Source organism: Notolepis coatsorum (genome assembly GCF_963971535.1).
Source record: "Notolepis coatsorum genome assembly, chromosome: 6".
Classification (NCBI taxonomy): domain Eukaryota; kingdom Metazoa; phylum Chordata; class Actinopteri; order Aulopiformes; family Paralepididae; genus Notolepis; species Notolepis coatsorum.
In genome coordinates, this window is record NC_140170.1 from 87,070,069 (window position 1) to 87,131,016 (window position 60,948).

At 43.5% G+C, this 60,948-nt stretch overlaps 1 protein-coding gene across 2 annotated transcripts; it reads left to right on the plus strand.

Moving 5' to 3' along the window:
- The first annotated feature begins 29,470 nt into the window (after window positions 1–29,470).
- ngfb (nerve growth factor b (beta polypeptide)) lies at window positions 29,471–60,539 on the plus strand. Of its 2 annotated transcripts, XM_084316605.1 has the most exons (4): window positions 29,471–29,599; window positions 52,808–52,872; window positions 55,735–55,886; window positions 59,706–60,539. In XM_084316605.1, exon 4 carries the CDS (start codon window positions 59,717–59,719, stop codon window positions 60,335–60,337), a length of 621 nt encoding a protein of 206 aa, XP_084172731.1. In that variant the 5' UTR covers window positions 29,471–29,599; window positions 52,808–52,872; window positions 55,735–55,886; window positions 59,706–59,716; the 3' UTR covers window positions 60,338–60,539. The 2 variants fall into 2 exon arrangements, with proteins under 2 accessions (XP_084172731.1, XP_084172732.1); XM_084316606.1 differs by lacking the exon at window positions 52,808–52,872 and having other exon boundaries at window positions 29,524–29,599.
- Window positions 60,540–60,948: the final 409 nt, after the last annotated feature.

Below are 60,948 nucleotides of genomic sequence, written 5' to 3' on the forward strand. Positions count from 1 at the left end.
CACCCAATACTGCATGTAATAGTGTAATAGTATATAATATTGTAATAGTGTAATGGTATGTAATAGTGTCATAGTGTAATAGTGTGTAATAGTGTCATAGTGTGTAATAGTGTAATAGTGTAATAATGTAATAGGAGTAATGTGGGGGGATCTGCTTTCATTGGTCTATGTTTGCCCCGCCCCTACACTTAAACCCGACCAACACGTAGGCTACTAGAAAAGGAATGGGTGGCTGCCGGTGGGTGGAGATTTGTGCTCTACTGAGCCTACCTTTCTAGTTGTATCTTATACAATTCTTGGCAGAGGAGGAACCATAACAGAGGTAATCTGTTAAGCCTTAAGCTCCCCCTATAGGACCCCCTGCTTTTATTTATCATAAATCGATCAATAGAGACCGTATTAGATCCCCAATTATCATACCATGGGGTATCATTGGAAAGCCACACTCATTGGCTACAACCCTGTGCAAAGATTTTCGAGATCGCCAAATGATTGACGGAACTAGAGCCCCGGGAGTCGGGGTGTTAATGTGTACTTTTGCGTACTTTGGGGCACGCCTCACATATTGGCATGTAACTCGAGAACCGCTGAACGGATTTTGTCACCTGAAAGGGAAATCGACAGGCAACAAATAGGGCTTTAATTTAATTTAATATATTGTATTAAAAGAAATGCACACCCGAGCCACTAGAGGTCGGCAAAGAATCGTCCACATGTGGGCCCTTGGATGTTAAGAGGTTAATGTTTTTAAATATTTTTTTTTGTAGCAAAGAGTAAAGACCATAACCCTATCAAAAACAGTAGTCAAAGTGTATATTTTCATTTTATTGATGTTTTATACGATTTATCGGAAAAATACGAATTTATCGGAAAATGATAATTATCGTAAAAACCGCAAAGGAAATGACTAAATCCAGATTCAACCCTGCCATTGGAAAGAGGAGCATTTTCCCTATCCATAGATGTATGATTTGGCCATAATAAGGTCAAGGTCAAGTTCAAGGTCAAATATGAATCTATAATTAAAATCGATTATCATTAATGACTGTATCTACAAATCCTTCTGTTTAATCATCTTCTCTTTATTCATTTGCTTTGTACACATGATCTCAATAAGGTGGTGAATGAGCTCAGTGAGCATTTTCTCCTACCCGTATACATTTTTGATCAAAGATGCAAAAATCATAAATCATAATTTATATTCTCCTTTTCTTCATTACAATTTACTCAGCCTAGTAACAGACACAATATTTCTGACACTGGAAATGCATACCCCCAGGTCCCTAGATGTTCCTAGATACCAAGAATATGCAAATTGACCTTGCAGAAGTGGAGCAATCTTCCATTTACTTAGGCATGTACCTTTAGGCGAAAACGGTCTACAGATTAACAGGTTAATTGAATGATCCTGCTGAAGAGGCAGATTTGGACCAAGGAATTGTGTTTAGCTACGAATTAAGGTTGAAGGGCGAATGGTGGAGAGGCTTTGCTTTAGACTGCGGGTGCATTCTGGTCGTCCAAAGGACGTCATCTTGGAATATTTATGGTCTTTGACACGGAAAACAAATTTGTAACACAGTCATAACTCAAGATTAGACTGGTTGCTCACCAGTGACCTCTGGCGGGCGTCTGTATCCGGCTGTGGTCGGAGGGAAATGGACTGGAAAAAAGGTTTTGAGTTTTACTTTATCATGAACGTAATCATTAGGTGGTGCTGCAGGCGTGAAGATCACCACCAGATGGATCAATGCAGACGACCACAGACGCACAAGTACCCTCACAATCACACACACACACACACATGCACACACACACACACACACACACACACACACACACACACACACACACACACACACACACACACACACACACACACACACACACACACACACACACACACACACACACACACACACACACACACACACACACACACACACACACACACCCAGCCACACAAAAAGCATTTTCCAATTTTTTTACACTATTTGGTTCATTGAGAGAATATATTTTACAGATGTGATCAAGATTTGAGGCGTGCATGGCTCATTTACTTGAAGAAACAGAGCTTGCCAAACACACACACACACACACACACACACACACACACACACACACACACACACACACACACACACACACACACACACACACACACACACACACACACACACACACACACACACACACACACACACACACACACACACACACACACACACACACACACGCACGCACACACAGCACATAAACACCTTGAAGAATGAGATTAAAAACATGAATTTTGTTCGTTACACGTGTCATGTTTCATATCACTCATATTTTCCTCTCAGTGCAAGAGCCTGCTAAACAAATAGGAGACATCGGACACAGCGGCTATACCTACCTGCCACAGAGGGGGGGGGGGGCTATACCTACCTAACCACAGAGAGGGGGGGGGGGATCTCCTCCCAACCAGCCGGAGTGCAATTACCTTAGTTCAATGATTTATGAAAAAGGAGAACAATCTGTGCACAGATGGGACAAAGATATAATATTCTGACCCATCAGAGGGAAGCCATTCCACTGCTCCTGGTCTCCTGGCTGCAGGTGATGTATGGCAAAATGCAGAAGATTAGAGTCGAGGTGCTACGTGACACCTGTATACAGCACCATTCGAGTCTGAGGCGGAAATATCCATTTCACAGATGTACGTGTAATGTCTATATATACGTTCCTGTGTGTGTGCATGTAAATGGACTTGTGTGTGTTGTGTTGTGGGGGGGGGGGGGGAGTACACATACAAGGCAGTGAAGTCTGGATGCCGGTTGTGTGTTTCCCTTTGATCACAGCTACTGTACACAGCATCAGATGGTGCTGTTGTTTAGGATGTAAAGGTTCGACCTCTGGAAACAAGCCATTATCCTGCCATTCACATTGAAACGTAATGATACTGTATGCACGGTTACCAAGGGCAGGCGCTGTAGTCTCTGAATGTTGGGATATGTTTCGAGGAACCCAGCAGACACAGTAAGTAGGCAGATCGTTAAGCTGAGTCTGATGCTACAAGACGGAGCGGAGGACCGCTGGTACATTCCATATGCCCTAATCAATGCAACGTTTCCCATGATAATTAAAGTCAAGGTAGTGATGAGGAGAAGAAAAGCACTTTCATCCACACTATGCATGGATTCACAGCTTTCACATCAATATGACAGAGGTTTCAGTTATGAACACATCCTCGTTTGTACAGATTAAATATCCTCTCACAATACACTACATTAAATAAAGGGCTACTGTACATACAGCAACGTGTTTTCTTGCCATATGTTGGATAGCACCTGTTGTCAGATGACATTAAATGATACTCTTTAACATATATTATTATTACGATGCATTCATATATCGGATCAATGTTTTGATTAGTCTATGTCACTGGACGCTTGTGTTGATAAGAATAACAGGCTGACCTGGCCGGTGCAGCCAAAACAGATCAGTGAGAGAAATACTATGTGGCCTTTGAACAGTTCATGTCACTATACATCCTGCGAGGCTGTGTGCACAGCATGAAAGGCATGTTGTCATCTATATATAGTCCTTGTTTTCATGCAGCCGTTCCAAATGGGGGTAGCATGCACGCATGTGAGTCTCCCATTCTGGTTCCCCTCTGAGAAGGTTTTCTCAATTATTGAACAATCAAGTCACTCTGTATTATTCCTGTATTTTCCACTGTATGCCATGTTGCCGCTGATGACCCCCCCCCCCCCCCCCCCCCCCCTGCATTTATGAAGGGAGCAAACGGGTCTTACTCATAATGTTTATGGGCCAAACCATCTCTCACAAAGGGAGGTTAATAAACAAATAATTTTGAGTTTTTCCAGAAGCCAGTGTGTGCATTTGTTGTTGTTGTTGTTGTTGTTGTTGTTGTTGTTGTTGTTGTTGTTGTTGTTGTTGTTGTTGTTTTTGGGATCTCACAGTGAAAAGATCCTGAGAGGATTAATTTGCCCTTCCGTCTAATGAGCCATCGTTCTGGCAGACCTGCAGCTGTATGTCTCCTTTGAGAATATGTATAGGCGTCAAAACAGGATGTCTTGTGCCATACATATAATGGGAGGAAGACATGTCTGTGCGTGGGAGAGAGAATGAGGAAACACTTTTGCAAGTGTGGTTCTTTGCTTTCCACATTATATGCATCTCAGATGACATTTATTATACTGTACAATAATCAAAACTATTCATACTATCATTATAATAATTACAACAATATCACAGATAAGAAATAAATCTGATATACTGTACAGAAAAGATAAAATATTCCATGAAACCCTCGTATTCCCCCATGTGCTTCGTTTGACATAACATGACACAGTATTCCAAAGGGCTACTATAGATTATCTTTGCATGCTATTAGCATGCTCCCACACGAGGGCAGCAAACAGGCCATTCACATACAAGGACACATACATGTGTCCTAAAGGAAACGTTCAGCCATCTTGTTTCAATTCAACAGACCTTCAACAGCAACTGAAACAGAGACGAGGGATTTATTGAAAATGACAGCTCAGATATAATAATGTTGTGCCCCCCCCCCCCCCCTTCCACCAACCCTGTTACACAGGACATCGACGACCTAACAACGCAAGTGTGCATTGAGGACCTTTGAACTGCAAAGTGCAGACGCAAGGCAACCTTGGAGAAGGGGTTTCGAAGCAGGCTTTGTGCTATAAGGTCACATGTAACACTTTAGGATGAAGGAAAAGCTTGGGTGGGGAAATAAAGGTCTACATTTACTTTCTCAGTTACATTTTCCATCAAGGTTGTAGACTGAACAGTAAGCATATTGTCTAATAAATTCAATCAGTATTCATTTGAAAAGGTGTTTAGGTCCAAGCAGAACATACTGTTGACCTTGTGTCTCTGCCCTGACCATTGGAATCATTCAATCAGAGTTCCACACTGCGGTCCTCCATACAGAGTGAACCACAACAAAGAATTGCCTATAAATCACCTATAACAAGTTTGTAAGAACACAACATCATTCAGACGAGGTTTACAACACTGCAGTACAGGGAATCACATTGATATATAGACTGGGGACATCTGGTGTCCAGACTGGGAAATGTTTGTTAAACAACTCAGGGTGTTGGTTTTCATGGTATAAGTTGACCCAATCAGGCCCTGGACCCAGTCATATTAGAAGCCATGACTTTTTCCCTTGTGTTTATTAAAAGTGAGGTTTCCTGCATAGACTTCCAGTACAAGACGTATCATAGCGATCAACTCCACCTTGGTGTGGTGGTGCTGATGTGATGTGTGTCTTAAAGGAACATGCCAACATTTTGGGAAATTAGCTTGCCTTACAGTCTTCTCCAGAGACAATTGACAAGAAGATAGATACCAGTGTCCTCTCTGTGTGTTCAGTAGAAAGCTATCTGGCTGCATGTTAGCCTAGCTTAGCACAATGAATGGAAGCGGACATGACCGGTTAGCCTTTGGGAGAGATGTTAGTTGGACAATGCCTAGGCTAACTGGTCATATCAGCTTCCATTAATTGTGCTAAGCTAGGCTAACATGCAGCCAGATAGCTTTCTATTGAACGCACAGAGAGGAAACTGGTATCTATCTTATTGCCTCTCTCTGGAGAAGACGGTAAGCCAATTTCCCAAAATGTTGGTGTGTTCCTTTAACATCTCGACAAGGGAACGTTTAAAATCAAGGCGAACGCCCTGAAGATCTAATGGTTTTTAAAGTATTACCGCAGTATTGTGGATGTTTTGTTTTGTTCGGTTGCGTGTGTGTGTCTGTGAGTGTGTGTGTGTGTGTGTGTGTGTGTGTGTGTGTGTGTGCGTGTGTGTGTGTGTGTGTGTGTGTGTGTGTGTGTGTGTGTGTGTGTGTGTGTGTGTGTGTGTGTGTGTGTGTGTGTGTGTGTGTGTGTTGCTCATATCAGGATACCTGGATTCTGGAATCTTTTTCAGATCAGTCAATGACAAGTATTTTATTTGTTTATAATTTATTTATTATCATTGTTCATTGAAGTCCATTGAAATACATATTCAGTATGAAGTTATACCTGTTGAACTCAAGAGGGGATTACTACACAGGTTCTGTTATGGCTGGGCCAGCTGTGGGCGCTTCCCAATGGGGGCGAGCCAAGCAAGCAGCATCACACAGTCAGGAGAGGTTAAGTGGGCAGACTGCCCTCTACTCGTTGCCAGTTTGTGCCGTATCACGGGTGAAGAATGTCGTGTCGTGTTCCAGCTTGGAGGGCCTGTGTTCCCGTGAGAATTCCCCGTGCTATCTCCATTCCTTGCGTTTCCTCGTTCTTATTACCCGTCGGCAGTTTTGCCTGGTGAGTCTTGGACTACCTGAACATTCTCAAATTTGATATGAATTTATCATCTTTAGTGGTTTTTCTACCATCTAACTGCTTGTGGGTTTATGGGAATTGCAGAGCAACCTGTTGCACAAGTAATTGTGTGTATATTGACAGAGTAATTAATGGCTGTACTATTAATGAAACTATCAAAACTTTATAGTTAGAAACTGGCCCCACGGCTGGCCCCCCCAGACTAAGCGCTCGTCACCAACGCAAGAGACACTGGTATCGAATCCGGCTGTCAGCGTTGCCTCCGGCTTGGCCGGCCGTCATACTGGCTCGATTGGCAGAGTCAGCGGGAGGGAAGCCGGTGGGTGGGTCTGGGTCGTTGTAAACAGCGACTCCTACAGTTCGGTCGGAGCACCTGCAAAGCGAGGGAAGGATCTGGAGGGAGGTAGTGTGACCTTCCACACGTTACACTCTCCCGGTGAGAGTCCGCAATGCCAGGTGAAAATAAGTGGTGGGCTGGGTACACATGTGTCGGAGGAAGCATGTGATAGTCTCCGCCCTCCCAGACCGACGGTAGGGGGTAGAGTGCGCAACGACCAGGAAGGGGATTGGGAATTGGCATAACGACTAACATTGGGATGGGAGAAAAACGGAGGAAAAAGGAGGGGGGAAAAGATAAAAAAAATTATTTTTATTGGCCCCGGTAAATGTCCAAACCCCCCCACCCAATCCCCTCCAATGTACAGTTTCATCCCCTTTCGAATGTATATATTTATTTTTATGATCTCTTTCTCAGTACTGTACTGTATATTTGGATGTCTTGTATGTCATAAATGTTTTGATGAATTGAAAATGGGGGACCCTGATGTAAACAAGACGAAAGTCTTTCTCTGGTCTGCATCCCCTTAACAATTGTGTGTTTGAGCCGTACTGTATTGTACCCATTCTGCAATCTGTTAATAAAGTTTTCAATCAATCACTCACATTCTACGTTACTGGACTCTGCTCTATCGCCTACGGGCTTGTTTACATTTATCCTTTAAAGGGACGTTTTGAATTCTACGTTACTGGACTCTGCTCTATCATCTACGGGCTTGTTGACATTCACCCTTAAAGGGGACGTTTTGAATACTACGTACTGGACTGGTTTTTCGCCTACGGGTTGATTTCCGTTTACTCCGGTTTCCGTTTTACTTTTTCCCTGTTGTTAATAAATTACGCCTTTTTTTCATCAATACCTGTCTTGTGTTGTGCTTTTGGGGTCGCTTACAAACCCTAACAGGTTCACTATTAATCAGCTCTCTGTCACCCGTTTCCAACATGCCATAAGCGGATCTATTTCATTGATATACCTATGCATTCATTTATGAATACATTTCCATCATTGTTCATTGAAATAAGCACCGATCCCTTTCATATCTCATGAACCATGTTTTGTAGAGACTTATGGGAGGTGTCCATGAATTTAACGTTTTAATCCAGGAGAGACTTCAGAGCTTTAGTCCAAAGTAGAACACTAGAGCACACAGATTAAAGGCAATACACTTTATTTACGACTAACATCTTCATTAGAGCCAAACAGTGTAGGGAGACATTCAGTCACTTATATACCTCCCCATAGTAGTTTTAAAGGTCTATTACACCCAATTGTGTAATTGTGTGTAATAGTCTAATAGTGTTATAGTGTAATAGTTTATAATAGTGTAATGGTGTAATATTGTGTAATAGTGTGATGGTGTAATAGTGCAATAGTGTCATAGTGTCATAGTGTAATAGTGTGCTAGTGTAATAGTGTAACAGTGTGAAATAGTCTACTTGGAATAATTCGGGGAGACCTGCTTTTATTGGTCTATGTTTGTCCCGCCCCACTTTAGCCCTGCCCAATGTGTAGGCTACTAGAAAAGAAATGGGTGGCTGCCTCCTGGTGAGAACACCTAGTTTAAAAATGATGGCATTCCGCTACAGTTACTTTACCACACAGTCCAGCATCTCCACGGGACATCACTTTATCTTCAGACAATGTATCTTTCCACCCTATTTGACTTCAACAGTGTGCAATTTGTCAATCTCAAAGCACGAACGCGATGAAGAGCGCTGGAATGTAAACGCGCCAGAGAACATCCATCGCTTGTCTGTTCATCTAAAGTGCTCAGTGAAGCAGCTCTGAGACAGAATGAGGGAGAGAACCTCCTTCACATACACGCACACACACATACTGCGCATACACACGCAAGCGGGCGCACACACCAGTGTTGGGCAAGTTACTCAGGAAGTGTAATTCATTACTTATTACTCCTTTAAAAAGTCATCAAAATTACTTTACTTATTACTTTGTAACAAAGTAATTACTTGCGTTACTACTGTAGTTATGTTACTCGTTACTTTCGTTTACCCCCCCTCTGAATAAGTAATGTAGACAACCTGTTTAGCTTCTGTTGTTAGCTGTCCAGATGTTAGCTGTGGTGGAATTAGCTTCCATCACATTCTCTCTCTCTCTCTCTCTCTCTCTCTCTCTCTCTCTCTCTCTCTCTCTCTCTCTCTCTCTCTCTCTCTCTCTCTCTCTCTCTCTCTCTCTCTCTCTCTCTCTCTCTCTCTCTCTCTCTCTCTCTCTCTCTCTCTCTCTCTCTCTCTCTAACGTGTGTTGTTGGGCCTTATAAATAAATTTGATTTGATTTGATTTAGAGGCTTCCCTGTCTGCGTCAGGTTTTTCAATGCTTTTCACATTGTCATGCTGCCGTGTCAGATGCTTCATCAAATTAGATGTTGTATATTTTTCGGGTTACAAACGTTTTGCCATTGAAGACATAACCCTCTTCCTCACCCTCCCTGCTGCTTTTTGGCTAGTAGCTAGCCGATGTGACCTGGCTCTGACCTGCCAGCTTGTGAACACGCGAAGACCACATTATAAACCTAATTGAACGTTATAGGAGGACAAAAAAAGACATTGCATTCTGGCAACGATGTAATGCAGTAATGCAGCATTACATGGATTAGTAACAGTAATATAATTACTATTTTGGAAATTGTCAAGCCTTACTTTACTCGTTACTGAGAAAGTAATACAATTACAGTAAAGCATTACTAAGTAATGTTACTGCCCAACACTGACACACACACACACACACACACACACACACACACACACACACACACACACACACACACACACACACACACACACACACACACACACACACACACACACACACACACACACACACACACACACACACACACACACACACACACACACACACACACACACACACACACACACACACACACACACACACACACACACACACACACACACATAAACAGACACACCTGATGTTTTTGCCCCATAAATGTATATCCCAGTGCTTGGATTCTCTGAGCGTTGTAACCTCTGGCGAGGCAGTTCTATGAGAACTGGACTAATTACCCAGGAATTCTCCCCTCCCATCTCCCAGTGGCCGAGGCAGAACAATGAACAAAAAGAGGTAAGGAACTGGGGGAAGAGACGGACAGAGGGAGAGTGAGAGAATGTACACGGAACAGGACTCCTGAGACGAAGTAACATACCTTTCCTCCAGATGCGCCTCAGGAAAACACCTCTGCAGAGGAAGCACGGCTGAGTTGACATATTTTAGCTGCTTGTATTGTCACCAACATCAGAATGATTCTCGTGCCACTCAAGGTTTTTGTGTAAAACATTCAGTTAACATTTTCTTTTTTGTCTGAAACAGGTTTAATTTGGGCTTATCTCAAAAGAGCTCAAACTATTTTCTTATCCCAGGTCCATCAATAGCCACAACATTCAGGAGAATGAAAGATTCCCCTGAGACCAAGCTCATCAATTTCAGTAGGAGGCCTGTGTTACACTCTGGGGAGCTGCGTCCTTATAGCGATGGCAGACCGTTTGATCACATCCCTGATTTCAAAGGTTGGAGGGTCACCTGATCCTCTGGGTAGAAGTTTAGGAGAAGAGGGGGGATGGTGCTGTGTGCTCCTCTATACCTCGGGGCACTGCCTGGTATAATAGACACCTTCCCACCCCAGGGTCCAGCCATCTCAGGCCCTCGGCCAAACTGTCCCGCCTCAGCCAGATTTGATTTCAAGGGCCAGTCAGTTGATGGGTGTAGGATAGGTCGCTGGGAATACGGCCTTTGAAGAGACTGGGTTGTCTTTCCCCACTCTTTTTCATGATCAAACTTTAGATTTTTCACAGTGATAGACAGAAATGTTTGTGGAGGTGATAGGACACGCAGTGTGAGCTCTTCTCACCTGGAGGCCTCTTACTCAGGCTGGACACGTATTGGAGCTTCTAAAAGGTTAAAAGTGCTCAATGTGATGCCTCTGCTATATCCAAACAGAGGTGAAATGTAACAAATAGCACTATATTTGTGTGTACAATTTCAAGGTGTTTAAAACCTTTTTCCATTTAAAAAAGATTTCCATTTTGGGAGACTTGTTTTACTAAAACACCTGCAACTACTTTTAACTTTTAGTAATGCGATTTGCACATGAGATATGTAATTGATTCAAACGAGGATACAGATTAATGCTGCACAGAGATATGAGGACAAGATGTTGAACAAATACTTTGACTTTGGATACATAATTTGATATCAAGTATTTTACTAATCACTTTAAACACTACATCATATTTATCTATTTATTAAAGAGATTTGCACTACATCCATACCTCATTTTGCAGTTTGCATCTTGCCTTTTTTAAAGGTTTTTGTACCTCATTGTCTGCATTTTGTACCTCATTGTCTGCATTTTGTACCTCATTGTCTGCATTTTTACTTCATTGTACTTAGGTTGTACTTAAGTTGTACTTTAGTTTGTATATTGTATATTGTATAGTGTTTGGACTTATTCCTCTTTTATTTACTTTTCTTTTTTTTTATGTATGAAGCACATTCTCAGGGGCTCATACAGAACCAATAATTTCACTGTAATGTAATATACGTGACAAATAAAAGCGAACTTGAAACTTGAAACTTGAATTCTTACTTGAATACAATTCTGAATGTAGGACTTTTACTCTTACCAGAGTACTATTATATCAGGGTATTAGTACTTTTACTTAAGGATGAGTACTTGTTCCACCACAGCATCTTTAAGATACTATTTCCCCATCCTACTGTCAAGTAAGACATTTAAATAAAACATGTTTGACACCATGCATTTCTGCATACCGTTTCTGTATTTCAGCCATCTCTTATCCAGCTACTAATTTGAGTAGCAACAAACACGTTTTGTATTATACTGACCTTTGCATGGTGAGTAAGAGGGATGTGAACTTTGAATAGTTGTAATAGGAAGTTTTGTTGGCTTATGAAATCAAGCAAATATGATGTAGTAACATGAAGTAATTACATGTTTCAATATATTTTTCAGGGCCATTGAGAGAAATCTAACAACAAGCTACTTGGGACTGTAGAGAATGGCCATTAGGGCTGTCACTCAACATTTTACAAGGGTACTGTAAAGTTGTCATTACTCACAACAAGGACGTGGCACTGAATCACTCAATTGAGACAATTCTCAGTGAGCACTTGTGATACAGGGAGACATTCCGATTCAGTGACGGAGAAGGATTCATGAAAGGTTCTTAGTGTATAGCGGTCCTCCTCTTCGAACTAGGTCGTCCTCGAATTCAGTATCACCCCTCATCTCAAGCTGCTGGGCAGAGACACTGAATTGGCTCCTTCAGGCATTAATAGTGGGAAGCCAGCCAAACCAGAGATATACTGCCTCGTAGCAAGTAGCACTATATATCACAAACCCTTATTGTGGAAGAATGAGACCTCAACATATCAGCCATGATCTGACTGACATACATCCGCAGGCGATGACGTCATCCGGGCTTAGAAATCGATGGTGGTGAGTCGTCTTGAAGCGGCAGGGTTGTGAATACAATGGAACATACATGCACTGTGTGGCCCTGACAGTAAGCACTCAGTAACACTGAGATAAAGATGATGGGGGGGAAAAGGGAACAAAGCAGTATGCTGAGATGACATGCTAAGTTTAAAGAGACACAAAGATATAGGGTAATATACTGTGTAGGGTAGTAGGCTACATGAAAATGATGTACTTGGCTGGATAGTCCTAACTATCAGCACATTGTTGTCCCAATTGTGGTCGATGTGACCGCAGCTGTTATCACCCCCCAGTCTTCACTAAGGGAGACTCATCCACCCACAGGCCAAATGGAAACATAATGCTTTATAAACAAGCCACTAAATACTCCCTCAATCAACACACACACACACAGCTGTAGACCCTGTGGGCTGGGATCCACATTGTGCACAGTGGAGGCAGGGCAGGAAGTGATTCTTCTGAATAAAATAAAGTGCACGTTTCTAGAATTAATTTCTAGAATGTAATTCTGATTTGCGTATACCTCAATGTGAGCATCTCCTGCAAAGCATGTTTGTTTATATGAGTGCAAGTGAGCTGTATGGAAAAATATAGATGGAAAGCATAGAACTATGCAACATATAAGAGCAATGTTACACAGAAACATACATTGTGTCTTCTCTGAGGCCTATAATTATGTGAACTCAATCAAAGGTCACCGAGAACCACAGAGCTGACTGGACAACAACGATTCAAACAGGCGGACATGCCATTAAAAAGCAAGTGGTGGTTTGGAGATTTTTGGAATTCTTCCATTCAATAAGAAAATTAAGCCAGTGTGAAAATTGTCCTTTCTGTCTGAGACAACACTGCTATTGTCTTGTGGAGTTTGTGGAGCCTTTACTGAAAGGCTATCTGCCATAGTAGCCCAAGGCTGATCTGGGCTGAGCAGAGCGGAGTTCACAGGGCAAATGCCTTGCCTGACTTTGGCTAGTGGTCTCTGAGTGCTAATCCGTCGCCGTCGGATCATTACTCAGGTCAGGTGCTCAATTTGCTCCAGATAATCCGAGATAAGGGAAGAGCTTACATAGCTTTTACTGTTTAATTATTTTTCTTTTGATACGTTGGAGCACGTCAGTATCAGCTATGATAGCCTACTGTACTTTAGGTTGAGGCTTAAATTCACGTCACTGGCTGCATATTTCTTTGGATTAGTTGCTGTGCCCCTGACACTATAGGCCTAAGCATGGAAATGAAACCATGAAGGAAATATGGAGTGGCAGACAGGTTCCGAGAAGGAAGTCTCATGCTACATGGATATTTCCCTCCATTACCACTACAGAGAAGAAACCAACATGATGCCTTGGCTTGGGAACCAACACTGCTGCACCTCCCCAAGGTAAGTAGTGTTCTCCTCTGCTCACGTGTTTGGTGTTGGATATTGAACTGTGAACGAATGTGCCACTCATTCAGCTTTGACAGGTTGACCTGTCCACTAAAACAACCAAAGAAGATTGGTTCCGGATGCAGAACCACCCAGTGTTTTTCCAGTGTTTTTCCATCCTGCACATACTCAGTTCCCCTCATACGGACAGTAGCCAGTTTTTCTAGTGGGTGTCGTGGAAATTACTAAGAGAACATCCGATGAGCCCAGTAAATCATTCTGCGTCGAGTTATATAAAAAAAAGTACATCGATTTATTCATTGTGGCCACAGTGAAAATTATCAGTTTATAGAGAGACACACATGTGTACACACAAGCGTCTGACCAGAAAGTGACCCAGAGGTCTGGTCAGACACAGATTAAATACATAATTGAAATGACGTAACACTAGACATCCAGATATGACAGAAAGGTAAACAAAGTCTGCCCAAAGGGGAGGAATGAATAACGAGATTGGCAGAATGCCAATCTGGCGCTGCACCGAACGGCTGCCTTTCTGATCGCTCCGTCGAGACTGTGCTTTCTTTTGTTAATTTTTATAGTATTAAGAGTTTTATTTGCACCAACTGTTGGTGCATTATATGTGTATGACCGTCAGTCAACATTGACATTGGATTAAGGAAAACGTACCGATTGGATTGCTCTCTGGATCGGATTGCTGAACAGCAGCAGTGGCCCGCCGAGATCCTTTGTTGTGGCCGAGGCAAGGAGAAGGCGCGACGGCGAGGAAGAGCAGCCGGGGTCCGGAACAGACTGAGGTCCAAACGACACAGAACCACATTGCCCAGCATATTGTTGGCCAATGTGCAATCGATAGGAAATAAACTGGACGACATCAGAGCACGGATCCAATTCCAGAGGGACATTCGGGACTGTAATGTCCTCTGTTTCACAGAAACTTGGCTGTCTCCAGATGTCCCGAATCATGCAATAGAACCGGCAGACCACTTCTTCGTTCTCCGCAAGGACCGGACGGCAGAGTCACTAAAGACGAAAGGAGGCGGCATTGCCTTCATGATAAACAAGGAGTGGTGCGATATAGGCAACGCAAAGGAATTGTCTAACCACTGCTCCCCAGACCTGGAGTTTATCACGATCAAATGTCGACCCTTCTTTCTCCCGAGAGAGTTAACGTCCATCATCCTCATCGGAGTGTACATTCCACCACAAGCAAATACGGGGACCGCACTTTCAAAGTTACACAACGAGGTAAATAAACTCCAGATAGCTAGCGTTGACGCTGCCATTTTGGTTCTGGGCGATTTCAACAGCGCACGTCTTAAAAAGGTGTTGCCGAATTTCTATCAGCATGTGACCTGTCCCACCAGAGGCGAGAACATATTAGACCATGTATACTCGCAATTTAAGAATGGGTACAAGTCACAGGCTCTTAGCCCATTCGGTAAGTCCGATCACGCCGCAATTTTTCTTTTGCCAAAGTATAAACAAAGTCTCAAGCGAACGCCTGTAGTATCGCGAGAGGTTAAGCGTTGGACCGTGACGTCCGAGGAGACACTCCAAGCTGCGCTTGAATGCACAGACTGGAGGGTATTCCGTGATAACACAGCCAATATTAACGAATACACTGAAACGGTGCTTGACTTTGTCTGTACTCTGGTAGAAGAAACAATCCCCTCTACCACAATTAGAATCTACCCAAATCAAAAGCCCTGGGTAGATAAATCCGTCCGTGAGGCTCTAAAAGTGCGCACATCAGCCTACACCTCTAAGGACAACAGGAGGTTCTGCTCTAAAGGAAGTCAGTGATTTCAAGTACCTGGGTTTGTGGGTCAACTCGTCCGAGCAAGACCTTAAAGTGAGGAAGGCACTTGCGTGGAGGGCTCTGAACGGCATGACCAGTGTGTGGAAATCCAACCTCCCCCGTCAAATCAAGCTCAACTTCTTTCATGCAACAGTTGAGTCTGTCCTTTTGTATGGCAGTGAATGCTGGACCTTGAAGCCCACCCTGCAGAAGTCCTTGGATGGGTGCTACACCAGAATGATGCGTGTGGTGCTCAACATCAACAGGGATGAGCATGTCACTAATGCAAACTTGTATGGGGGGGTGCTAAAGGTGAGCGATAAAGTGGCAGTCAGGAGAATGAGGCTGGCAGGTCACTGCCAGAGACACCATGAGATGCCAACCAGCAAACTTGTGCTGTGGGAACCAACACACAGGCATCGATCACGAGGACGTCCCACGTTAACCTACGTGGACGTACTCAGGAGAGATGTGGGAACAGAAAGCACCGGCGAGCTAGCCAGATGCATGGAGGATCGGGATGACTGGAAGCACCGATGGAGGGCCCGTCCGAGGACGACCTAGATAGATAGATAGATAGATCAGCCTACAACACCGGGCTGGTGACAGGCAACATGGAAGAACACAAGACGGCAAGACACAACGTCAGGAGAGCAGTAATAGAGGCAAAACGGCATTACAGGGATAAAGTTGAACTTCAGTTTGAACAGGCTGACTCTAGAGGTATGTGGCAGGGCCTCAGAACAATGACAGATTACAAAGGCACCTCCCTCAAACTGAACAGTGACATCTCCTTAGCAAATGATCTCAATTCCTTCTATGCGAGGTTTTAGGCTGTGAATTACAACACCAGCCTACAAACCACGGCAATGGGGGGGGGGGGGGGGGGTCTGCTGATGGAGACTCAGTGTTCAGGGTAACAGAGCATGAGGTGAGACGGATCTTTAAAAAAGTGAATATCAGGAAGGCAGCAGGACCGGACGGCATCCCCGACCGCGTCCTAAAAGTCTGTGCCGACCAACTGGCCCCGGTATTCACTGACATCTTTAACCTGTCCTTGGAACAGGCTGTCATCCCGACCTGTCTGAAGAAGTCCACCATCATCCCTGTACCCAAAAAATCGACGCCCGCTTGCCTCAACGACTACCGCCCTGTAGCCCTCACCTCCATAGCCATGAAGTGCTTTGAAAAGCTAGTGAAGGGCTACATCTGTTCCTCCCTCCCCATCAACCTGGACCCCCTGCAATTTGCATATCGCCCCAACAGGTCCACGGAGGACGCCATAGCCCATGTGCTGCACACAGCAGCATCACACCTGGACAGGCAGGGGGCAGGGGAACTATGTGAGAATGCTGTTCATCGACTACAGCTCAGCATTCAATACCATAGTCCCCTCCAAACTCATAGCCAAGCTCAGGGACCTGGGCTTGAACTATGACCTCTGCCAGTGGGTCTTGGACTTCCTGACGGGCAGACCCCAGGTGGTAAGAGCAGGCAACTGCACCTCCTCATCCATCACTCTCAACATAGGGGCCCCCCAGGGCTGTGTTCTGAGCCCCCTCCTCTACTCCCTGTACACACATGACTGCGTGGCACAGTGGAACAACAACACAATCATCAAATTTGCTGATGACACAGTAGTGGTGGGCCTGATCTCTGCCAACGACGAGAGGGCCTACCTGGAAGAGGTAGAGAATCTGTCACAGTGGTGTCAGGAGAACTGCCTCTCCCTGAACGTCAGCAAAACAAAAGAGATGATTGTGGACTTCAGGAGGTCGGGGGTCAAGGACTACAGCCCCCTCAGCATCGACGGGGCACCGGTTGAGAGAGTGAACAGTTTCAAGTACCTCGGAGCCCACATATCCGAGGACTTGACATGGACCACACACATTGACAGTGTTGTGAAGAAGGCACGACAACGCCTCTACTTCCTCAGGCGCCTAAGGAAGTTCCAAGTCAGTCAGAAGATCCTTAGGAACTTCTACTCATGTACAATAGAGAGCATCCTGACTGGCAACATCACCTCCTGGTTTGGGAATAGCACTGCACAAGACCGTAGCAGACTACAAAGAGTGACACGTTCAGCCAAACGCACAATTGGAGGGGGGCTTCCCACCCTCCAGAACATTTACAACAAGCGGTGCAGGGGGAAGGCGAAGAGAATCATCAAGGACTCCAGCCACCCGAACAACTGCCTCTTTGAACTGCTGCGGTCAGGCAAGCGATACCGGAGTCTTAAGGCGAGCACAGAAAGACTCAGAAGAAGCTTCTATCCCCAGGCCATCAGGCTGCTCAACGAACAATAAACACTATGCAACAACCATCAATTGCACATAGCACACACACCCACACGCACACACTCACTTAAACAAACAACACACTGCAGCACCCACTCTCCACACTTTAGATCACACAAACACACTTTATATTTATTGATAAAGGATTTGCACTACAACTCGTACACCTACTGTAAATTGTACCTAAACTGTACCTCATCCCATTTCTGCTTTGCACTATATAGTATTGTATATTTGTACACTGCATAGTATATTGTTATATGGTAACTCAGTTACGTCTATTATGCATCGAACATTGTACATATGTCTATACTGAACACTGTGACCTCATTTTTTACTTCTAATTTACATGCTATACTATGTTATTTTATTTCATACTTATCTTGTCTTGCACAGTCTCTGGAGTGTAACAGTAAGAAGCATTTTGTATAAAAGTATTCTGTACTTCTGTATGACAACTATTAAAGAAACTTGAAACTTGAAACTTGAATAGCCTTTGTTATGTCTTAACTGGAGTGGGAAATAACCTTGCGGCTCTACGGCTCCCACACTAGAAAAGGAAAAGATTAGGTCAAAAATCATCTTCTCCCCCACCTTGGAGTTCCTAAAGAGACAGTCGAATATGTAGCCTAGTGTCTGCTGTAGTCAGACTAGTTTACTAGTTGGTCATATTAAACTAGTCAAGCTGTACAGAGATTTAACACAGATCCATAATGACATGATAATATTGCCACGACATGGGCTACCTGTGGCTATTTCGCCTCAGGCTCTTTTTAGCTGACCTGGGGTCAGCTCAGTTAACCTTAAACCCTAGTCATATTTTCAGAGAATTCGCCTAAAAGTACATATACTGTACCTACTGTAAGTAAATGGAAGATTGCTCCATTGGTCCATTTGCATGTTCTTGGTATCTAGGGACATCTATGGACCTCAGGGAATGTATTCCCAGTGTCAGAAATATTGTGTCTGTTACTATGCTTGAGTAAATTGTAATGTTATTTTTTTCCATCTTTGATGGTGAATTGACCAAAAGTGAGAAATTCATCAAGTGTACAAAAAATCTAAGCCCTTGTCTGCTCCCGGCTGCCCTTGGGGATAAGGATGACGGGATGGGAGGTGCAGAGAACATTTAGCCAGCGACTCAGTGCGTGTGTGTGTGTGTGTGTGTGTTCCTGTGGGTCGCCCATTGCATGTGTGTGTGTGTTCATCTGATGACAAATAAAGACTTCTCCTTCTTCTACTTCTAAAGGGCAGATTTACAGGGGTTTTGGTACTGTAGATACAGTACTGAATTTTGCCTTCCGGACATGTGCAATTTGAAATATGAATATAGAATATCAGGCCTATAAATTACCTTATTATGGCCAAGTCATACATCTATGGATCTGACCAAATCTCCTCTTTCCAATGGCAGAGTTAAATATGGATTTAGTACTTTTGTATAATGTCCATAGCTCCACCATTTTTTACGGGTTTGCGACGCGTTTTTATTTTTTCTAGATGTTCACAAAAAGGTAAAGAAACAAGATACGTTGTATTTTATGGCAATAACGTTCAGGTTTGTTCGACCCGTGAGATATAATCACGATTTTCACATCAACATTTATTTTTCACGTCTGCTGATTTGATAGGGTTAGGGTCTTTACTCTTGGCTATATTTGAAAAAGAAACACAACATCACTTAATACGGACTGTATTGATCTATTTGTGACGTGGGCTTAAGAGGTTAATTCCCCCTTCCTACATTTGTTTATTGCCACTTTCCTTCCCCATCACTTCTGTATTTTTAAGATCGGATAATTAATTCCTGGTAGTATATTTTAGCTTTCCCTCGTGTGTGTTCCCTTGTTTCCCCCAGTTAGCATAAGTTGGGCTACCCATGCGCCCCATTATCCAGGAAGGTTTAGGGGAGCCCTCCTGGCAATTGACAGTAGGCTAACTAAGCACCAGACACACACTATTAATAGAGTGCTTACTAACCCAGACGTTAGCCTATTTAGCTTGGCGCCTGGTCTGAGAGCCCCCTCACTACCACCCTCCATCTGCCAGAGGGCCACCAACACCTCCTACTCAGGGGTGGACATTTGGCTACCGCCCCCACACTTAAAGGGACATTGCATACATTTTTGCAAATAATTGTGTGTTTTATTCAATAAAGTTTGTTATTCCTTTTTTATCCGTTGTATCTGTGTACTCTGTTGGGAACCTACTACACTTGTCTGGGTTCGATTTCCTTGACCTGTGACACTCACACCAGATTGAAAAACACAGCAGTGGATTAGAGAGTAAAGTGGAGGAAACGTTATTGTCACAGTGGGCACAGTGCTACAGTCCATTGCTTCATGCCAGACAACATCATAAAAACAATTTGACATTTGACTATACATTTGACATTGACTACACATGGCTTAAACAGAAACTGTAAGAAGTGCTAAAGTGCTTGTATATATTCATTGCCCATTGCTCTATTGCACTGATATTTAGCATTAGAGTGTAGCAGCTTGATGGAGGCTGGAACAAACCATATAGCTTCAAGTGGTTTGATTTGCACTTTGGCACACAGTCTTCTTCCTGATGGAAGATGTTCGTATATTCAGAGAAGAGAGGGTGTTGAGGGTCCGCAATTATTTCTGTTGCCTTTGTCATGACTGCCTGTTCATACAGGCTCTGTGTGGGCTCATATTCTTCCTTCCCAATTACCTTCATCGTTTTGTGCTACGCTGGCAAGCCTGCTTTTCAATTGCACTGTTAGGTTGCCAAACCATGCTGTAATTCCATCTCTAATGATGCTTTCTAGGATCGCCCGGGTAGAACATCAGCATGATCTGGCTGCTCACTCCATACAGCCTCAATCGCCTTAGAACGTTTTGCACTGATTATCGATGTGTGTTTTCCAGCAAAGAAGATTAAGGAATTGCTGATGACCAGGAAAACTGATGATGGCTTAGAAAGAAGACCCCCCCCCCCTTTAGATCTTGCCTCACTGTTTCAGGTTAATCAAATCTGACTCTTTCACAGAATCAAGAATAACCCAAAAAGTCAGCTGTCTTTACGAGTGCTGGTTCTGATCCAATGTGGCTGATGAAGCCCAGATGTGGATCGGTGCGAGCAACACACATTCTCTCCTGTGAGAAACATTGAGTTATGCGCTGCTCCAGAGAGAGAGAGAGAGAGAGAGAGAGAGAGAGAGAGAGAGAGAGAGAGAGAGAGAGAGAGAGAGAGAGAGAGAGAGAGAGAGAGAGAGAGAGAGAGAGAGAGAGAGAGAGAGAGAGAGAGAGAGAGAGAGAGAGAGAGAGGCACTGATTACAGTGGGCCCACCTCAATGGTGCTTTCATGTTGAATTAAGTAACAACTACATCTTGAAGTTGTTTTAGAAAGTAAGTGATACTTTCATATCACATTTTTACATTCCAACAGAGGGCCACGATGGGAGTCGAGCAATATAATCCTCTGTGTGTCTTACATATATGCCCCCTTAGTTGCCATTTTATCAGATTGGAGGTTTGAAATATGAGAAAGATCATTTACATTTTCTTCAAACCTATCAACTCCCCACTGGAGCCACTGTACTGTACACAGGAGATACAAGTATCTTCCTGTCATCTCCGTCATCTCCTCCGTACAGGGAATATTTCACTTGGCTGAGGTTGGACAACTTATCTCCCAGGCGGACGTATAGACATATTCTCATGACAGGCTGCTTCCCAAGACCTGTGTTATATAAGCAGAGGTCTGCTATAGCCTTTACAGTAGCATTATTAATAGATAAAGTAACACAGATAAAAATGGCCATACCACGTAACCACATCCCAATCTCCATACTTATCAGAATGTAAAAGTCCCATAAAACTAGATATGAAAAATGCAGACAGACATTATATGTAATTTCTTTCCATACTCAAGGCCTGCTTGCAGTTATTGTAAAACCCATTCTCTCAGATTCTGTGCTGCTCACATCTGATCTGTCGAGGCACATTGATGGAGTGCACCCTGTTTCCTCCCCAAGGTAGCCTCCTCCCATCAAACATGTGAAAGGATGTCCAGGGTTTATGCTGCCATACAAAGACAACAAGCACTGACATTGGTTACTATAATTTGCCTTTGTAGGGCAGTACTGATATAGTGGTAATAGTAAATACACATGTAGAGGGGTACAGTGGTATCCATACACATGTAGAGGGGTACAGATGTAGTTGTATCCATACACATTTAAATGTATACAGATATAGAGGTAATAGCCTAGTACATTACACATGTAGGGTACAGATATAGTGGTATTCATACACATTTAAAGTAGGGATGTCCGATATTATCGGCCTACCAATATTATAGGCCGATATTGGCATTAAAATGTAATATAGGAAAATATCTATCGTTTATTTTTTTACATTTATTTAACCTTTACTTACTGTACCCAGTAAGTAAGTAAAAGTAAGAATTAATTCTTATTTTATTTTATTGTCAAAAGTATGCGACAAGAGATATGTAATGTTAATGACCTGAATGATTATGTTTTTTGGGGGGGGGGGGGGACCCCTCATATATCGGTATCGGTTGATATCGGTATCGGAAATTAAGAGTTGGACAATATCGGTATATCGGATATCGGTAAAAAAGCCAATATCAAACATCCCTAATTTAAAGGTATACAGATGTAGTGGTATAGGCATGTAGAGGGGTACAGATGTAGTGGTATAGGCATGTAGAGGGGTACAGGTGTAGTGGTATAGGCATGTAGAGGGGTACAGGTGTAGTGGTATAGGCATGTAGAGGGGTACAGATGTAGTGGTATAGGCATGTAGAGGGGTACAGATGCAGTGGTATAGGCATGTAGAGGGGTACAGATGTAGTGGTATAGGCATGTAGAGGGGTACAGATGCAGTGGTATAGGCATGTAGAGGGGTACAGATGTAGTGGTATAGGCATGTAGAGGGGTACAGATGTAGTGGTATAGGCATGTAGAGGGGTACAGGTGTAGTGGTATAGGCATGTAGAGCGGTACAGGTGTAGTGGTATAGGCATGTAGAGGGGTACAGGTGTAGTGGTATAGGCATGTAGAGGGGTACAGGTGTAGTGGTATAGGCATGTAGAGAGGTACAGGTGTAGTGGTATAGGCATGTAGAGGGGTACATATGTAGTGGTATAGGCATGTAGAGGGGTACATATGTAGTGGTATAGGCATGTAGAGGGGTACATATGTCATGGTATAGGCATGTAGAGGGGTACAGATGTAGTGGTATAGGCATGTAGAGGGGTACAGGTGTAGTGGTATAGGCATGTAGAGGGGTACAGATGTAGTGGTATAGGCATGTAGAGGGGTACAGATGTAGTGGTATAGGCATGTAGAGGGGTACAGATGCAGTGGTATAGGCATGTAGAGGGGTACAGATGTAGTGGTATAGGCATGTAGAGGGGTACAGATGTAGTGGTATAGGCATGTAGAGGGGTACAGATGTAGTGGTATAGGCATGTAGAGGGGTACAGGTGTAGTGGTATAGGCATGTAGAGCGGTACAGGTGTAGTGGTATAGGCATGTAGAGGGGTACAGGTGTAGTGGTATAGGCATGTAGAGGGGTACAGGTGTAGTGGTATAGGCATGTAGAGAGGTACAGGTGTAGTGGTATAGGCATGTAGAGGGGTACATATGTAGTGGTATAGGCATGTAGAGGGGTACATATGTCATGGTATAGGCATGTAGAGGGGTACAGATGTAGTGGTATAGGCATGTAGAGCGGTACAGGTGTAGTGGTATAGGCATGTAGAGGGGTACATATGTAGTGGTATAGGCATGTAGAGGGGTACATATGTAGTGGTATAGGCATGTAGAGGGGTACAGATGTCATGGTATAGGCATGTAGAGGGGTACAGATGTAGTGGTATAGGCATGTAGAGCGGTACAGGTGTAGTGGTATAGGCATGTAGAGGGGTACAGGTGTAGTGGTATAGGCATGTAGAGCGGTACAGGTGTAGTGGTATAGGCATGTAGAGGGGTACAGGTGTAGTGGTATAGGCATGTAGAGGGGTACAGGTGTAGTGGTATAGGCATGTAGAGCGGTACAGGTGTAGTGGTATAGGCATGTAGAGGGGTACAGGTGTAGTGGTATAGGCATGTAGAGGGGTACAGATGTAGTGGTATAGGCATGTAGAGGGGTACAGGTGTAGTGGTATAGGCATGTAGAGGGGTACATATGTAGTGGTATAGGCATGTAGAGCGGTACAGGTGTAGTGGTATAGGCATGTAGAGGGGTACAGGTGTAGTGGTATAGGCATGTAGAGGGGTACAGGTGTAGTGGTATAGGCATGTAGAGGGGTACAGGTGTAGTGGTATAGGCATGTAGAGCGGTACAGGTGTAGTGGTATAGGCATGTAGAGGGGTACAGGTGTAGTGGTATAGGCATGTAGAGGGGTACAGGTGTAGTGGTATAGGCATGTAGAGGGCTGTAGTGGTATAGGCATGTAGAGCGGTACAGGTGTAGTGGTATAGGCATGTAGAGGGGTACAGGTGTAGTGGTATAGGCATGTAGAGGGGTACATGTGTAGTGGTATAGGCATGTAGAGCGGTACAGGTGTAGTGGTATAGGCATGTAGAGGGGTACAGGTGTAGTGGTATAGGCATGTAGAGGGGTACAGGTGTAGTGGTATAGGCATGTAGAGGGGTACAGGTGTAGTGGTATAGGCATGTAGAGCGGTACAGGTGTAGTGGTATAGGCATGTAGAGGGGTACAGGTGTAGTGGTATAGGCATGTAGAGGGGTACATATGTAGTGGTATAGGCATGTAGAGGGGTACAGATGTAGTGGTATAGGCATGTAGAGGGGTACATATGTAGTGGTATAGGCATGTAGAGAGGTACAGGTGTAGTGGTATAGGCATGTAGAGCGGTACAGGTGTAGTGGTATAGGCATGTAGAGGGGTACAGATGTAGTGGTATAGGCATGTAGAGAGGTACAGGTGTAGTGGTATAGGCATGTAGAGCGGTACAGGTGTAGTGGTATAGGCATGTAGAGGGGTACAGATGTAGTGGTATAGGCATGTAGAGAGGTACAGGTGTAGTGGTATAGGCATGTAGAGCGGTACAGGTGTAGTGGTATAGGCATGTAGAGGGGTACATATGTAGTGGTATAGGCATGTAGAGAGGTACAGGTGTAGTGGTATAGGCATGTAGAGCGGTACAGGTGTAGTGGTATAGGCATGTAGAGGGGTACAGATGTAGTGGTATAGGCATGTAGAGAGGTACAGGTGTAGTGGTATAGGCATGTAGAGCGGTACAGGTGTAGTGGTATAGGCATGTAGAGCGGTACAGGTGTAGTGGTATAGGCATGTAGAGGGGTACAGGTGTAGTGGTATAGGCATGTAGAGGGGTACAGGTGTAGTGGTATAGGCATGTAGAGGGGTACAGGTGTAGTGGTATAGGCATGTAGAGGGGTACAGGTGTAGTGGTATAGGCATGTAGAGCGGTACAGGTGTAGTGGTATAGGCATGTAGAGGGGTACAGGTGTAGTGGTATAGGCATGTAGAGGGGTACATATGTAGTGGTATAGGCATGTAGAGGGGTACAGATGTAGTGGTATAGGCATGTAGAGCGGTACAGGTGTAGTGGTATAGGCATGTAGAGGGGTACAGATGTAGTGGTATAGGCATGTAGAGAGGTACAGGTGTAGTGGTATAGGCATGTAGAGAGGTACAGGTGTAGTGGTATAGGCATGTAGAGCGGTACAGGTGTAGTGGTATAGGCATGTAGAGCGGTACAGGTGTAGTGGTATAGGCATGTAGAGGGGTACAGGTGTAGTGGTATAGGCATGTAGAGGGGTACAGGTGTAGTGGTATAGGCATGTAGAGGGCTGTAGTGGTATAGGCATGTAGAGGGGTACAGATGTAGTGGTATAGGCATGTAGAGCGGTACAGGTGTAGTGGTATAGGCATGTAGAGGGGTACAGGTGTAGTGGTATAGGCATGTAGAGCGGTACAGGTGTAGTGGTATAGGCATGTAGAGGGGTACATATGTCATGGTATAGGCATGTAGAGGGGTACAGATGTCGTGGTATAGGCATGTAGAGGGGTACATACAGTATGTCGTGGTATAGGCATGTAGAGGGGTACATACAGTATGTCGTGGTATAGGCATGTAGAGGGGTACAGATGTCGTGGTATAGGCATGTAGAGGGGTACATATGTAGTGGTATAGGCATGTAGAGCGGTACATACAGTATGTAGTGGTATAGGCATGTAGAGGGGTACATACAGAAGTCGTGGTATAGGCATGTAGAGCGGTACAGAAGTCGTGGTATAGGCATGTAGAGCGGTACAGAAGTCGTGGTATAGGCATGTAGAGCGGTACTCTTGCAGTATGATCAAACAGCTTGAGAGTCTGGGCTGCATGGCCAACAGACATCCTCCAAATGGGTCTACTGTAGTTCCAGAAGATCCAAATCCCCCAAAGCTGTAAAAGCAGCTCCACGTGAATGATTCTAACATTAGTTTTGAATATCTAGTACAGAAGGAAAACTTGACCTGAAGATTCTTCGAAAACATCAGTCATGCCACGCCATAAAAAAGCACTGAGCAATAATCAGAGCAGGGTGTGATCGGTGTGGTAATATGGTAAGCATATTCTGCTTCCAGATGGTCTCGCTTGGATCCAGATGTTGGGGGATATGCTGGTGACATAAATGTGAACACACTGGAGTCTTTATCAGAAAAATCTCAGCTATTATTTAATTATCAGGGGGAGCGGAAAAGGCTTAGAGCACAGTCTGTCCAATGACCTTGTGGTAAACTCACAGTGCTGGCGGGTGGGTGGGAGGCCAGAGAGAGAGAGAGAGAGAGAGAGAGAGAGAGAGAGAGAGAGAGAGAGAGAGAGACCTGGATTGGTTTATGCTCACTTACCTCCATCCCAAAAGCTCAAACCTATTATTGAAAGATGAACACGATTCCCTCTTACATATTTATAGTGCTTATAGACCCCAACTAACCCAGTAACTCACTACAGAAGGTGTACGCATTCGCAATCATGTCACTTGAAAAGATGAGACAAGTTCAGGCCATGAGAACCAGACTGCCATGAGGAGAAACCCCAAACACCTGGGTTAATGTTAAATTGAAATGTAACTTCATCTCAAGGAATGAACAGATTCTTTGAATGATAGATGTTATATAAATATATACTAATTATATTTTAGATTTAGCTATGAGTGATGTTTTCAAATGTCATTATCTCCATATTGCAAGTTGGAGTGATGTGAAAATTCCTTGTTAAAGACGGTTGTGTACCTTTAAGGCGCATGTACACTCCAATTGTTATGGAATTCCTGTACGACAGTAAGTAGGCTACATTGGCTTGGAATACTATCAAAATGGTCTTATAGTATATATATATATGATTCTTTGTCTGAATGTTCCAATTCATGAATCAACTGTGTAATAGTTCAGTAGTGTCACTACCAGTGAGATAATCAGCCCTGGCATTACTTCAGTTACAGTAGCATTACTTCATTAAAAACCCTTTGAAATGGACCGAGCTCTGAAATCAATAGCTGTGATTTCAAGAACATCTGCTGTCAAAATATATTGCAATTATAATGACAACAGATTGGGACCCAAGCCCAAATATAGACTGTCCATAAACTTTGAGAGAGAGAGACAATTACGCATCTGGGAATTTGTGAGAGGAAGGAAAACATCTCAGCTATTTGAGTATTATGGGCATTATGATATTATGGAATCAATCAGGAAACAGTACTGATCACGAATGTGGTTGTGTTACGGGAACATAACCTAATATAGGCCTTCTGTACAGCGTCTGTGGTCAGCAGAGTCATGTGTGGAATGTCAGTAATTACTGTTGTCCCTCTGTCACTCTGCCATTAACTCCCAGTGCTATGGCTGCTCTTATGCAAAGAAAAAAAACCTGTATGTCCAATGTAAGAGATAAAAGAGGTGTTTCTCATTTCTACCACTGTAATATCTTATTTCATTACATTATGTACATGTCATCTATTTATTATTTTGTTATTATTTGGCTTATCTTATCTTATCTCATACGATCAAAAAAGCTACATTTCAGGAAAACCTACCTGCTTTTCATATTGATGCATATGTTTTTAACATTCTACAAATGGGTTTTAAATGGGTTTCATGTGCCCTAGGGTCGTGAAATGATCTTCAACCGTAATACCTGTAACTGTAATGCCACGTACAGTAATCCTCCAATTCAAGTAAAACATGATCATCATGATCACAAGTTACAAGGTTTCCCCCCTGCACAGTGACACACGGTTTCACTGTTTACTGAGAGTTAGTGCATATTAGCCGAATGTGTTATTAATTAATAATGTCCAATTTCCACTGTATGTGAATGAGCAGTATGTAGGCCCCCCTCCAGAGATAAAGGCTGTCAAAGTTAACGCGGTATTAATGCGTTAACGCCCGATTCTATTAACGCCACAATTTTTTTTAACTCACGTTTAACTTTGCATTTTTTTTTTTTACTAGACTTCACTCCGATGTATTATTGATACTCTCATTGATACTATGTTTGTTTCTGACTCAAAGTGTGTGTGGTGTGTGGATTTTGCGTGTGTGTGCGTGTGCGTGTGTGTGTGTGTGTGTGTGTGTGTGAGAGATAGAGAGAGAGAGATAGAGAGGGGGGGTGAGAGAGATGAGGAAGGGGCAAGAGAGAATGAGAGCTGGGAGAGTGTGTGTGTGAGAGGGGGGAGGGGGGTGAGTTCTCAGCCCTTGTGTGGGTGAATGTAACAAGTTCCTAACGTTTTCTTTCCCCTATTATTTCATGCACTTTATTCATTGTTTTAAATTATTACTTTCTTTTAAGTTATTTTGTACATCACTCTGTTTTGAATTTGATGCAAATTTGCAATGCATGATGGTCATCCTTTTGTGTTAAATGGCTGCATAAAGCAAGCATTTGTTGACTCATGTTGATAAGAGTATTAAAACTTGAAAAAGATCAGTTTAAACAAAAAAAAATTTAAACAATGCGATTAATTTGCGATTAATCGCGAGTTAACTATGGACAATCATGCGATTAATCAGATTCAATATTTTAATCGATTGACAGCACTAATAAATACATGTACTACAAAACCAGGTGAGCGCACACAGCCAGTGGTGCAGTCGTGCGACAGGGCCAGAACCTGCAAGTAGACTCAAAGTCAGAAACACAATGGTAACCTTTAACCTTCATGGTGGAAATGCAAGTTTTGCATCATCAACAGTAAGAAAACAAGAAACAGCCAGATCATCAGACTCTACAGCTCATCCGTATTTGTTTATCATTTGTTTTCCGGGTTTGGTTTTCAGAGAAAAGAGGAAGTGAATGTAACGCTGTGAAGTCCCGCCTCTCTGACCCTTTTGACCATGTGAACACTCCAAACCAAACAAAGAGAAAACATGCCGCTCCAAAGACTGACCGGCGCCAAAAGCACAATTTCTTCCACAATGTATTTTAAACACTGCTTATAGAATAACAGTAATACTGTAGCTTGTTTTTACATCACTGACATTCTGTAATATAAATCTACAATCTAACTCTGGTCATGTTTTTTTTTCTTACCATGTAATTGCATATCAATAAACATTTACTGTACTATTAGACATTCATACACCAGGAAACTGTGCTATATCCCAGTGAATTATGAACCGCTGATAGCATCTCACGGGCAGGCACTAGGACCTGCAGCACACACCCCAGCTGGATGGAGCCTCACTGGGGCTCCTCTCACTAATTTCCAGAACAATCAATTTTCAAGCAAGTGCAAGACTCTGAGAGGATTGTCTGGAATACATGAGCAAGGAGTTAGGATTTCTTCACTTTCTGTCCGTGGCATCTTGTGGAGTGGGGACACAAATTGGACTTTTATTTGAACCAATTCTTGGGAGACCTGCTTGTGTGGAAGGGGAGAGAGGGCTGCAGCAGAGGTAGGACACTGTCTTCTAACTTCACCCACTCTGCTTGTGTGCTTTGGCAGAGCCAAGCTGCAGCCCCCAAAAGACCTTTATCAGAAGAAAAACAAGACCGTTTGATAAGCTCACTAATCATATTATTGCAGACCAAAAGAAGTACACTGAAGTAGTATAGAAGTATACTTAAGATTCAGATGAATAATGATATACATCATATGCACATAATGGACTGAATTCAGTGCCAGAATGCAACTATTTCACATCAATTTGAATATGTAGCATTTCTTCTTCTTTTTTGTGTGTACATATTCATATGTGAAGTATTATCATATTAGCATGTGTGAAATTCTTATGAGCGTTTCTCTTGTATTATTAGCTGGCTCAGCGAGGGTCTAGGAGAGTACTGTAGGTGGAAAACCAGACTTCAGTGGCAATCAACCATCTCCTTCGTCTCCCAAGGAGTTGTTCAGGCTCATCGGGTTTCAATAGCACCCATCAGTCTCCTTAGGCTAGAAACTGTTCTCAAGGTTTTTACCCCAGTGAAATAATATAATATATTTTATTTGTTTTGCCTGCATTTTATAGGTATTTAATAGATTAATGAACTCATTGTGTGCACCAATTTAACTTCGAGGGACAAATACATGGCAGTCCCATATCTCAGGGCCTATTTCACTACCTGAAATTAAACACAGTCACAGTTTGCCATCTAATCCATTCAGGTATATCTTCTTACTGGGGTCATTGATTCTAAACCATTATCTGCAACATCCATGCCTCCTCCCTCTCAGTAAGGCTTTGTTTGTATTGAAATGTTTCTAATTCAGCCATGATATATTTTAATTGTATTACTTTATTTTACACCTTACTTAAGGGATTTGAACATGGTTCATCCTAAAGCACACCTGTGTGTATACTTGCATCTTCCACCGCCAACGACTGCATGTCTGAACCTCCCACACTGAGAGATTGCTGAGGGTGTTAGGTCTTTGGCAGTGGTGGAAAAACACTTATTAGTAGTTGTTGTACTGTATGTGAGTACAATTCCAAGGTACTTGTACTGTACGTGAGTGTTTTCATTTCAGGGAACGTTGTACTTTTACTCCACTACATTTCAAAGGAAATATTACTCCACTACATTTATCTGAACCCATCAGTTACTAGTTACTTTGAAGAAAAATATTTTGCATAGAGAACATGTCAAATATTTATGAAGATTATGTACTTTAAAATTTGAAGCCTGCCAACTTCAAGAGCATTTAGAGGTCAATGGTTCAAGGGTTGAACGCTCCCAAGCGCTGGAATACACAAATATCATCTAGAATGTGTACCTTTACTTTAGTTATCTTTAATTTTTTTTACTTTACTTATTAAGTAGGCGGCACGGTGGTGTAGTGGTTAACACTGTCGCCTCACAGCAAGAAGGTCCAGGGTTCGATTCCCGCTTGGGGACCAGGTTTCCATGATGCCAGGTACCCAGGTGGGGTATCTCCCAGGCCTTTCTGTGTGGAGTTTGCATGTTCTCCCCGTGCTCGCAAGGGTTTCCCCCCCGATAAGATAAACCCAATGGAAAAACATGCACAACAACAGATCGCTAACGCTGTGGTGTCCTTGACGAAGACGGACAGGAGCACTTGGATTGGTCCCCTGGCGCGGCTCACGTTGACGCCTGTCTGCTTCCGGCTGCCCTTGGGGGGGAAGGACGACGGGATGGGTTAATCGCAGAGACGAATCGCATCGGCGATTCTAAAGAGACAATGCATGCGTGTGTGTTCCGGTGTGTGTGCTAAAAACTAACCGATGTGTGTACCGCTAAAACATTGAGTGTCGTTGCATGCCGAATAAAGACCTCTGCAACAGGTCCTGCATTATTATTATATTATATATTACATTAAATATCAAATACTTTTCAAATTTTGCTCTCTAAGTAGAATTTGAAATGCAGGACTTTATCTTTGACCAGAGTACTATTTAATCTGGGTATTTCTACTAAGTAAGGGAACGGTGTACAGTACTTCTTCCACCACTGATGTTTGGGGGGGGTTTTAACATGGTTCCTCCTCACCTGACATGTCGATGGAGCTCAGGAGACAAGGCATAGATAATCCCCCTTTACTTCTTTGTGGAGTAGGTTCGTGGTGCAAGTCAAAGGCCCGCAAGCTTTCCTCAACTTGATCCAGCGATTACTATCTGAAGAACAGGAGAGAGCAGGGGAAGAAGGGGAGGGGGAGGGGGGGGGGGTTGGGGGGTGGCAGTCCAACAAAAATAAACACGCATCTCTATGGGTTGAGCTGCTGGATCGACACCATAATCATCAGCTACATTGATTTCTTGAGTTGGGACTCTTTGAAAATATGCATCCTCCTTAGGGACTGCCACATTTTGTGAATGACTCCGTGAGCATTTGAATAAGAGCTAAATAAGATGAATTCAGTACAAGACTGAAAAAGGGCTGGACGGTCATTCACTAACTCATTCCATATTGTAAGAACATTGATACTCCACTTTGGATCAAAATGGAAACATTTAACAACCAGTGTGGGATAAAGTGTCCTCGCATAAATGGCTGCCAAGCGATCATTCGGCCATCACAAATATTTGGCTTTTGGAAATGTTTCCCCCTGCATGTGGTTTGGTTGAAATTCAATTCAATATAAGAACATTTACTGTAGCTATTGCGATAGTAAAATTTGCGTAGTTTTCATTTTTTGTCTAGAGTAGACTGTTATTGAAAACTGAGTTATTGTAAATTTCATGTGGTTCTTGATCTCATGATGTGGTTAAAGATGGCAGAAATGACAGATTTTCCTGCTCCCTTCCATCCCTGTCCTCTCTGGTATGTACTGAGTGCTGGGTGACGGGTCGTACTGTGGAGGACCATAGCCTTCCTCTAACCCAGCTGTCTGACCTCCATGTCAGACCATCTGTTCCACAGGTGGATGAGCATAGAATCTCTCACACATTACATTATATACCACTTGAAAACATGTCAAAGCCTTCAGTATGGATTCGACTATAGTCTATGGCTGCTATGGCTACAGCCCACGACCCTGTACACTTTCAACTCAAATAACAAAAATACAAGGTGGAAGATCTGGCGCAAACTGCTACGAACCGTTCTAAACAGCAGCCCCCTGCTGTCAAAACAGATTACCCAGAAAGCAGAAGTGCCTGCAGAAATGGTCAACAAGAATGTTGGACGTCACATCACCTTTGTTAACTAATGTTTATTTTACTTGTTGAGGGGCAATCACATCTGATACTCCCACATGACTAGATTAATGTAGGCCATCTAAATTGTGGATCTAATTTCAATATTTAGCGTGACTGAGGACAGCTGTATACAGTGCCAAGGGCATAACGTAAATTTGAACATCTGTGGGGTTGAAACAACAGGCCTTTGCCTGTGTGGTCTCTTTCTCTACTGCTGCTCTAGAGTGAAGGGCCACTGTAGCCAAGAGAGCCTCTTCCTTTGACTTACTGTAAGGCCACACACACACATTTAGTGTGTTAACTGTGACACACCCTCTTTGTGTGTAAGTGCATGCATACTGTGTTAGTAAAGCAAACTAGCGCATGTTTATGTTTGGATAACAGATTCGTCAATGCTTTGGATTTTTAGATTAAAAGAAACTGATGCTTTCAGGTTGTTTCTCATATGTTATTTTATATATTTTTATATGTATGTTATATATTTTTATCAGAGTAAAATACTGTTCAAGATCTAGAAATGCAAGATACAGCATAGACACAGACACAGGTCTTATTTTCAAACAGCGCTATATAAATACTGATGCAATAACCATCTCTGTGTTATACCCACTGACCGATAGAGCATAAAGTTAGACCTCTAAAGCCCTAAAGCTTTGAATGAATGAATGAATGAATGAATGAATGAAAACTTTATTTAACAGATTGCAGAATGGGTACAATACAGTACGGCTCAATACACACAATTGTTAAGGGGATGCAGACCTGAGAAAGACGTTTGTCTTGTTTACATCAGGGTCCCCCATTTTCAATTCATATAGACATTTATGACATACACAACATACATGACATTTATGGCATAGGGACATATAGGTATTTAGTACTGATACATTTGTGACATAAACAATATTCAAATATACAGTACTGTTACCCCTAGATCCTGACAGAGTATATACATATGATGGGGAGGGGACTGTACATTAGGAGGGGGTGGGTGGGTGGGAAAGAAATATACATACGGCGGGGAGGGAATATATACATGCGGTGGGGAGGAGACTGTCTATTAGGAGGTGGTGGGGGTTTTGGGCATTTACGGTGGCCAGTTTCGAATTGCAGCCTCCCGTAGGTGCTCTTTAAGAGCGGTTTTGAATGTGGGTAGGGATACACATTCCTTTACAGCTTTGGGTAGGGCGTTCCACATTGATGTGGCATAATTGCGAAACGTGTTTAGTCCCTTGTTTGAGCCGAATCTGGGTTTAACATGATTTGTTGAGCTTCCTCTGGTGTAGTGGTTGTGGTATTCACTGACGTTTGGGAAGTATTTTGACATGTACATGGGTACCTTAGTCGTATAGTGTATCTTGTAGACCAGGCCCATTGCAAGTTGCTGTACTCTGTTGTCTACTCTAAGCCATCCTAGGTTGTCAAAGTGGGCAGGGGTGAGGTGGGTTCTGGGGGTAAGGTCAAGTAGTAGTCTGACCAGTTTGTTTTGTGATGTTTGTAATCTTGTTTTAAGCACCTTTGAGGTGCTTTGGTACCATGAGGTGCACGCATAGTCGTAGTACCCTTGAATGAGTGCTCCTGCCAGAGTCTTCAGGGTATTCTTGTTTACCAGAGAGGAGATCCGGTACAAGAATCTAGTTCGTTGGTTGACTTTACAGAGATAGGTCATTATTTACCAGACAAAGGTTCTTTCACAGGGCTACTGCAGATGGGGAAGTGGAGTACAGGGGTCCTGTATAGAGCACTGGTACTATAGTTTGTTTGTCATAACTTTCTTTTGAAGAGCAGAAGGAACCATTAACACATTCTGTGATCAGAGGTCTAGCTACTGTACGACAACTAAACGTAATGCTTTCAGGCTGACACTGCAGTCATGAACTAGGGCACAATCTGGGAGTCTGGTCCTTTTTTCTGTTGATTTGCTGCAGTGACACATAAACAGATGGGGGAGAAACAGATGGAGATGAAGAGATCATCTTTATATAGCAAAGAATTGTCTTTCAGTACATTTAAATGGCTCAAGTGTGCCCCAATAGAATTTCTCAAACGTAAATATGTTTTCTGTGCTGAGTGACAGGATTTAATAGGGATTTTTATTCAACAGCGTCTCAATAATTAAGTGCACTAGTCAAGTGTGGGAAGAGGGATGGAAAGATATTGCCAAATCATTTCCCCACAGTAAACACAAGTGAAAGTGTCTGTTCTCTGCCCAAGTGTTAAAAGCCGTATCTGATCTGGTAAAGTGATATTCCCCCCGATTATCCAATAGAGGCCTTGCACAGAATGTGTGTGTAGTTCTCTTTCTTCCAGCATGGCTTCCATGTAACATAGCAGCAATTGTTTTCTACATGGCAATGGAAGAAACAACGGCCACTATGTGCAAAACTATGGTTGCTATGTGTTCATATATGATAAATATATCAACAAAAACATAATGATTTGGTGTCCTATTACTGGATCTTGTAAACAAGTCATGGTAGAACAGTATACCAGTGTTTATACCTACTCTACCACTGCAGCGGAATTAGGCATTTTCTTTAGAAAGTAGTTACCAATGGCAGGGATTTCCCCGGGATTTGGGGGAGTCTCAACTAGGGGGTGGTCCGGAGGGGTCTGTACATCCCAAAAATTGCAATAAAGAAAGCCATGTGCTGTCATTTATAGCAAATAGCAAACACAAGTTATTTAATTAAGTACAGTGTATATGGTTACACAATAGTTTAACATTGAAGACGAAAACATGCGCGCACGCACACACACACACACACACACACACACACACACACACACACACACACACACACACACACATAATGGTATAGAGGAATAGAGCACTGGGCAATCACATATTAGACAATGATGCATCTGTTTCTAAGAGCTTTCACTGCAAAAGAAGAATAAATTACAACCACATGGTGGCACTGGCGCATTGTCATAGTGGCACTGCACCCCGAAACCATTGTTTAATTAAGGAAAGCCCTGAATGGTTACAGGCAGCCATACTGGAAGAGCATAGCCAGCCTTAACACTTTCAGCGCCACACTTAATCCCCATCTCTGCCGCTAGAAGGCCATCTTAAAATGGTAATTTCCGCTGTGTTTCACGATGTTTGCAGAGCTGTGTGTGTGTTCTGTATTATAGCTGTGGAGACAATGGTGTGGCTCATTTGACAGACACTACTTGTAGTCCAACATGGAAAAAATAGTTTGTTTCTACACACTGTAGTTTGTAGTTTATTACACGATAAACATCGCGCATTTCCAAGATAATCCAGTCTTTTTCCATAGATTGCGAGATAAAAGTGTTATGTGCAATAAGCCTGAATCGTTCTGGTTGATTCCCTGAAACCCCAAATACTCCAAAATCAAAGGTATATAACATGTACATAATGTACCTTCACAAAATCATCAAGGGGGGGGGGGGGGGGGGTCGTTTTAACTCAAAACTGTGATCGTGTTTGCCGAGCATGTTTTACGTCCGGTAAAACACAAAACTGTGATCGTTAGAAAAACACGTTTCAGGTTCGGTAAAATAGACATAGAATATACCTTACCTACTGGGCGGCTAAGTGGCGCAGTGGCCAAGGCGCTCGCCACTAACCAGACCCGGCGGCATGGGCGGGCATTTGGGGGCCGGGCCCGCCCACTGAGTCAGCTGTGCCCGCACTGGAAAAAAAAATAATAATATATATATATTTTTTTGCCAATCAAAGTCGACTATCCAAATCCTTAGTCGGGGACAGCTCTAGTGGGCACTGATGTCAACAACAACACTACTGAAGCTAGCACGGCACTCTGTGAGAATTCGTTTTCTACCCTCAAGAACATCTTTACAGAACATCGCCTTAGTATGCTTCATCGACGCAAGGCCAATTTAATTCAGTTTGCATTTGAGAAGGACTTAACAAAAAAGTTCAGGAATGAGTGGAGGGACAGTGTTTTAAGAAGATTTCACTCTGTCCCCAAACGCCGCTTGCCGCTCTACTAATGATGGTGAGTAGCCTGTGGAGGAATTTTGTTTGCTTTTTTATGCACCTTATTTTTGTCAGTTCAGTTCAGTTTGTCAGTGAATTCAGAAGTGTTGAATAAATGGAGACTTTTCAAAGATATAGAATAGAATAGAAATGTATTATCCTGAGGGAAATTTGACACTGCAAATCACTCAACATTAAACATTTAGACAGAACAAGTCACAAATAAGAATAACAAAACAAATGGCCTAAGAATAGAATAAAATTAAATAGAATAAAAATAGAATAAAATATACAGTAAATAAATACAGTAAAAATATACTGAAGTCTACAGTAGGTGTAATATTGCACAGTGTTGTTTAAAAAGTAAGAGTCCAGGAAGATGGTAACTGTCACTTGCTCAGTGATGCAGTGAGGCACAGTGATGCATTGTATAGTCTGATGGCTGTCGGAATGAAGGACTTCCTGTGCCGTTCAGTGCTGCATTTAGGTAGTGTGAGCCTGGCACTGAATATGCTCCTCCTGTCAGCCAAGTCTGTGTATAGTGTTCAAGGCTTGGTCCTCACTGCAGCCGACCAGTGGGAGGCATAGTCTAGCAACATTCAAGACAGGGGAGGGGAGAATTGAAGGGAGAATTGGCGAGGCGAAATTGGGATGGGAGAAAAATTGAAAATAAGGAGAAAAAGTGGATATAAAAAAAATAAAGAATATACCTTACCTTAGCCAGAAGGTATTCCAAAAAGAATAATTCCAAGTGATCGCATCGCCATCGCGATTACCAGTGTATATGATACACGTTTCGTAATACGCTTAGGCAATGGAATTTCGAGGCGATCAATGTGAATCTCTGTTCAAGCAGGAGGAGCCCTTACCAAAAAATTTTATAAAGGAAAACGTGTATCCACGCCAATGCAATTCCAGTTCAGACACAGACGATACTGCCACCTGGTGATATTCGATCGGCATTGCAATCCCAATGTATACAAATGAGCCAGGGATGGCTAGAATGATCCGGATGATGATTTAGAACGGGGATCAGAGGGAAAAGATCAAAGGATCAAAACCCGACTATACTCGCGATTGTCACTCAACCGCTGGTGAGATAACCCGACTATACTCGTGATTGCCGCTGAATGTGTTAATGTTTAGGAGGCCTGTTTCATCATCAAATGAAACAGCAATTGATGAGGTGCATGCACTGTATTCTACCTCACCCAGAATCACAACAGGAAGCCAATGAAAATAGAATGTTTTAGGCGAACTCGGCTTCTTTTTCAGAAACAGGTCCTGTTTTTCACTTAAAGTGAGAAGTCACCTGATCTCGACCACCTTCTTACCACTACTCGATTATGGTGACTTACTCTATATGTATGCACCTGATCAGTACCTTAGAAAGCTTGATACTGTGTACCATTCTGCCTTACGCTTTGTCACGGGATGTGGAAATCGAGTGCACCATTGCACCCTATATACCATTGCAAGTTATCCATCTCTACAAATACGGCGATTTTCTCGATGACTCTCTCTGGTGCACAAAGCTCTGCTTAAACTGGTTCCCTCGTACCTAAGTGTGCTTCTGTGCACAAAGCAATATAAGTATGCCCTTCGTTCTCAAGCTGTTCTAACACTGGAAGTTCCCCATATGAGAACTGAATTGGGAAAAAGGGCTTTTAAATATGCTGCTCCTTCATCTTGGAACAAGATACAGGAGGACCTAAAATTACCAGGACTGGTCACCCTCGGAGAATTCAAAGCCATTTTAAAATCCTACGAACTCAGTTCCCTTGGTCAGTGCAACTGTGTTTGATCATTTGCCTGTTTGATAACTTGCCTGAAATTGGAGCTTGATGTAAATGTTTTATCTGTATTTTATTGTGATGTTCTTTTTTATGTTGAAACTTTCTGCTGCCTTGCTTGGCCAGATCGCTCTTGAAAAAGAGATTTTAATCTCAATGATGCTTATCTGGTTAAATAAAGGATTTGATTGATTGATTGAATTTGCGCATCAGACAGGAAGCTGGCCACTGTGCCAAACTTCCCATGACAGTTGAATCAGACCATGGAGATTTCCATGACTTGGTTCATGTCAGGAACAAGGTTTCTTCTACAAGGTAAAAGACATCATCAGTGAACATCTTTCTGTGTCGTAGGGCTATCAGGAATACCGTAGGCAGCGAGGTCAAACGTTCTGTCACAATGTAATCACAATAGCAGCTCCGCTCACCATTTAACTCTGAAATGTATGATATGAGTGGATATAAAACTGTTGAATAATTTTACACACACCTTTGGAGCTCAACAGAGCAATTGTTTACGTTTATAACCCAGAAATTATTATTCTAATTTAACCGCGTTGATGGGAGACGTTTGTAACGTCATTCCAACTAGTCACATAGCATTACAATTATTCTGTCAGCCTCTTGGTAAAGTGAGGGTCATTATATTATGTTATTATACAACTCTTACCTGTCCGCTGTAAAGACATTAAACCCCACTCTAACAGCTAGCCACAACGTCAGCGTATCCTTCTGTATCAATAGTAATAATTAACGCCACATTACCATCCACTCTGTCTGCACTGCAGCAGCTCTCTCCACATATGGAACGGCAGATTTCTTGAGAAAAAAGTGTTTGGTACAGCCAGGATGTCCGAGTGTTTGGATCCATGAGTCATGACCATGTACTGTAGCACAAGCTAGCCACAACTTGCGTGTCTGTCCGTATCAAAAGTCTATGAAGTTGGCGTGAAGTAAGTGATTGTTATTGGCACAATTCAGAACCATCAAACATTTAGTGGTTAACGTTACTCCATAGAAACCTTGGTCCTCTCGAACATGTTCGTAAGTGCCTTTGTAAATATCGTGGTAAAAAGTTTGTACTAACAAATTTACAAAGATCCTCCTCGATTCCTGAATGTGTGAAAAGTGTTTCTCCACACCAAACCACTGGTGGACGGTCGGACTGCCCCCCGTCCAACATTCCACTGCTCATCTTGCCCGGACAACAGACTGTCGTCCAAGTCCAACAACGATTAATTGCACGGATGTAGGATGAATAAAGCCTTTAAACATGATTTACTTGATGTTGTCACTATTATTAGATACAGCTTACAATTCCTCTCAAGAACTAAACACATCACTTCAGTAATATGTCAGAGAATACGCATGGCAGCACTGGTGGACGGGGGGAAGCAAATTTGATTAGATTAAAATGTATTGTCATCAAACAGCATAAGTACACTACACCGCTGCCCCCCGTCCACCAGCGGTGTCACGCGTCCAGGCGATGCTGGACAGCCAGGAGAGGGTCGCTAACAGCCAGGAGAGGACCGTGGTGGTGATGGAAGCACAATAAAATGCACAATTACTTAGTAGTATTTATACATTTATTGGTTTATATAGATAATACATTTGAATCTAATCTCATTCTGCAAATCGCAAATCGCTTCTGCGCTATCTGTTGTCGAATGGGTCAGCACGGTGCAGATGCAATGCTGACCCTCTCGCTGTTTTGCACACGCCTCCTTCGCCTTATAAGGATCTGGCGGGGCGTGTCTGTATGCAAATTCCGGTGTACGAGAACGCGCTTCCTGTTTAAGAATGGGTGACCTTTTTCATTAAACCCAGCTGCGAAGATTTTGGCCACTTACAGAGACCGTTTCACGCGTTCAGGAGGATTTTTGTAAATGTGTTAGTACAAACTTTTTACCAAGATATTCACAAAGGTACTTACATACATGCTTGAGAATAAGGACCATTGTGCACATTTGCATTTCAATCCAGGGTGCGTTTTAAATCCGGTCTAGATAGAAACGGGTGAAACATAGCAAAAGCCATCTATGTGGAAGATAGGAAACTACACAAACCTTCAGTGCAAGGCCTATATTGGCTCTGGACTTGGGGAAAAAATGGCTAAGTAGCATTCTTCATTGTCACATTGACAAGGTTGAAACTGCTCTCTGTGCCATATTACACAAAGTCCAACTTTATCTTGACCAAAGTTAGTTGGCGAATAGACATGATGAAAATGTACACTTCATCTAAGGGCCACTATGTCTGCCAAGGGGTCTGCACTTACTGGCAACTACGCTGAATGACCCCAAACATATCTGCACAATTGTTCAGTGTTTGATTGATTTATTGAATACTTTATTGACACAACAGTAAGACAACATTTGAACAATAACAATGTCATAACGCTGGTCAAATGGATAGGACGCAATAAGGCCATGGCTTGTTTCCATTGTGGCCATTTACATAGAACATAAAAAGGCACAAAAACACGAATGAACATGAACACAGACAGGACACCCTAAATGTAAGTATAAAAACACCTAACCTGAAAACTCATACAGTCAACGAATGTTAAAATAAATTGCGTAGAAATGATCACAGAGAGCCAAACAAAAATACCTGTGCCGCTTACAGTCAATGTCGTTGGAGTTTGTTTCACCAAATTGGACTAAAATCGGGACTAACCCTATGGTAATAATAATAGTAATAATAATAATAATAGATTGAATTTGTAATGCACTTTTGGTACTACATACTATGGTAGTGTGTTTCTCCTGTAAGCGCGGTGTGTGTGCGGTGACGGGACGAAGGGCTGTGTTTCCTCACCGTGCCGAGACCAAACAAAGCCATCAGTGACTAATGAAACTGTCCTCGTTAAATCTGCAGTTCACAATACTCTTGTGGTGCATCTGGCTCGTTTTTTCCTGCTCTAGTTAGCGAGCGTGTTTCCATGCTCTGACACGTGGACAACATACAAAAGGAAGGAGTTGTATATTCCATGACAGCTTTATTTTGTTAACATTTATTTGAGATATCTTCTCAAACACTAAAAGCTATGTGGACTACAAAACAAAAGGGTACTTCTGGGAAAGGGTTGGATTCACACTCCAAGAGCCCTGAATGAACCAGCTGTCTCACTGTCGCTTTGCTGTTTAATGTGAAATATATAGAAATTGTTCTATGATTATTTGTATTATATGTAGCAATGCTTCTGATGCCCATGAGTTATTTGTCACATTTATGCTTTTGACGTGTATGTAATTCAACCTTTGTAAATTGTTGTAGGGCAATTACTGCGGACAGATCAACCATTGGGACCAGTGCAGGGCACCTTCTAGATCCCCTATTCTGCAGGCTCTGAAGAAGGTGCATAGCCATATCGTCAGACCGTTTGCGTGTCTTTGTATATTATTTTGGGGTTGCAAAGTCATAAATGAACACCTAGTCGCTTTAAAATTAAAGTTGAAGCACACTGGGTAGTGGGTACTGTGTGGATTTTGCGTGTGCGTGTGTGTGTGTGTGTGTGTGTGTGTGTGTGTGTGTGTGTGCGTGCGTGCGTGCGTGTGTGTGTGTGTGTGTACGCTTGTGTGTGTGTTTCATCTAAATGCTAGATTCATAAAATGTATACAAAACCAAATAATTTGGTATTTCAGGGACATCTCTGAAGAGACTGAACACCCTATCATCCCATGTTTCTTGAAGCTTTCTTCCACACGTGTTGAAACAGCCATGGATGTTCTCAGTCATTCATTAATTCAATTTTTATTTAATCTTGAAAGATCATTGTGAGCGAGCTCTCATTTACAATGATGTTGGAAGTACAGCACATAATACACAAACAATATAGAAAAAAGAAAAGTTAATCAGTTAAACTAATTCAAATTAAACAACTAATTAAAACAACTACAGACTGAGGTGAAATGGTTGGCTATTATAGCTTTAAACTGAATAATGGATACTAAAGTATTGAGTTTTAAAGTGCATTGCAAAACATTCCACGTGCCGGGGGCACATAAGCTAAAAGCAGATTTCCTTAATTCAGTCCAAACTCTGGGGACCTTAAGCAGATCACCAGAGCGAGTATTAGTTCCAGAGTTCCAGTCCAGTAATGCAGTGATGTAAGGGTGGAAGTTCATCAGTAATGGCTTCATACAGAAACAGATGCCAGTGCAAGTCACATCTCTCTACCAGGGAGGACAAACCAACCTTACAGGATACAATGACGGGTACCATAACTGTCACCAGTGATACATTTAAGGGCAGAATGATATACAGAATCCAAAGGCTTTAGAGTGGAAGCAGCAGCATGTCTATAAACTACGTCTCCATAATCCAAAACAGACAAAAATAGCTTCAATGACCCTCCTTCTGCTAAGCGTAGGAAAATAGCATGTCGTGCTATTTGTCATGGCTCACAGGGAGTTATTAATCAGTGTTCCGTCACTGGTGTGAATGATGAAGGTGTCTGGTACAAGGTCAAGCGTAAAGAGAAATATCTCATGGGACAAGCAGACTAAGACAAAACCCAGCCTGTGTACTGTCCTGTGGACGGACCACTCCAACGATCTGATTAGCAGGTCCTCTCTGACATGCTGTCCGGCCTCGTTTGGCCTAGGCCTTGTCCGGTACATAGGTCTCCCTGCCAGACAAATTGTCACACATCTGCAGTGTATCCACAACTGACTGCCAACAGAGCAGAGGTCCAATCCCTCAACCAGAGGTCACACCGTATTCGGGATCACTTCCCGCATACTTGTCTGATAACAGTTACACAGAAAATTGCCTCGACTAGACATAACAGGGCAGCTGTCAGCAAAATGGGAAAATTGTATGGTTCAATTGCAGGCTATGATCCTTTTTAGAGCTGGTTGCCAAACGTCAAAAAGGCAACTTTTCAATCTCCCAACAGATCCTAACAGGCAGAGGCAAGCATAAGTGGAACGATCCAAAGCAGGTCTTTAGTTGAACAACAAAGTGCTTCATCTATGTCCCTCAACGTTTCAAAGCTGATAATGATATTATTCTTGGTTTGAAGTGACTCATATGACATATTGCACCTAGAACTGTTATCATGAGTGAAGTAATTTGTTTAAAGTGTTGCTATTCGTTTCCCATGATTTATATTTTGTCACGATATCACAGCTGGGTTGTTTTTGATCGTATCCATGGAATGTTGCCTGGTTCATCGGCTCACAATGTAACCAACATCCTATTTGTCCAGACCGGCATGATCCTGACCCTGTGTCCCAATGTGTCCCGGCAGATGATGAAAGTCTAATTGAAATGACCAGTGTAACTGTAACCTGCAGTAGTATGTTGTGAGCAGGCTCCATGATTCAATCCAAGAAAGGTTGTCTTTCTTAATTCCTGAAAAGCAGAGCTGCCCCCTCTTGTTACCTCCAGACTATGGTACTTTGAGAGGTAGCTGTATGTGAAAATTACTATTGTAACTTGTAGTCTACCCAAATAATGCCAGTAATAAATGATGTCCAACAGTAGCCTCCAAGAAGCCTTATAGGTGACAAGCAAGGCTAACCTGGAGTGGTCTGGTAGGACTTAAAGTGATATTACTACTAATTATTACATATAAAATAATTACATGTGAAAATAGGGATTCAGACAAGACGGCTCATGGATTGACAGCGTTTCATTCTGTTCATCAGCGTTCATTCTGTTCCCAGTTCCTCACTAGTTAAAAGTGAATGTAACTCAACCACAGCTAAATGCTCTCTCTCTCTCTCCCATGGAACACACAGGAGGCAACCGCTGGACTCTCTCTCTCTCTCTCTCTCTCTCTCTCTCTCTCTCTCTCTCTCTCTCTCTCTCTCTCTCTCTCTCTCTCTCTCTCTCTCTCTCTCTCTCTCTCTCTCACAGTCATTTCAACTCTATTTTAACTATACCCACTATCCTCTATGTGGAAAACTGTCAACGGAAGACCTAATTAAAGGAAAAATTACAAAATACAAGATGAAATAGGATACCAATATGATATGCTATTATTGTCTGTTTAAGTGTAATACTGTAAGTGATTTTATTTAAAGGCCAGTAGTGTAACCTAATGTAACCAGAGCAGCCTAAGTTTTTAAGAAGGAGGTCAAAAAGAAAAACATAACTGCTGCAACACAAAGACAGCAATAATGTTACTGGACCCTCTATATTAGTCATATTCCCATTAAGTTAGAAAAAGAACATTCTCAAGTATAACGACTACCAGACATTTACAGTATCTCAACAATTGCTTTATCTGAGAAAACAATCTATTTCGTTTTCTCAACAAATCTATGTTGTTAAATCTTTTTTGCCCAAACTAATATAAAGGTAGTACCGGTATAGTAATTATTTTCACAATGGGTCTCATTCCCGAATATTTTCCAAAGAGTTCTCTTGGAAGACTTATCTTGGAACCGACTGAGACAGAATCAATGACAAGTTCACTCTGAGTCCCCAACGTGCGGGGAAGATGTCTTAAGTGTCTCAAACGGTCACAGCTGTGATATCTGCGTTGGGGAATGGCACCAGTCTGAAACGCGAACGCGCGTCCCCGTTCAGGTCATTGGCATACAAGATAACGCCTCCAGAGCTCCTTATAAGGTAACTAGTGATGCAGCAGTGTGAAAATGGACGCGGAAGCGCTTTCCGACCAATAAAAATTAGATTAGATGAATGTATTGTCATCATATAGTACAGCTCGTGGTGCACCTGCCGCAGCGCGCACGCACACACACACACACACACACACACACGTGCGCGTGCGCAGTACTGTAGTGTATAGCCTACGCGCGTATGAATGAACGCAGTATAGGCTTATTATTCCATTAATGACTTGTTTCATTATGAGAGCAGCAAAGACACACTGCGCTGCCCGCCCCGTAGACCGTATCCGCTCATGGTACGCCCGACTCTGGTGGCCTTAATATGCATATTAAGGCCGCCAGAGTCTTGTGTGCGCCAGTATGGCCTACGTGTCTAATGATAGGCTTATATTATTCTAGTTACTTGTTTCATTAGGATTTAGTAGATATACTATATATATGCTCTGCCCTACGTACAGTATAATGTGCAGAGCATAATATATAGTATTTACTAAATCCTAATGAAACAAGTAACTAGAATAATATAAGCCTACTGTTCATTCATTAGACACGTAGGCCATACTGGCGCACACAAGACTTATTATGGAATATTAATGCAGTCTATTTCCACGCGATTAGCTTTAGTTCTTATTTATTTATGTATCCACTGTTATTTGCAGTGTTGGTGTACTAGGCTACATAGTACAATATCTGTTTTATTGATTAATGATACATTTGAAGGAATGCAAGTTATAGATATATCAAACAAATGTCTGTCCCATTGTACCAATCATGTTGGCTATAACCTGCATTCTTTCAAATGTATAATTAATCAATAAAACAGATATGTAACAAATAAGAAATACAAATTCCACAGAAGGCATTAAATTATTATTATTTTCAATAATTTCACAATAATTGCATAATTGTGTTTGAATATCTGAGTAATTAAAGTAATTATACGTTTGTCCAAAATAGCTGGTTCAGATATGGTTAATCCAGCTGTCCTGTGATCAGATTAATCCATATTATTTATCTTTCCGACAACAAATGCGTAATTTCTTATCATACAAATATTGTCATATTTATTTTAATTATGATTAAGTAATTAATTCCAAGGAGGCCTGTAGCGTTGACATGAAGGAATCACTATGATTCCTCCCAAATAAAGCCATTACGAATGGAGTCTGTCAAGTTAATACAATTTTCAGTCAATCAATCATAAGTGTGCTCCTCAGCACTCTTAAATTCTGCTCTCAGCCACGGCCAAATCCGATCTCAGGAACATTTGGGGAATCGCGCTACTAGCGCTAATATGTCTTAAATTGGCAGGAATCTGCCTGAGAGGAATTTTTTTGTCGTAAATCCATTCGGGAATGAGACCCATTATGTCTTGAGAATATTGGCATTGATGAGTAGTATCAACTAACGATACCCATCGTTTTTTTTTATCCACTTTTTCTCCTATTTTTCTCCCATCCCAATTCCGCTGTGCCAATTCTCCCCTCCCCTGTCTTGAACGTTGCTCCCCACTGGCCGGTTGTAGGAAGGATAGAAGCCTTGCATCACATGTCCCCTCTGATACAGGCAGCCTGTCACATCTTTTCACCTGCCAGCGCGGACTCTCATTGGCGAGGTGTAACATGTGGGAGGCTCACACTACCCCCGCCATTTCCTGTCTCTGCTGTGCAGGCGTCCCCAACCGACCTGTAGGAGTCGCTGTCCACAACGTCCAGATTACCACCCATCGACTTCCACCCGCTAACTCTGCCAATTGAGTTAGTATGACGGCTGGCCCAAGCCGGAGGCAACAACGACAGCCAGAGTTGAACCCGACAATACCCATAGTTGTAACTAACTAACTAGCTAACGAACTAACGAACGAACTAACTAACTAACTAACTAACTAACTAACTAACTAACTAACTAACTAACAAACTAACTAACGTTAGGTTATGACTATAACCAAGTTCTGTTAGTAGTGGTGACGCTCGGCGTCACTCATGCACTGTCCTCGCACGTGCATGCGCACTGAATAAAAGACCACAATGTACCTTTATATCCCAATATTTGTCTGACCACACCCCTATCAGCTTACCCACTCGCCTCCTTCCCAAGCTTTCACCACAAGGCGAGATCAAGGGCTGCAGCGGCGTCGGACGCCAAGCGTCACCACTACTAACAGAACTTGGTTATAGTCATAACCTAACGTTCTGCATCGTAGTGGCTCTCGCTCGGCGTCACTCATGCACAAGGGAGGCCGAGCGAGAGCCATCGGCGAACAAATACACCCCGCTGAAGGCCCCCCACAACCATCAGATCAGGGAGGACCGAGCCCCCCCGACCCCCCCCTAATGGAGGGCACCCCCCCTATTGGAGGTCCCCGGGAGGGCGACGGACCCGACCGTGCGAAGAGGCACTCAAGCAACTCAACGCACAGGGTGAGCAGACCGTGGCCTGACCCCACGACTACACACACTCACAACCCGCATGCCACCCGGGAACGAACGGAGGGAACAACCTCGTTACTGCCCCCAGAATCACGGGGTCAAGGGCAAACCCAACCCTGTGGCAAGGCCGTAGCAGCGGAGCGCGAAGGAAGACCCAGACCCACTGAAGGGACTGGATCCCCTGGAAAACGGGGGCCCGGAGAGGTCAATGACGCCAGGCATCAAGACCCCACCAGGCAGTCACTTAGTGACACCGCCCTCCACATCGCCAGCGTATTCGGATAAGGCCCCTCTTCTCCAAGAGCGGGCCCTTTCCCCCCAATAGCACACCGCCTGGCACACTGACCCTGCAGAACAGGCAGTCAGCATGGCCGTAAGCACACAAAAAAGGTTGACCAACGGAGGCAGGCAGCGCACCGGGGAAAACCAGGCAACAGGCTGTAACCCGAGCCTGGAGCACTGCGGACGAGACAGGCGCCAAAGGAGTCAGCTGAGAACAGCCCCCCCCCGGCGGAAGGAGCGTATGCTGGCGTTGTTGCATGACCAAGCCTCCATTAAAAAAAAAACCCACCCAGAGGGGTTGAGGCAGAGAAGGCTGACATGATTGGCAGACGTCATGAACGTGCAGGGGCACCCTCAACCGGGTAACCCGGGAGTTGACACTGCTCCAACACACCAGGGAATCAACCACCTTGGCGTTACCCAATGCGGTGGTTGTTCCTATAACCCCTCAAGAAAAAACTCCAAAACACACCTGCGGGTATACACCGGCTATACCGCAGTACAAGTGTTTCAGTTTTCAAAAAAGGGTTATCCCAGGCCTACGGGTCGACGAAACATTACTTCGGACCGGGCCCGGCGATACGGGAAGCACAGGGTCACCAGAGGAGGTCAAAGACCACCCCAACAGGCCCCTCTTCGCCATGCGTGAGAGAGGAGCGAAAAGAATGGAGAACCAGCCCCAAGCACACCGTACTTGGTATTCCCAGGCGGTCTCCCAACCAAGTACTAACCAGGACCAACCTGCGTAGCGGCCGAGATCTGACGAGATCGAGCGTGTACAGGTTGGCATGGCCGTAAGCCATTACGACAGTGCAGAGTACAAATGTACCCAACCAGGGTCTCCATAGCGCTTAACCCTGTGACACCCGGACCGACCTGGCATTTATCCCCCTGAAAGTCCCTCAGGGTACCAGAACAGCAGATCTGCATCCCCGGCGGACAACGGGTTTAACTGATCCGGACCAGCGTGACCAGAACCAGTCCCGTGCCCTAACCACGCCGACATGCCTACTCCAGAAGAAGGGGCAGATATGCGTGTTGATCTTAAACATGAAAAGAAGGCGCCACCCAGACGTTCGGTGCGAACCGCACCCAGTGGCCCACCCCCAGGGCGTGAGACCCCTCTACACATGTTCAAATCCATTCCATCATCATCCCCCAGATATGAACGAGAATCCGTCGACAACCAAAACAGGTCGTCGGAAGAGGAAAAAACCTCCATCCCAGTTGCTTTATAAAAACGCTGTTTTAACCTCAAGCAACCAAGGCGTGCCAGTCATTCGCCTGTCAACAGAACACCCCGAGCTAGCACTATGTGATGTGCGTGCGTCGGGACACAACCACATCAATGAACAGGCTATTTAGACCTGTCATTGAATCCCCAAGGCGCCCAGGGGAACGACAAGAGGGGTGCGATGCTTCCTAACTCCAACCCTTTTTAATAGAAAAGAAGGAAGCACCAACAGCATGTATCCCAGTCTACACAGCCGGGGGTCAATTTTTTTTACATTTTTACATTCCACCACCCTCCCATAGAGAGGAGACGGAAATCCCCAGAGAGACTTCCCACGCGAGCTGTACAGATTGAAAAGAATATATTGCACCTTGAGCCATGTAAAAGTTTGGTTTTAGGGCTCTCCGGGGAGGAGGCACTGAACCCATACACACTCAATAATCGAATTGAATCGAATACACACACAATAGAGTAGGACTCCTTCTTGAGGTTCCACTCACCTTGACAATCTGAGGAGGAGGCTCTGTACTCTGAGGAGGCTCCCTCACATGGAAGGAGAGTCCTAACTCACAGAAGGCCCGAATAGGAGCTTCGTGAGGAGGAGCCCTGACCACCCCCCAAAACAGATCCATCATATGGACCCGAACAGCACACGGAAGTCCTACCAACAGAGACGCGCACAGTGACGTACTCTATGGCGGGGGAATTTCTGCGGTGCACACGCCCAATATTCCAGGGCGTGGGACCAGGAAACTCCCCCCCCCCCCCCCTCTTACCCTGTAACGTGCCGAACAGCAACGTGACAGGAACCTTGAAGGACAGGAGGTTTTAACCCCTGCCCATCAAAGAAGGGGAGAAAAGGATTACCAGTTCACCCCTTTACGACCCCACACCCATGATACGATGTAATGACAAAAAAGAGTATGACGCAGTCATAGTCAGCTCCATGAAGCGTCTAACAGCTTCACACAGCGCATGTGCTAACCTGCCATCTGATTTTTACTAAGGAAAAAACACAGAATAGAGAGGGCCCTCTCAAGAGCCCCGGTACCAGACTTACACATGTGCTTCTGTGGCCAACCCAACCCAGTTGTAGGTCGCACGACACACACAACCCTTTATCACCTACAAAAAATGGCAAAAACACTCTACAGAGGAACGCCGTTTTTCATAATGAGAGAATACATAATTCTCGATTAGTATCAGCCACAGGCCTTGCTAAGCACACACGAAAAAGTTACCAAACAATCTTTTCTTTAGGAGAAAATTTCTCAAGCGGTTAGCACAACCCCAACAACTAAGCTAAGGCTTACATCGTATCCCTACCACACAGTGACACAATATAGTGTAACAACATGTCTGAGAGGAGGATGAAGAAGTCCCCAGGGAACTGGGGGGAAACACAACCCTCCTACTTTACCCTTAATACGGCCAGTTAAACAGGTAAACCTGTTAATATGTGAACACACTGTTCATTGTCATTACAGGCTGAGAAAAGAATCATTCTTTACTCATATGTCACTAAGCATAGCTTTATAGGTTAGTTTAACCCCCTTAGTTGTGAGTACATGGTACATGAACACACAATGTGTCTCAACACAACAAACCAGATCATTTTCACATCTGTAACAATAACCCGATTTGCATGGAGACCAGTGACAAGACAATTCACACATAACTCGCGTTGTATCCTAAATGTAGTGCAGCAACACTCGTTTTGGAAAACATCGTTATTTACAAAACATTTAGAAGGGAAAGCAAGAAGAAGTGTTCAAGGTCTGGTCAGGACCCTTCCTACCGTGAGCGCAGATCAAGCGAAACTGCAGTCTCTAACAAGGCACCGTAGTAACACAGCCGTCCTGTGTTGTCGACCTGGGCAGCGTCGCCGCTCCATCCCGCCGCTACGGTCCCCCTTGTTGACGCAGTCCTCGCCGGCTGGCCCCAGGGTAGGTTCGACTAACATCCTCTGTCAAAGATGACGTCGTAGTCAGAGTGTTTAAAGCATGTTATAGTCTCAGAACGTTCAACAGTGTAGCATTAAGCTAATGGCCGCACTCGGCCGATAGCAGCAAGCTAACGTTACCTAGCCTAGTGACACAACAGGCTCCTGGTAACACAGCGAGCTAGCGCCGCAGCTAACAGCTGACTGGCTAACACAGTAGGCCACAACTAGCACGCAAGCTAAGCAGCTATCACCTGAACTCGTACACAACGATATAACAAGTCACACTCAGACAGGCCGCCGTTCTGAAACCCTCCTCACCTTTTAAGAGAGAAGAGAAACGAGATGTTAACTCAGTTTTACAACAGTGATTTTACGAACATCCGGCGGAGCCAGCACAAGTCCCATCTGGGCTGTAGCTGACTTGAACATGGATTTTCCGATAACAAACATCCATGCTCACATTTCCTCGTTTAGGGTAAACTTTCATTTGCATATGAGAGACGGGGCCTATACGGTGACAGAGAAGTACCCACGCGTCCAGAGATCCTGGGATCACCAGTTACTGGTCGTGTGGCCCACTAGTTGCTATAATGGGCTTCAAACCAAGGTCCTCCGCCGTCGCCTAAAGGCTGAACAAAGGACCCTAATCTGGGGCCGGTTTTCGTAAACATTGTCAGCTAGCCCCCATAGCACTAACAGACAAGTGGAGCTCGCAAGCAAAACATTACTCACCAACCTGGAACCCACCGCTTCTCACAACAGCGGCGCGTCCTACAGTCCAGCTGTGTCGCTGGAAGGTTTTACCGCAACCAGCCACAGCAAGGAGGACTGCAGTTGAGAGGCATGTAGCGGCATAAACTCCCAATACGAAACCCGACGGAGGTGTAGAATGATCATCATCTTCCAGACACTCCAGTACGAAGACAATATCGCCGTATTTTCTCGAATATAGTGAGAGAGAAAATAAAGATATGATGTCAACGTATCTCTTGTTTTCCAACTTTCTCCTACTAACAACATCGTCAAGTGGGGCTATCGAGGCACTTCCTTGTGGTGAAGCGAGAAAGGAGGCGAGTGGGTGGCCCCACCCCGGCTTATATGGGTAAGCTGATAGGGGTGTGGTCAGACAAATATTGGGATATAAAGGTACATTGTGGTCTTTTATTCAGTGCGCGTGCACGTGCGAGGACAGTGCATGAGTGACGCAGAGCGAGAGCCACTACAATGCAGAACTAACTAACTAACTAACTAACTAACTAAATAAACTAATGAATTAACTAACAGGAGCAGTTTTGTCATGACATGTCTAATGTCTTGCTATTGTACCCCTTTGTCTCTTGTTTGTCTCTTGAGTCACTTTCATGGTGACTTGACTTGATTGACCTGAAGAATTACTTGACTTGTCTTGCTTGATGTTTAGCAGTGACTCGACTTGACCTGCTTGAGTCTAAACACAGTGACCTAGAACTTGCTTGAAGGTTAAGACTTGAAACTTGCTTGTGACTTGAAGGTTAAGACTTGAAACTTGCTTGTGACTTGAAGGTTAAGACTTGAAACTTGCTTGTGACTTGTGTGACTTACTCCCCACCTCTAGCAGTTGGTCCTTTCTAGGAAGGAAATACATCACACGTTTTAGCTCTCACTCCAATATTATTTTGATATCTGAAACGTCTTCTCAACTCTGATCAACAACTTTGATTGACATCTGCCTGAAATATGCAGTATGTTGTATTTCATTCTATTGCTATTGTATTTGACTTGTAGATCGTATCCAGCCAAAGCAGTGGGGAGAGTGGGACTTCCAAACTGGTATCACTGACGGAGTACAGGTACAGCAGTATGAGCCAAGTCCCATTCTCTTTCTCATTTGAGTTTCATTCCATCACTATAATACAAAATACAGTGATGATGTATTTCATACTATCACAAATTGCTATTTCTCCTGTGGGAGGCACACCCCTCTATCCCGACAAATTGAAGTCCAAGCGATCCAGTTGATCAGACTCTATGTCTCAAACCTCCCCCAGCTCAGGCTTGGGCAGTTGATTGGCTATGATTTGTCCCCCTGTAACATTCGTCGTGCCCCATACAATATTACTGTCATTAGTGCATGCTCAGCTCGCCTACCTCGTCATAGGTCTAGGCCATTGTATGTATGACATGCATGTATGACATTCTATCACTATGACACTGCTGTATTTCATTATATTGTTATTACATAGTGATGTATTTCTCTGGTTCATTTACAGTTTGGACTGAACACTGAATATAGTGCAACAGGGACAAGCTGTCTGTCAGACCTATATCTCTCACACTACTTCATTATAAACATACAGCATGTGCTTCAAACCATTGTCACCTGCTTTGTCTGTGTGTGTGTGTGTGTGTGTGTGTGTGTGTGTGTGTGTGTGTGTGTGTGTGTGTGTGTGTGTGTGTGTGTGTGTGTGTGTGTGTGTGTGTGTGTGTGTGTGTGTGTGTGTGTGTGTGTGTGTGTGTGTGTGTGTGTGTGTGTGCATTTATTGGTTCATTTATTGGTGTTCTTGAGTGTTTATGTGTAGCGTGTGCGTGCATGTGTTCTTTGTCATGGACTCCAACACAAATATAGTGGACTGAAGCTGACCAGACACTAGGGTCTATACTGAGAAAGTACATTGTTTCCCAACGAGAGTATCAATGTAAGATAAATGAACTGTCACTCCCCCCATGGATCGCAGTCAACTGGAGTAGGTTATGTTAACAGAACAAGGGAAAGTCCTCTTGACTTACTTAAGCAACGTAAGCAAAGTACTGATATACATACACAGTACATACACCCTGATCACTGCAGGTGGGTGAGTGCAACGGTTGAACTCCTTTGCCTCAAAACTCAAATCACCAAAGTGAGTGACCAACTCTCATTTCTCGTTTTGTGCATCATCAACACCACGGAGCGAAGATAATAGCGTTGAGACTTTTCACAGAATGAGTTCCTTCAGTCTTTCTTGGTTGTGTCATCCCAGGAACCTATACTAGCCCCAGTGTGAGGGCTTAAAACCCAGCACAAAGCTAAGCTTCATTCCACGGAGCAGTTTTGCATGAATGCCCACAGAAACGCAATGAGCAACATGTCATTCAAAGCCTAGTGGTGGCCCTCAGATAGAGTCACCCGCCCACATCCCTTCCTCTTTGAATGAGAGCCGGCCCGCGCTGGGTCAGATTACCGTGGGTCACTGTGTGACTTTTACCATATGAATGCAGCCAGCGTTTAGGGGGGGGGGGTTAGATTGTTCCTGGTCTGCAGACGGTAGATTGTGTGCGACCCAGGGCTGCCTGTCAGTCAAGCCAGACGGGCTTCATTAAACTGACTCCATATTAGGGCTAATGAGTTGTAGGTCAGTGCCTGTGGGTGGCCTCTCTATTCAGGAGTAACAGACCCCAGTAAATGACCGGCTTGCTGATTCAGTTCATTTACACTGACAGGGGAAGGAATGTTTCATCTGTTTTTTTGACGCGGATCCATCAGCGAGAGGAGCCAGGTATCCCGCAAGGTGAAGTTTAGTCAGCGTGCATAGTGTGTGTGACCATGCATGACCTAGTCAAGCTAAATTATATCACATGAAAACGCACATCGAAGGTACTGCATATGATATTATTACGAAAACCTTTCTCAGGGTCTTGTGCCTTTCCACTTCACTGGGGGTGTATCTCTCTGACTCTCTGTGAGTGAGAATCCCAGGAGCTTTCTTTCTTTTAGTCCCCCGATGACTTAAGTCTGTCCACAAAACATGTAGACGGCTACGTACAAGACTGTTCAGGCTGTGTGGCTCACATGTTTCCCCCTGCATGGTGAGGGAGAGAGAGAGCAAGAGAGAGAGAGAGAGAGTGAGGCTAGTCCAGCGGTTGCCTCCTGTGTTCCATGGGGATGTTGTACCTTTGGTGACAGTGGTTTGACACTCACTCACTCCCTGCTCCTCACGCCACTTTCCAAGGTGTGTGAACAACATGAGAGGATGGACAAAAATCTCAAATTACAGACAAGGGTGGCGTTTATCCCTGTAATCCAAAGGTACAACGGTGCTCCAGATCCACATCTGCTGAAGTTTTCCTATAAAAGGCAAGATATTGGACACTTACCTGCTCCACCGTCGCCGCTTCTGGCCGGCCCTCTGGTGGCAATTGTGTGTATTGAGCCCTACTATTGTACCCATTCTGCAATCTGTTAAATAAAGTTTTTCATTCATTCATTCATAGTCTGTATTTCACAACAGTGTGTAGTACGTGTGTCTCTCTGGATGATCTTCAAAGTATTTCCAGATTACACTGTGTATGATCCGGTGCTCTAGAGCCCTAAAACTAAATTCTTTAAGGTAATAAATCACAGGCTGTATAACTGTCTTTTAGTATAACAGGGTAACTTTGGGATGTAGAGGAACATTACATCTACATAAACCTGCCACAGCCCATGTATCCAAGAATGCAGAGGTTTACAGCAGGGATATTGCAGCGTGGGTAGAGTATGCCGAGAATGTTTCCACTCTTTAACAGTCACCTAAATTCTGCTGGTTTACTTCTTGTGGGTCACGCGTGTAGCTGGAACTAAACACACTTGTTCTATTTCACTCTCTCTCTGGCCACCGGTGTCACTAAAATGTGTTTACAATGGGTTTTTACAAGCTGGTTTAGAGGCTCCCCGTCTACTTGTCTCTCAACAGGACAGGAGAGGCAAAGCAGAGGCAAGCCCTGAGCGGGACCAGAGGGGGAACACGGCCAGGCCTGATGGCAGGATCCCGGAATACAGGCTGTGCTGAACGTGTGCTCTAGGAGCCAGCCGAAGGGCCACCGTTCACCTGGAAACACTGTCTAGGTAAAATAGTAACTTAGATACTGAGCAGAGGAAGAAACCTCAGACCTTAGTTTTATATTCAGACAAAGAAACGTACTGCAAGTAAAGTGGTATTTATTTAAATATGTGTTAAATAGCTCTATATTCCAACAGCCATCACTGATATAGAGTGTTGGTCAGTAACATTCCCTCCGCTCTGCAGAAAGAAAAAAAGATATAATAAAAATGGTCCCACTTTATCCAATCAGGAGAGATTTTTTTACATGTTGACCACTTATTTTAACAAACAAAAGATACAGCTTATAGTTATAGCACCTTTAAGGTTGAGATGAATACTGCATTCCATTGTTAAAGAGAGAGGTTGTGTACTTTTTCATCTTTACACTTTTTGCCAGTTCTTACATTTTTAAGATCTTAAATAAACAAATTATTTATTTAAAATAAATAAACAATAAATAAAAAATATATATATAATATAAAAAATAAAAATATGAATTCCGGCCAGGTTCCACACGTACATTCCGAAAACCATGGGGTGCCTATAGACTGTTTCAGTTGAAATGTGTTGCTAGGGGAACAGCTTAGCTTAGCAAACATCAGCGCTGCACCAGGAAACAATATTGAGTCCATTTAGAACGTTTGTTTTGTTAAGTTGAAACCATCTACAGTATAAAACTATATAGTACAATAGCGGTTCAAATACATTCAAAAAGGGACTTGCACTGTGTTAAAGGAACATGCCAACATTATGGGAAATGTGCTTACTGTCTTCTCCAGAGTCAGACAAGAAAATGGATACCAATTTCCTCTCTGTGCATTCAGTAGAAAGCTATCCGGCTGCAAGCTAGTCTAGCACAAATGAATGGAAGCGGAGACGACCAGCTAGCCTAACTGTTGGCCAAAAATACCTAAGCTAGGCTAGTGGTCCGTATCCGCTTCCATTCATTTGTGCTAAGATAGGCTAGCTTGCAGCTGAACACAAGAGAGGCTGAACACAAGAGAGGAAATTGGTATCCGTCTTGTCTTCTGACTCTGGAGAAGACGGTAAGTGCATGTATCATAATGTTGCCATGTTCCTTTAAATACAACCATGCGAGTTGTCAAATCCTAGGCCACACATACAACTGCTGTGTTGCACTGTGCTTTGGTGTGGGATGTGCTGGGATGATACATCAACATTGCTATATCTACTGAGCCATAACTGTCACACCAATGTCACTCAATATAACACTATGGATAAAAGCTACACAGTACTTCATGGATAAAATTTACCAAGTATCATTATTTTCCAAACGTCGGCCTGTTGTGACCCTTTTGAAAGGAAGGCTGTTTTTCCTTTTTCACTGCTTTACTGTTTATAATTATAGCACAATTACTTTCAGAGAAGTTTAAACAGCTTTTTTCTCTCCAAAAGGCTGTTCTTTACTGCGATTATGGGTACGTTAGTGATGTGGATAGGTACAATTGTCAGCACCAGGAAAATAATAATAACAGTTACCAACTAATATGTACTGTCTGAAAGGGTTTCTTCAAAGTAGTGTAGGCCTACATACATACCATAAACAGGAGAAAGTAATTGATGGTAACTAATTGCCACATCAAATGACACAAGGCACATCAAGCATGCATTGTTACAGTTGGGTAGGTGTGTTGGACCCAGGTGCAGTGCAGAACGGATAGACGAGAGGCAGGTGTTGATTCTCAAACAAAGAGCAACTTATTTATTGTTGAACATGTAAGGCACAATACACGCCGACAACAGTGCACAAACAAAAGGGGAGAATATGTTGTCTCCAAAAGAGGAAAAGCAAAGGGGAGAAAGCAAGTCTCCAAAAACACGACACAGGGAACAGTGATATAATACATTTAGCATAACAGAATGACAATGCAATAAAAGTGATGACATGATACAATGAACAGTAGCGAACATACTTATCCTCCTATGGCAAGGAGCGATAAGACTTACATACTGACATAGGTGTACTTATGGGTAGTCTGGCGATCGACTGACAATGTTACGGTAACACGGAAGAGCATATAAAGCCATCCTAACTAGACACACCAGGTGCCAATGAATGCAATCAGGGCAGATAGACAGGTGTTTACCACCAGGTAACGCTAGGGCTTGGCTCCCTGAGGAGAGCAAAGCCCCAAACGTTACACATTATGGGAATTATCAGCATGGCTGGAACCTTTTAGATGACCAATAAGATTGCTTGGGCAGAACTTCCAATTGTATAGGGTACTAGTATTACTGTTTCTGAATCAGCAGCTGTCTAGTTTACTTACAAGCACACCAGTAATAACTGTGTACATTTTTGTGTCTGTATTAACACATTCCCTGCCATATATCTGGGTATCCATCAATGTAGGCTCACTGCCACCACTCTAAGCCTATGGAGATGTTTACCTTCTTTGCAGGGCTATAACTTTTTAAATTGTATTGCTAAATTGACATTACTATGGCCCATTCAACATCGATTATCTATCGTTCAGGATGTAGGAACGTTATACTTTTTCATTCATAGATTCTTCCAAAAATACCTTCTAGAATATAAGTATGTTTTTATCGTTTTATGCAGTAATTCATAGAACGTGAGTTATAGGCATAAACGCATATATAGATTATCAACTGCCGTTTATTCCCGATACACGCTATATAAAAAATGTCAACTGTACATGTTCGTATACGTTATGATTCATCATGCGCGGATGAAAGGGGGGCGGGGGTCGTTTATAATTCCGTGATCGTCAGTAAATGCTTTATGTAGTATGGGTGATATATTGATCAGATCGGTTTGCAGTGAAAAGAATAAACAATCAAGCTGAAAGTAACGTTACTGTCCTCTTACCGTTCGCCGGTGAGACTGGAGGAAAAAGATCCCACTTATCTACTAGATCCATTTCCGGTTTGTATGGCGCAATAAACGCCCAAATCATATAGATTATTGAGTTATGGCAGCGATCCATATGCACGCCAGTGTTTGTCTGTAGTCCTGCAACGATATGTGACTGCCGGACGGATTTCCCAGATGCACCGATGGCCACTTCCGGTTGTAACTCGCCTGATCATCCACCAGGCGGCGGTATTGAGGCGTTGCACTATTGTGCAGGGTCCCACTGTATCACCAGAGGCTGGGTGGCGGAATTATGAATGCCATGGGGAAAAAATGAAATATGATCTCAATATCGCTGTACAGCGTGGTTTGGCAGAATTCGCATGGCCGGCAAACACGCTGTACAACGGGATTGGCGGTGGATGTGTTAACCAGTGGATGTGTTAACTAAGTACTTTTACCAGTACTGTACTTAAGTTCAGTATAATTTCCATGTACTTGTACTTTACGTGAGTATTTTCATTCTAGGGAAGTTTGTACTTTCACTCCATGACATGTCAAAGAAAATATTGTACTTTTTACTCCACTATATTTATCTGAACCCATCAGATACTAGTTACTTTGAAGACAAATATTTAGCATAGAAGACATGGCAAGAATTGTGTACTTTCAAATTTGAAGCCTGCCAACTTTGAGTTGTTGAACGTAATCAGAGCAGCATAACTGGACCACATACCATGCACTTTAACATAACATTTAGAGGTCAATGGTTTGAGGATGGAATGCTCCCAAGCACTGGAATACACAAACATTATGTATAACGCATACTTTTTAAAGTACATTCAATATCAAATACTTCTCTACTAGTAGGATTTTGAATGGAGGACTTTTACTTTTACCAGAGTACTATTTTATCTGGGTATTTCTACTTTTACTTAAGTAAAGGAACTGTGTACTTCTTCCACCACTGGTAATAACTCCAGTCTTTATGTCTCGTTGCCAGGTCGTGTGCCCATGAGGTCGCCTATGCTGGTCCTGCTCCTCTTCATCGGTACCCAGGCTGCGGCCACCGTGGGGGGGGGCTCCTGCCCCTCCACCTCCGGACAGCAGCAGCAGGCCCTTGGCAGGAACCCCGACTCCGTCCCCACCGTGGACCCCAAGCTCTTCACCAAACGCCGCTACCGTTCACCCCGGGTGCACTTCAGCGCCCAGCCCCCCGACACAGAGCCCACAGGGGGGCGGCACGGGGGCGGCGGCAGCGGCCGGGCCCGGCGATGGGCAGGGGGACAGCCGCAGCACCGAGGGGTGTACTCGGTGTGCGACAGCATTAGCGTCTGGGTGGGGAACAAGACCAAGGCCACGGACATCTCTGGCAACGAGGTCACGGTGCTCCCCGACGTCAAAATCAACAACGTCAACAAGAAGCAGTACTTCTTCGAGACAACGTGTCACAGCGCCCGCTCTGGCAGGTCCGGCTGCCTGGGCATCGACGACAGACACTGGAACTCCTATTGCACCAACTCGCACACTTTCGTGCGGGCGCTGACTTCCTTTAGGAACCTGGTAGCGTGGAGGCTCATACGCATCAATGTGGCCTGCGTGTGCGTCCTCAGCCGCAAATCATGGCGGCAGTGACTGTGAGGTGAAGACTCTACTTTATGTTCACATAAACAACAAAATGATGACAATCTCTAGTAGGGATTCTCTATACTGTACCACTAAAGCCTTCTCTACGTCCTCTGCACAGAGTAAATTATTGGTATACGTCAAAGTATCAGGACTGCATTTATATACACCTTTTGTTTATCTGTTGTGTTGTTATTGATATTGTTATTTATTAAACACTGAAGTACATATGCTGCATGTAGTCTGGACTTTATTCTCTGAACAGGAAGCCTGTCATTCATCACAACGAGGGACAAATCGCAATGGGACACGGGAGGAAATGTCGAAAATGAAAAATTAAACACAATCATTACTCATTCCCTTTTTTTTTTACAAAGCAATTCCATATGAATCTAATAAAATCATATACTGGGAATAGCAGTACCACGTTTTTCCGCAGCTCAATGTTGAATCATCCTTCCTTTTGTCCTCCTTGTGACTTCAGGCCGCATTTCCAAGGTTCCATTTAAACAGAACAGTGCCACATAGATTAAGTTGAAGGGCCTCTTCACCGATTTTCAACCGTAATCCTATTCTTCTGTTGTGAGGACATAATGATTGGACAGAAATAATTGGACATC

Bases quoted from the DNA above. Each gene is read 5' to 3' on its own strand.
- ngfb (XM_084316605.1), top strand. From the start codon at position 59,717: ATGAGGTCGCCTATGCTGGTCCTGCTCCTCTTCATCGGTACCCAGGCT.